Genomic DNA, 72,089 nt, shown 5'->3' with positions numbered 1-72,089 from the left:
AATCTTGCATTGCATATCAGTGTGCATTAGGGTTAATTGCATTAGAATAAGCATTTGGTTATTTTTTATTGATTTTGAATGTGTGAGTGCTTATTAAAAGAAAAAAATATTTTTTTTCTTAAGTAGGTTTTCGTAAAACCTCATATAATTCACTTTCGTTGAAGAAATAGAGAGTTGCATTTGCCTGTAGCCTAGGTTTTTCATATTGGCTTCTTTTGCGTCAAAACATTACAAATTGCACTTTCATAACTTATTCCCTAATTAACAGACATTAAAATGAATGCTTAACTAAAATGAACTAGGTTTTTCTTTTGTCATACAAACACCAACTAATTTAGGGCATATTTAGGGCATTGGGATAGGTGTGTGGAGAGTAAACTCTCCAAGGCCACTCAAACAAAAAGTATAAAAGTTGATTAAAGAGTGGAAATCGAGTCACATATAGGTTGTTGGGGAAATATTCTGTCACACAGGAGTCAAGACTCTCGGCCATGCAATGATAAGGAAAGAGATATACCCCCTCTCCTACTTGTCTTACCAAGTCCTCATGATTGTTCCCCCTCGGCTTCTGATTATGAGTTGGTAACCTTAGCTTCCTTTCCTAAGGACCACCTAGTTGAATGTTGGGGGGGGATGCTCATGATACCTGAGACAGATGTTGTGTCACTTTCATGGTACTTCTGGAGGGTTCCCTACGAAGCGAGGGTACTTGCACTGGTAAAGGATATTGTTTGGAGGTCATCGTAATTGTTGATGTTACCTTTGTTGTTAGGACTTGGGCCCTTAACATGCCAAGCTTATCTTTGGAAGTCCCTTTTAATCCACTTTTTCATATTTTGGTGTACGGTCCTAATCACCAGAGGCATAAATACTTGAAGGTTGTTTGCTTGTATGTATTTTTAGGACTTTTTTGAGATAGTTCTTTGAGCTCCTAGCTTGCCTTAGGTGATTTGAGTCTTTGATTTTATTTTTATTATAAAAGGTGATTAATCGACTAGTTTTTCTATCCAGGAGGATTTGTGGCCTTTCACCTGCGAGTGTCGAGCCTTCACCTAGAAGGAGTAAGGAGAAATTATGTTGTATTGTTCAGATCCTGTAACGTTCCTTGTTTTATTTAACCATTTGAATTTACCGTTTCATCTTTGATATCTATAAATTTATGTCAGTTAATCTTCCCCCTCATCCTGGTCCTGATGATGAACCTTGATTTAGGTTTGAAACGCGTCAACCCCTTGTTCTCAATGTGATTTTTTCCAGAAGTTATGAACAATATATCATGAATCACAGAAGCATAAAGTCTGAGAAATTATGTTGGTTCTTTTGAACCAATCCAAGCTAACGCAACAGAGACAAAGGCCTTCATCGAGGGTTTCTATTTCAGGGGAAGTCCAGTCTTACTCATAGTTCAGACGGAAACATCCCTATTCTCGCTATGGTACTATTCACGGTGTTGGAAATCCAACAACAAAGGGGGTCTCCCTGATATGAAGTCCTAACTAGAACTTACATTGTTAGGAGTAGGAGCCCCATACAAATGTTAGGCCCAACCACAATTATTCTTAGGGATTTTCCTTGGCTGCAATTATCAACATAAGAGATTATGCAAAAAATATTTGAAAAAAGCAAGTAAGTTGACATTATGAGGCATACAATTGCAATGTATATAAGGTACTTTCACAGAAGGGAAAGAGAGATTGAGCCTCTAGAAGAAAAGTAATAGTACTATCCTAAAATAGACATGCAAGAGCATGGAAAGAATCATTAATTAACCTGCAAAGTAGTTCACAAGATAACAATGATCATAAAATAAAGTAACAATTCACATTCAACAAGATGCATACCAAAGCCAACGAAATAGTTAATTTTCATTAATATGTGTAAACATAAACATACATAGCAAACAATGAAAGAATAGTCTTATAATTATTCATGACATATGCATGAAAATTTGTCGGCTCCAAGAGCTTCATATATTAAGTGAAAGTCCCAAGATACATGATTACAATAACGCAACACTAGCCCCAATAGTGGAACATTAAGTCACCTCTTGCTCCTCCAGATAATGATCTTCCCTCCTATTTCAAGCTAGAGAAGCCAAGATTAAAATTCGTGTGCTTGAGCTATGAGGGTGTATATATAACAAATGAGGTGACTCTCCACCTCCCTTATGACTCTTGACCTTCCCTCATGACTCTTTAGGTCCCATGTGACTTTTTGAATTCCTATGTGACTTTTGAGCTTCTACGTGACTTTAAAATTTTCTAGCGACTTTTCATGTTCCATGTGTTACCCTTGGGCTTCCACACATTTTACATTTGATCATTTTTTGGAAATTACATAATTACATTCCATAAATAATGTGTAAACAAAAATACATTTATCACATATGACTTTTGTGATGACACTTTGAGAAGCCATGACTTGGTGACAATAACCTAAGACTTCATAGATCATAGAGGCCAATCTCTTCTCTTTGTTGTTGTCTTTAACTCTTCCTAATTGATCTGAAAGGTGCTTCATTTTCATACTACAAAGGATTTGACTATATTACTAGAGCCTTTCATGTCATCTCGGTCTCCATTTGCCTGTCATGGTCCAAGGTTCCTTTATTCTTGCATGATAGTATATTTACAACTTGTCTCCACATGTGTCCTTCTTTTTTCCTATCTTTCTAAAATCCTTGATCATCATGAAGCCATGATAGGGTGATGTCACTTGCAAATGAATTCACTAATGAAAAGACAACATCAATCCCATAATTACCTATTCTACCTTTTCTCTTGTGAGGCTTCCTGTGATGAGATAGCGCAAAAGAACTGAAAGAGAAACTTTGGAATTATGTAGTGCACAGGGCTAGGAGGCTGAGGCTGAGGGTATGGGCACTATAACTATGAGGTTATAGGACTACAAGGGTCAAGAAGAAGATCCATTATCCACTGTAATTGTGCAATGCACAGGGCAAGGTAGGGTTGATCAGTTTTGCGCATTGGGCTAGTGCAATAGGCATATATGATTGACTGAGCACTAGGATTGTGTAGTGTGCAGTTGAGGGAGACTATTCTATATAACTGCGCAGTGTTTAGTTCCAGGACGTAGAGTGTGGAAATATTGGAAATAGAGTGAGGGACATGACTGCACAATTGAACAAGTTAGGGAGGCAAAGATGACAAGCCTTCTCACTGTGAATGTGCTATGCATCATGCTTGAGGAAGCGAAATCAGGATTGCACAATTAAAAACTATAGGGAATAAGGGATGACCTCATTGTCCACTACAAATGGAATTTTGTAATGAAGGGGATTGTGCAGTTTAGCATTGCAGGCAGTCAGAGGTTGAGACATTGTGCTCTAGGATTGCACAATGCACAGTTGAAGGATATTTTCCTCTACGATTGTGCAATGTGTAGTTCCAGGAGAAATAGGCATCTTTACTATGGATTAGGACTATGAAATGCGTAGTTGCTAAGGGCTGAAGTTTGGTCATCGATTAAGAAAGTTGTGAGGACAGTGAAAACTTCAAAAATGTCTAAGCTTGAGATCATTGATACAAGAAGGTGAGAGTAAAAGCATATAACAATTCTTGAACATGATCACACACTCATAAATGATAAACCACATGAAAAATAAACACAAAGTACCCAAAATCAACAAGTATTCATCGAAATTAAAACAAAGAAACACTTACCTCCAAGTGCAACCCTTAAGATCTACCTTTACGACACAAGTATCGCAATGTAACCAAAAGGTGTGTTATGCCATAAGAATGTGCCCAACACATGTTCTAATGATAAATAGTATCAACTAGTGTAAGAGAATGTGTTGGAGTTGCCTCTACGAGTTGTGCCATGGTGCTCTTAGGATGTGTGAATACAAGTAAAAGTGACACATGCCAACACAAAGAAAACATAAGTGACGCATGTAAGAATGAAAGCAGGCAAAAGAAACACTTATGAGAGTAATAATAAGTGAAAAGGACACTTGAAAAAGCTAAAAAAGTGAAAGTGGCACATGCAAAAGAAAAGAAAAGAAATGTGACACTTGTGAAAGTGAAAGCAAGCAAAAAAGACAGTCACGAAAGTGAAAGAAACACTTACAAAAACAAAAGCATGCAAAAGAAACAGTTGAGAAAACTCACCTGAATGATAGTATAGTTGCAACTGAGAGTGAGAGAATGCTCCTTATGCTCCAAACTTCACAAATCTAGAAAGTGAAATATGATTGTTAAAAGAGCTCTAAGTTAGAATCTTAATACAAGGAAAGAAGACATGAGTAAGGTGGTTGCCATTAAGAGGTGTGACAACACAAACTTGGAGAATTTCATTCTCACTACCAACTAGAAATTTGCACTAACTATTAGCAAAGGTTGCGCAAGCACTTTCTTTATGAACTACGCATTCACTATCACTAAGGTTGCACAGTCACTATCATCAAGAGTTGCGCAGTTCCTGCCACTAAGCACTGTGAAGTCACTATATCTAGGGATTGCACATGCACTATCTCCTAAGACTATGCAAGAACTATCTTCAAGGGTTGCATAATGCTTGCCTTCAAAGGTAGACATTAACGGCTAGGCTTGCTAGGAAGGGGTGAGCTTAGGAATATATCAAAAGCTAAGCATGTGCAAGCAAGTGGTTTCAAATCTTAGATTCTTTAGAAGAAGACTTGAACTCTTAGAAAAACATTAGTCGACCATGAAGTAACTATGAACAACTTGTGACAATAGATCACAATATCACAAGGAGGCTCCAAAATCAAGTGTAGGAAAAATTTTGGAGGGTGTTTTTCACAGTGACAGCATGTACTTTTTTAGTTAGAAGACCAAGTAGAAGTTGAAGACGTTCCAGACACTTTTGGGACTCCTTTAGATCCTCTTCCTTCAAATATTCCTTACGTAATATCATATGTGGGTACACCTATTCACAAACTAAGTACTCCCCTCCACTATCCTTCTTTCTTCATGGCCAATGTTAGTAGCACTAGTATGGCTATTGATTCAGCTGGTGTGCATACTCGTTCTTCAACAACAAGAGGAGGTACTTTGTCTATCCCTATTATTACACCATGCATAGTAGTTGTTGCCCCTACTTTTCCTCCTGGACCGAGTAGAGGCACCTATCCTTATACTCCTTACACTCGTGCATTTTCATACAGGATTCCATTTGTTGGGATTCCTTCAATTCCTTCATCCTTACCTTCTACCACTCCGAAAACTATACCTTCTATGGTTAGTAGTTCTACATTGTTACAAGGCTTTGCTTTTGGAAGTGGACATGTTCCTCCTTCCAATCCTTCCGTAGGTATTGGATCTATGCCATTCCCTAGTCTGTCCCAAAATATTAAAATGTTTCAAGTTCAAGGAGGGCAAGGTATAGAATATCCTCCAATGAGTGGTTTAGGGTCAGGTGTCCCTTCTTAATTATTTGGTTAGTAGGGGAGTATACCCTTCCCTACTGGAAGTACATCGACCACTTTTCCTCCTTTAGCATGTGTGTGGAACCCTTAACAAGGGGTTTCTCCTATTTATAACATTCCATAAGGAGGTAATATTCATGTTTCTCAAAGTTCTTCATCAAGTGGAGGATGCCCTCCGTACAATCATAGACAACAAGGACCACCTTATAATCCAATACTGGTAGCAATCCTTGGCAGCCTGGTGCCGTTCAAAATCCAGGATCTACCTTTCCAAACTTTGGGAACCCTAATCCCACAACTTGGAATCCCATAGCTTCGTCATGCTTACAATTCCTTGAAACTCTTAATTTGCCATATCTTTTGAAATTAAGTAATGATCTAGTTCGTCCCAGGGAGGTAACTCAATTGGTTAATTTGAAGTTTGTGAAATTGTGGAAACAATGCAACCCATGTTCAAATCCCCCCTGAAGTGACCCTATTTACAGCAAGGAGGATAGGTCATAAACCCCCAGAGGTTTACTAGTATTTACATTTCATGAGGGTTGTTGGTTTCCTTTAGGATAATAAAAAGAAAAACTAATGATCTAGTTCGATATAATCCAACTTGGCCACCAGTCCCTACCAAACTTCCAGTAAACATACCTAAGTTTGAAGGGAAGTTTGAAGAAGACCCAGTTGACCATGTAACCACTTTTCATTTGTGTTGCTCATGGATATCTTTAATTCATTATTCAATTAGGTTGAGACTTTTCCAATGCACTCTAACTGGGAATGTGGAAAAATGGTATATTTAGTTGGGAGGAGGGGGCATCATTTTCCATATTTAGTGAGTTAGAAATGATATTTCTTACCACTTTCAATTTCTTGTTCGTTATGGCATTAGGATCGAGCTTCTGGCCAATTGTAAATATGGTAAGGCCACCCATATTTCTGACCACATTCAAGAGTGGCAGAGAAGGAAAAGATTCATCATGGCATATATCCCTAATGATTTTTTACTGGAGTGGTTTTTGAAATCTCTACATACATATATCTCTAAGGATGTGTCACTTTCAAGAGTGTTCACGAAGGAAGATGTTATCTTTAGAGAACAACAATTAGAACTGATTTATTCATAGTTTGGAGTTCTTTATAAGATTTTTCATGATGCATCAAGATCTCAGATAGATCCAACCAAATCGACATCGGGTCCCCATCTTGATGGGGTTGTAGGATCACTTGATTCCAATATGGCTAGTTTGTTAATTAATCAATTACAACAGATGTCATTACAATCTGCTCCAGTGACACAAGCTATGCCATATGTGTCTCCTCCTTCACAACCTTCTACGGTTAATGTAGTTTAGTCTTCTAATCCTAAAGGAAACCAACAATATAATGGGAAAAATAAATTACGAGGTAAGAAGAAGGGTGAGGAAGAGGATGGGAATACAAATAAATCGAATTCTAACAATGGGGAGGGCAAGAAAGAACCTAAAAAGAAAGTTAAATTCCCTTGCAAGTTATGCAGCGGGGATAATCATACACATATTTTCCCCAAGGTTCAATATGATTAGCACTTGTTAGATCAGTAGCGTTCTTCTAGTTCCCAAGTTGTGCTTAACAACCCATTTTCCCAAGGGAAAAAATTACTTACTAGTGTGAATGTTAATGTTGGAACCACTTTGGGGGTCACTCAGTTAGATGAAGAATCTCCATCGAATACATGTATGCCTAAGGCTCATGTTGGCATATCCACTAGAGCTCATGATTATGGAGACCTAGAGTCCTCTAAGTCTAAAAATGATTTTGATTCTCAAGAACCTCTTCATATAGAGAGGCTTTTCATTGAGTTTATACCTCGGATGTTGAAAGCCTCCTCAAATGCTCAACTTTTAATCCAAATTCTAGGGCTACTCAGAATTATTCTATTGTCAAGGACTTAGCTTAGAATCCCTATGTTATGTCAGTGTTAGAGGTACTTTAGTCTTACCCAACACAAAGGAGTGCATTATTCACTGCGATCGGAGCAGTTGACCTGACGAATTCTCAAATAATTACACTTAATAATGCAATGGTCAAACCTAAACGCCCTCGTCATATGGCCTTTCAAATTAAATCTATGTATCGAAAGAAGACTATCTTTCATACCGTAGTTGATGAAGGAGCTTCCACATGTAATGTATATGTCATGTTCGAAAACAATTTGTTCTCCTGAAGTGGTTCCCTCTCCAACTCTTTTAACTGCATTCGATGGAAACTCTCATAGACCTCATGCATTTTTTCCTTCCTTCCTGGTTGGAGTTGGGGGTAAGATAGTCAATGTGGAAGTAGAAATAGTAGATGTTAATCTTGATTATAATCTTTTGTTGGGCCGAAATTGGGTCTACGTGACGCAAGTTGTTCTTTCAACCTTATTTCGCATATTATGTTTTCCTCGTGATGGGAAAATAGTTATTATTGATTTCTTGGCTTGTTCTTCCAATGACCCTAATGCATCCTCTGACTATAGTATCCCATTGGTTAATATTTCTCAACAGCCTATTGATAATTTGGATTTGGGATGTATTCTTGATTGATGGGTACTTTTGATCTTCCACCTCCAGTATTACACATACATGCCATTTCTTCAACATCTAGGACAATTCCTCGACAAAATTCTTTCAAAACTAATTATTTTGAATATCCTTGGACTTTTCCTTCTTCTATTGCCACATTGGAAGAGAGGAAAATTTTTGGAATGGATTTTCCCATGTTTGTAGTTGGAGTTGCATAGTAAGTTATTGCTAATAATGCTACAAACACAAACCCAATCTTTGTTTCACCAGAATATTTGAATAATGATATGGTTCCTATTTGGGAAACTAACTCGAATATGGCTATGTATTGTCTTGATATATTTTTACCATATCAAGAGGCGATTCTAGAAGCAATCATTGGTGTAGAAAGACCATGGGATGATTTGCATCATGGTCTTATTTTCTCCCTGACTTGCTTAAAGTTAAGTTTGTCTTGTTTCACCCCCCATGGAAACATTCATAGGATTTTAAACCCTTTAGTCCTATCACATATTTTTGCTAAAGTAAATATGGCCATATTTCACAAACCATTCTTGTGAACATTTCCAAGAATCCCAATGTTATATAAAATGTCTTCATAGGATTTGATAGTTCCCCTAAAGAGGTAAATATTTCTTCCGACCTGTTGAAGAGTTTTGTGATGTATTCACTTGGTCTAATGAGGAAATTCTTAGAATTTATCCTAACATCGTTTAATATGAAATCAAGACTTATGAAAACGTGAAACCGGTCCACCAGAAACTTCGTCCAGTAAACCCTAGGAAACTCGCAACTATCAAGGCAGAAGTAGAGAAACTACTTAAAGCATGCTTAATATACCTTGTTCATCTTACAAAATGGGTTTCAAATCCCATTCTGATTGAAAAGAAACAAGGGATCATTTGTGTATGCATCAATTTTAGGGACCTCAAAAAGGCTTGTCCAAAAGACAATTTCCCACTCCATTTATAGACCAAATTATTGATGAGTGTACCGGAAATTGTATTTTCTCCCTCATGGATAGATTTTATGGATATAATCAAATTACAAATCATCCTTAAGGTCAATATAAGACAAAATTTATTTGTCCCTAAGGTACGTCTGCATATAGGAATATGCCTTTTGGTCTTAAAAATATTGGAGCCACCTTTCAGCAGACTATGTCTTCAGATTTCCACAACATCAAACATATTATAGAAGCTTACCTGGATGATCTAGCTGCTTGCTCTGGAAAAAGAGTGGAACATCAAAAGAACCTTTGCCTTATTTTCGAAAGATGCCATTTTTATAAAATCTAGTTCAATCCTCATAAGTGCATATTCGCTGTAACATCAGGTCGATTATTGGGATTCATCATTTTGAATGAAGGGATCAAGGTTGACCCCTTCAAGGTGGAGGAAATTTTTCAATTACCCCCTCCCCCTGCTCCAATATATGTCAACTTCAAAGTCTCCAAAGGAAAGCCAATTTTTTACAGAGATTTATCGTAAATTACATTGAGATAACCAAAGGATTTATGTGTTTATTCAAGAAGAGAGTTCCATTCATTTGGGACAAAATTCACTGAAAGTTCCTTTTATGCTTTTAAAAAAACATTGACCTCTACTCCTTTGCTTAGTCCAACTGATTATAGCATATATTTCCTTTTGTATCTTGCAGCGACAAAATTTGCCATTGGTATGGTTTTGGTTCAGGAAGATGATGCCTTTAAAGAACATGTTATCTATTACCTAAGTCATGGCTTCGCAAGCTGTGAACTTTGATATTCTCATGTTGAGAAATTGGCTTTGGCATCAGTTCATGTTTTCCAGCAACTCTGTCATTATATTTTGTTAAAAAATACCATCATAGTTGTTGACATAAATCCTTTTAAATTTGTCCTCGGAAGTCGAGTTATTGGGGAAAAATACAACAAATGGATTGTGATTTTGCAAGAATTTGATCTTGAGTTCATATCGGCAAAATCAAAGAAATCCTTGGGTTTTGCAGAATTAATTTCGGAATTGCCTTATGATCGAGATTCTAATTATGATGATTCATTTCCTGAGGAACACCTTGATCCAAGTGGCTCTAGAGACACACACAGGACAAAGAGGGCTTATGGAAGCTCGAAAATCAAATGGTTTCGATTATGCTCGAACTAGAACCAGAGCGTAGATCTCCTCGCCCGGATCGCAGTGGTGTGAAAAGTTCGTCAATTCGAGCTCGTATGAGGGAGAACGAGCCAGTCAAAGTTTTGGTCAAAGTTGGGTTGTGGGCCAGGTTTAAGTGTCCTACAATTTGACTGGCCCCGGGGCATGAAACTTAGCTCCTGAAATTGGTCGAAATTGTGACCTCGTTAATTTGCCCAATATCCCTTATTTTCTAAATATTGGAAAATCTCCCATAATCTTAATTAATATATATATATATATATATCAAAATTTTGATTGCCCGATGGGCCATGACCCCCATCGGCCTCCCTCAACCCCACGACACTTAACAAAATTTAATTAAAAGTGGCTCGGCGGCCATCACCCCGCTGAGCCCTCCAACCATCACTGCACCACCATATTAAATGGGGTGGGCACAGGCCACCTCCGATGGACCCGGCCCACACCCCCAAACTTGCCACAATGCCATATGATGTGTCATATATAGTGCGAGGCCGACGGGGATTGAACCCGCCCGGCCCACGTGGGTCGGCCCCCACCGGGCAGCCCCATGAACCACCACACCAATACCATGATACGTACCAAGTACCTCGTGCACCATTAATAAAATGCGCCCACAGGTTTTGTGTTACGGGAGTTATGGGGTAGGTCGTCCAATGCGGACCCAACCCTCAAATACATGTACATTTTTTTTTAACAAATAATATGTTAAAATGGGAAGGGCAGGGTTTGACCACCTGACCCCTCCACAATACATTGTCTCATTTACCACTATGCCAAATGATTTTATTGATTAATCCGCCCGAGAATGTATATAAACCCTCATTTGCACAGTGCGTCGGGGGAGGCAGATGGAGGAACCAGGAGTGGGCACAGAAAACGAGGCAGAATTAATTTTTTAATTAATTTTTATGCAGGTGGAACCATGATTGAGCAAAATTTCCAGGAGGGTGAAATTTCCGCAGTGTCCAAATTGGAAAAACTTTATGTCTATCTTACACCTCTTGGCGACACGAACCTAATGGCACAGTTAGTTTCTTGATCTGAGCAGCCAATTTGCAGAGGACCCGGAGGAGGGAATCTTTGAGGAATCTAGGGGGAATATAAAGGATTCCTTAAGCCCCAGATTTCCACTTTCTCAGAATTTAGAAATTTGATAGTCGATTCTGCACTACTCGACGCCACAAATCTAATGGTGCGTTCAGATTTTTCATTTGATCATTTCATTTTTCGGCCGCTTTTCTAAGTGGAATGCAGGTGTCAGCATTCATGTGTGAACAGTCATTCCCATGCGATTCGATGCCATGAGATTCGACGTGTGACCAGCTTCAGCAACTTGACATCCTTTTCTTCAGACAGCCTCAGGATGTGAGGTATATGCAGTGTGTTCATGTACTTCTTTTGCTATGCATTGTGATACACAGATCCCTGTTTGATGTTTGATGTGGTATCTTGTTTCTTACTTGTTTCGTGATTCCTGCTTGATGTGACGCGGAATCATCTATTTGATGTACTTGTTGTCATGATTCGTCATGTTTTATTTGAGATCCCTTTGTCGTTATGTTGATGGGATACTCATGTTGTCCTCATGTATGATTGCATTGAAATCCCTTTTATGCCATGTTGGCGGGATGTTCATTGTCATGCATGAGTTTGTGTCATGCTGATACGAGTCCTTTTTTACTGAGAGTTCCTGTACCGGAACATCTCTTGGAGACAATCCTGTGTGAGGGCATTTTCCTTGTATGATAGCGACATCACCTCTTATGTACATCATCACTATTGACAGCACTTAATGCAGCGACCTACACCATCTTGACACCGGGGCCCAGAGATGTAGTCCCTCCTAGACGAACTTCGTTATCAACGGCTTGTGTTTTTATGTTGTTGATGATTTTCATGTTCCTTCTTCTTTACAACATGCACATGTATTCAGTTGTGTTCTTTTAAAAATGCAATTTAACACATCACGAAAGTAAAAGGTCTTGGAAGGGTCCTTCGTCACACCTGGACCTGGATCACACCTCTTTTTAATATCCTCACAAGATACTTGGTATAAAGACATCATAGTGTATCTTCACAGTTTGAAGTTTCCTCGGTTTTTTTCTAAGGATGATTATAAAAAATAGGTCATCTCACTAAAAATTATTTGCTTATCGATGATACATTATATCGTCGAGGGGTTTATTTGATCTTAAGGCGTTGTTTAACCTTGGAAGATGCTAAGGATGTTAAGTCCCTATAATATTAGTGATTACCCCATTACTATTGTAGTTGAATCCCTTATTAATATTGTTGTGCCCCTATTGTCCCTATATTTTTATTATTGTGCCCCATAGAATCCCTCTATTGTTATTTTTGTGGCTTTATATTATTATTGTTAGGTTGGCTGGGTTATATTGTGACTCCTTTGACTCCTATATATAGAAAGGAGGTTTTGTCATTTGAATCATCCAAGAATTGTTCATTTGTGTAATGTAAAGGAGGTTGCCCCCTCGAAGAGGCTGAATTCTAAGGCGTTCATCTCTCTTTTCTATCTTTTTGTGAGCTGGTTTCATAACAAAGGAGGTATTAAATGATTTCCACAATGGATCTTGTGGTGGTCATTTATCTGGGTTGGCCACAGTGCTTGCAAGGTATTTTTCGCCTTCAATTTTCAAAGCATGTATTGAAGCGATAAAAGAAATCCACCCTTGTCAAGTATACTCTCAGAAAATGTGCTCTTATATAGCTATGCTTTTTCCCGTTCCTTTTGTCGGTTCATTGACCAAATGAGTAATAGATTTTACAACATGTCACCCAACCTCAGAAAGGAAGCATAAATATATTATTGTGGTGTTCGATTACTTTACTAAGTGGATCAAAGCCATGCCTACTTTTAAAAATTATGGTGAGATGGCGAAACTTTTCCTTTTCAATCAAGTCATTTCACATTTCGATATCCCTAAAGATATTTTCATTAAACATTGCAGTCACTTTTAGAATAAGATGATGTATGAATTGGCCTCTAAATTGGGATTTAGGAAGGATCATTGAGCATTCTTCAAAATATTATCCTTAATTTAATGGGAAAGTTGAAGTCATTAATAAATCCATCAAAACAATCCTACAAAGGATTATTATTTGAGCTAAGTCCAATTGGCACATCATGTTATATCATGCTTTATGGGTATATCGAACATTTGTTAAGACTGCTACAAGACTTACTCCTTTTCAATTAGTATATTGTATGAATTCAGTCCTTCCATAGAATGTCAGATTCCATCCCTCATGTTAGAATTCCAACTTCTTCCAAACATGTAAAACTCATAAGAATGCCTTATTCACTTAGAACATCTTGATGAGTAGCGTCGAGATGTTGCTACAATCAATGAGGCTTGTAAAAAAAGAATGAAAGCTCAGTATGATAAGTTCATATGACCTAGAGTTCTCTCTAACCAAAACCTTGTCTTGTTCTATGACCAAGATAAGGATGCCTTGGGGGCATGCATGTTTAAACCTATGTGGCACAGTCCTTATACCATTATCATGTCTTGAAGATAAGGATGTCTTGGGGGCAAGCATGTTTAAACCTATGCGGCACGGTCCTTATATCGTTTATCATGTCTTAAAGAAGGGATATTATGAGTTGATTGATTTTGAGGGAACTGTGTTATCCAAACCCAGAAATGGACTTTATCTCAAGAAGTATTATGCTTAAGCTATTTCTTGAGCATTTGCTTTGTTTTGTAAATATCATACATTGTGTTTTAGTATCTAATCTATAGGTTTCTTAGTGATGTGTTTAACGGTGTCTTCAACTTGCCTTGGCAGATGTTGATGGGTGATTTGATTTACTTATGATTTGGAGACGACACTAGTCAACACACCACGAACTTAACTTCCACGAATTAGATCATTATTATCCATCTAGTCAGTTGTTAACCATCGGTGGCACATGCATAGGTATCGCTTTTAATAATATGGTTGAATACAGTGTTGTAATTGAATCGCTTTTAGAAGTGATATCTCATGATATCCAGTCACCAGTAGTTTGTTTATAGTCACAATTGGTGGTGTCTCAACTAAATAACATTTATCATGTGAGAGATCCTTTATTACACAGACAATTTCTGACAATAAGATTACTTGAGTGATCATTTAATTTTATAACATACATTCATATTCCATGATCATATAATTCATTTGTTGATTCTATAGCAAACTATGTATTAGATAATCATTCATCATGCTAAAAAGACAGAATATCACTTTTCAAATTATATATATGATAAAATCATCTTGAAATCGCTATATATATAGATATAAAATGTTCAAAATTTTACAAAATGTGGACAAACGTTCTACAAAATTAGGGCCCTGCCCATTGGTATTATTCTTTGATCAGTCTAACCATAAAATCTCTAAGTCTAAGGGCATTTCCCTATATGTGTGTCATAGTAATGGATGACGGCATTCACCACTCATTGGAAGATTCATACCCAATATCGTGGTTCTCCTACCACGCGTCTCTATATATCCTCTTTCTAATGTTATGTATGTACCAGGGCTGAAAAAGAATCTTGTGTTTATTGCTATGCTTGAGGATAAAGGCTATGATGTAGTCTTTAGTTTGGGAAAGGTTTTCCTAAGGCATATCGGCACTAGACAGACCAAATAGTTTGGGATTCGAATTAAGAATCTCTACAAGTTATAGGTAGAATATTATCCTGCTCTTAGTTCCAAGGCAGAAGAGGTGCATGGCCAAGACATTGGCGAGTTATGGCATAGAGGACTAGGCCACTTGCATCATGGGGCCTTGAAGATCATGCAGCAAATTTCTACCGGATTACCCAAGTGCAAACTAGAGCAGACAAGCACATGCAAAGGTTGTACTCTGGGCAAGTATGCGAAGGCTTCCTTTCATGATTGGGATGGTAGAGCAGGAGCAGTTCTAGATCGATTTCATTCAGATGTATGTGGGCCCTTCTCTACAGCCTCCACCACGAAGCAAAGGCACTTTGTTATGTTTATAGATGATTTTTCTCGTAGATGTTGGATCTACTTCATGCAAAAGAAGGATCAACCTTCTTGAAGTTTTGTGAGTTCAAAGCTTTGGTAGAGAAAGAATCAGGGAGGAAGATAAAGGCCTTATGGAGTGATAACGGTGGAAAGTATGTTTCCCAACAGTTTAAAGACTTATGTGCTTCAGAAGGAATTAAACGGGAACTCACGGCACCTCATAACCCAAAACAGAATGGGGTGGCCGAAAGGAAGAACAGATCTATTGTGGGAGCAGCTCGAGCAATGCTGCATGACCAAAGCCTACCATTTCATCTGTGGGCTAAGGCATGCAATACAGCAGTGTATCTTTAGAACAGAAGTCCTCATCATATTTTGGGGATGAAGACACCTATAGAGGCTTTTTCAGGGAAGCGGCCAGATGTGAGTCACTTCCGTATCTTTGGATCACCAGTTTACTATCATGTGACCAAAGATGTTCAGAAGAAACTAGACCCAACAGCTGAGTTGGGAATACTTGTGGGGTATACGGATACACCTCACCACTATTGGGTGTTTCTGCCTCCCAGTCAGAGGACAGTAGTGCGCAGGGATCTGAAGTTCGATGAGTAGCGAGCCATGCGAGAGTCACTTGAGAGGGAGCTCAAGTTGCATGGTGATGATGAGGAACTACTAGTTCCTAAGGAGGAGGAGCCTCCTAATGATGCAGAGCAGCCGCATGCAGAGATTCCAGTCGTGGAGATCACCACTACTAGAGAGTATTCCAGAGAGGGGTGGAAACGCTCTCGGGAAGCTGACAGATTGATGCAGGATGCAAGAGAGAATGTGGGGCAGCCATCCTCTCATCGTAGACAGAGGAGAACTCCCAATAGATACACTGGCTACATGGCCCTGGTTGGGGAGTGTGTAGCGACCGGGCCTTCCTCTTTTGAGGAGACAGTGTAGCAGCCAGTTTGGATGGATGCAATGATAGAGGAGTATGATTCTATCATGAGGAACAGTGTATGGGATGTTGTTCCTAGACCGGGGACAAGTCAGTGGTTACTTCCCAATGGCTTTACAAGGTAAAGTAGGCAACTGATGGTAGTATTGAGAAACATAAGCCAAGATTTGTTGCCCGTGGTTTCTCATAGGTTGAGGGGATTGACTATGATGAGACCTTTGCTCCTGTTGCAAGGTACTCATCGATCAGATCGATTCTAGCACTATCAGCACAGATGGGTTGGAAGATCCATCAGATGGATGTGAAGACAGCTTTCCTCAATGGGGAGATTGAGGAAGAGGTATACATTAAGCAGCCCGAAGGATTTAAGACCTTCGATCGTGAGTCACATGTGTGTCGGCTCAAGCGAGCATTGTATGGGCTGAAGCAAGCACCCCGTGCTTGGTATACCAGGATCGACAGTTATTTCACCAGGTTGGGCTTCACCAAGAGTGAAGCGGATGCAAACCTCTACCACATCATTGTAGATGGTAAGCTATTGATTATTGTACTTTATGTCGATGATCTGATTTTGACAGGTGATGATGAGTTGATCAAGTCTTGCAAGAAGGATCTTGCAAGAGAGTTTGAGATGAAGGACATGGGCCTCATGCACTACTTTCTAGGCATGGAGGTGTGGCAGAGAGATGGGGAAGTATTTTTTTCTCAAGGCAAGTATGCCAATGAGATACTAAGGCGCTTCCACATGGATATGTGCAAGCCCATGGAGACTCCTCTAGCAGGTAACTGGAGGAAGGAGGATGCTACTTCATGTGAGGTAGTAGTTGCTACAGTTTATCAGTAGCTTGTGGGTTCACTATTGTATCTAGTGAACACACGACCAGAATTATGCTTTGCAGTGAACCAGCTGAGTCAAGCTATGGTTCAACCAACCAAGTTATTTTGGAAGGCGGCAAAGCATGTGCTGAGATATCTCAGAGGCACTACACAGTATGGATTATGGTACAAGCGGACAGAGGGAGTGAAGCTCCAAGGCTTCACAAATGCAGATTGGGCAGGTAGTCCATCAGGCAGGAAGAGCACTTCTGGAGGGATCTTCAACCTTGGTTCAACTGCAGTTTCTTAGTATAGCTGGAAACAGAGATCAGTTGCACTTAGCTCAGTGGAGGCAGAGTACATGGTAGCAAGTTAGGCTGCATGTGAGGCCATCTGGATGCGGAAGATCCTAGTGGGATTGTTTGGTCAGATGATGGATCTGACGGTGATATATTGTGATAATCAGATTTGCATTAAACTCTCTGAGAATCCAGTGTTTCATGACAGGTCCAAGCATATAGATATCTGCTATCATCATCTACGAGATTGTGTTGTCAAGAGGATCATGATGTTGCAGTATATTTCGACCGAGGAACAAGATGCATATATTTTGACAAAGGCATTGTCAAAGGGCAAGTTTGAGTTCCATAGAGACAGGATCAGGGTTGTTGATAATCCCTTTCTTGTTGAGAGGGAGTGTTGAAAAGTGTGCAACAAGAAATGCTAAATTTAGAATGTGCTAAAAATAGACCTGCTAAAAATAGCATGTCTAAAAATAGCAGTTTGGCCAGTGAGGTCACTGGCCACATTAGGTGAGAGGTGAAACTGCTAAAAATAGAAAATTCTAAAAATAGCATTTATGGGTCCCTTCCTATTTATAGCAGTCCCTAGTCTATCTATAGGAAGAAAAATTAATTTTGGTCTTAACAGCAAATTAAAATATTAATGAATTAATCTCCATGAGTTAATTAATTATGAAAAATTAAACTTGAAGTCTTTGTGAGATCATGCAATTATTTTCTCCCTTGATTTAGGAATTTATCCCTTGATTAAAGGAGATAAGGTTCAGTTCTATAATGAGAGAATCAGTTGACTTAGTTCTAACTAGTCAAGTCCAGTTAGATTATTTTAACAAGTTGTTAAAATAATAAAATATAGTTTGTTAATGCTTGCATGCATGCGACAACTATTATTTTAGATAACTTAGGATTCACTCATGGATAATTGTTGCATGTCAGTTCTGTCAGAGACCTTGTTGAGATCAGATGTGGGATAGTGTACTATCAGATGCTTAACTATTTCTAGTAAGTAGTTTTTGCATGGTTGAGGAACTAATGTTCTCAAGGAATACGTAGTTGGACCATTGGTTGTTTTTGGTATGTTGGAATTAATAGCATATGCTTATGCTATTATTTCCTAAGCAAACTATGTAAGGACCATAGGGAAAGCCTATATAAACAGGGCTTGGGTGGTTCATGAGACATATCTTCATATCTTCATAGTTCATTGAGAACGGAATAGCTTGAGAGCTAATTCTTCTTGTATTGTGAAGAAGATTTCCACTTGATTGATAATACATGGTTGAGGTTTCATGCTGGTGCTTTCCCCTCGATATATCTTGTGTTATGTGTGATTAATTCTCTTGATTAGTTATGCATGTTTCTACTTGATGTTGCTCATGATTTCGATTATGCTTCCGCAAAATGTTTTGTAGAAGTAGAACAAGTATTATTCTTTAGGACATTGCATATATCGGTTTGTTCTACAGGTGAAATTTCTACAACTTGGCCTCGTCCAAGTCTTCTCATCAAATCTGCCCACTTCGCTATCTGGGGCTTTCTCAGATCACTGACATGAGGTGTTACACATGGGCATAATAATGGGATTCACTCAAAGAAAAATGAAAAAAAAAAATATAGTTCCATAACCAAATTTCTTGGTTCTACCCTGTCTGCATGATGTCAATTGGTTCTTCATATTACCTAAGATCATAGTACACCAATCGTAAACAATGAGTTTCAAACACTCTGTTCCTAAGAACATAGTTGGTTGTGATGCCTGATGTACTAAACTTGATACATATACTCTACAAATCATGAAAAGAAATATTTTTATAACTACATATGTGATGCTTCTAATCAGGATTTGAGACCCTACTTTTTGTGTTCCTGGTGCACAATAAATGGCAATATAATCATTGATGTTTAGGGCTCTACTTGCTTGTATTTTCAAGTTCATCACTTCTCCTTGTTCAGAAAGGCTCGTGATAAAGTAAATGTCCTCTACCTCAATTTACAAAGGCATAGAATTGATTATAAAGTGTCCCTACTCTAGGTACCAATAGTTGATAAGCATGTTTAGCATTTTATTCTGAGCCTTCATATTTGACATCATAAAGAACTTCAGAAAACCACAATATCACAAAGCATCCATGGCTTCTTGTTCTCCTAAAATTAAGTTATCAATGTCTTCATGTTCTCTTTCACGCCAAACGGCCATCATTCTGTAAAAATTTGACAATTTGATTCATTAAAATTCAAGATTTAAAAATTAATTTTGTGCATATGTGTTTGTTGTTCTAGTCAGTCTTGTATATACGCAACATTCTTTCATTAAACTAGCATATATGGCTTTCTATACGCGACCAAATATAACAAAAATTGTGTATAGTAGCCCTATCCATAATGTTGAATTTTTAATCATTGTAACCAATTAAAATTACTCAAAAATTAATCAAATTGAACAGAATATGATAAATAATTATCTAGAGCTTGCAGAATTTGATTTCAATGAGTAAATCTCCCAAAATCAGTGATTGAAGTTAGAGCACAAAAAACCACTTTTGAACACAGGAATAGGTAAATGAGAAAATCGTAATTTCAATTGTTATTTATGAATTATTTATAAAAATAACTTTACCCACTTTTCTATAGTTTAACTATTTTATAATGTATAAACCTATCCCAAAGTGTTTTGGAGTACTTTACAGGGTAATGAAGACGTTACATGTAACTTAATGATATTTTTCCTATCGTTATGATTCCACGATCGTTAGCCTATCATGGCAGGTATCGTTCCCTAACTGGCATATAGGTTAGAACAATTTGTCATTGCATATTGCATTTTGACTTCATTTTGAAGTACTTAGCCATAACGTCGACCCTACTATGTTGTGACACTTAACCATTTTTCACTCTTCATAGTTTAAGTCATAACATAGTGGTAGACCCTCTCTTACATGGGCTTCGTAGTTAGCACCTCACTAGCATATGTTTCCCTTGTTGAAAATATTGTAAAGGCTTGGGAGTCCTCTTTACTTCCATCATGACTTTGTGTTGAAGCCTCATTCTTATTCCTTGCTCTTATTTTGACTTTATACCCTAGAGGCTCCCATGTGTTGAGTTGTACTACTACATTGCATATTGACCACTTGCGCCCTTTTTTGCCTTAAGTCGGCTCCAGTTTTACTCTCATAGAAGCCATTTTTTTCCCATGACCTTTTTGCAAGATCAAATCATGCATTCTTTAGCCTTTGCAACTTGACACCTTTAACCCTAGAGGGAACAATCCTCGAGTGTCATTGTCCTGCATCCGTAACCTTGCAATGAGCGTAGGGATGCTCCAAACCAAGGAAATAGTCGCTTTCGTTTGACACTTGTTCCCTTCGCTATATATTATAGGTATTTTTTTATTATTTTTCAGAGTTTATAATGTGAAAAAAGACAAAAAATCAAATATTACAAAACAAAAGAGAGGGAATGGGAAGAATTATTTCATCAATTTGGCAACAGAGTTAGTCGTGTCAACCTTGAACAAAGCACTTAAAAATGTGCCCTTTCCTCCATTGGGTTGGGATTTAGTTTGACTATTAGGAATCCAAAAACCTTGTCTTACATTCAATACTCCTTAGGTTGGTTAGCCTTCCAATCATATGGAGAGTTTGTTGATGTCTCGTGCATCACAAACTTATGCAAAGTTCATTTTGTGCTTCCTTAAAGTCACAAAATATCGTGCTTTTATTCAAGTGAAGTTAGCCTTTCGTCAGCCATTTTTCAGTGTCTCTTGACTCATTTCTATCATCCATACCCAGTCTATCAAGTTAATCTCAGTATCATATCAACTCTTTGGTTATATACTTATGTCAGTAAATAAGGTCCTCATTAACTTCCTGCTAGCGGGGCTGCTCTTATCGAATTCAACAAACCCTAGACCTATTTACATCATTGATAGGTGACCTTTTGCCCAACATCGTGTGTGTTTGACTAGGTGGTTTCCCTTGTGTTCGACGTCAACTTACATTATCACACATTGGGATTCGTTTAGTACCTTGGTTTCCATTTGACCCTATTGGTGGATTCCTTGCCTATGTGTCAGCATTCATTATTGGTTGATTCATAAACTTTATTTTATTTATTACTTTCATCTTGTGCACACCGGAAATGTACTTGGTGGTGCTTACTTCATCCTTATTCATCTAAGTGCTTCCAAATTATTGGCATGCAGGTTACACTCATGCTAGTTGATGTGGGAGGCCTTAATTCCCTCCTTCCAGTGGATCTTTTCGCATCAACTTCAACTCACTACCCTGGGAACAAGATCTAAAATTGTTTTATCAATACCTTAGGGTTTGCAGTCATCAGTGGCAGACTCCTTCACTATTAACAATGGGAATACATCATTGTCCCCTAATTGATAGATTATTTCAAGTGTTCAACTTCAACTCCTTTATGCACACTTGTTAGATTGTATTGGGGTACCTTGACACTCATTATCATTATTGGTGAGTTGTATCGAGTTTGTTAACGGTATACATCAATGACTAGTAATCAAATTATTTCTCAAATGGTCAAATTCAAATCATTTATTCCCATAATGTAGAAATGTACCATTTATGGTCAATTAAGACCTCTAGTTGTGTCAGCATCTCAGATCACTTGATAGTTCCTTCAACTTTCTGTCACTGGCATCCACACTTATATGTTGCACACTCTTTCAGCAACAACTTATATGTTGGCACCCAGGTTTTATACAATACCACTGAGCCATTCATATGAATTTGGTACAACATATTTTATATAGACATCCTCCTATATGATACTGAGACATAGATTCATTGTGTTCTTTCGCGGAAATGATATGTTGTTCCATTATGTATTCTTATAATTATTATCACACATGTATACATCTTGTCTTCTAATTATTATCACACATGTATACATCTTGTATTTTCATTGTATTTCATCAAAAAACATGCTCTACTATCTCTGAGCATGGGTATGCCTGCCTAAGATATGAGTTTTCTTTTTGAATCCTTCTATAGGTATTTGATGGACTAGAATTTGGTGATCTCCTCTTAAGTCTTTCGAATGACTCCTCCTTGTTATTCTTAATGTATTTCAGCCATCAATCCTCCTTCTAGCCTCATACATTAGGGGGCATTTGTTATAGCATATGTTATCACTCTTCTAGACTAGATCCTGTTATATCGCATGGGAAGATCCCTTTCCCCTTGCAGATCTGTCCTTATTTCAAAAAAGAATTTTTAAAATCTATACGTGCCTCTTCCCATTATAAAAGTGCATACATACACCATTCCTATGAACTATACCCACATACACATTGTTAAAACTTGAAAAAATATATAGAAGGTTATTTTTTGGGTGGTGTTTACAAGTTATATGGAAATCCCACCTAAAGGAGCTTGTGGCCTAACCGAATTAACTAGTTTTTTGTGGTATATGTACACCCCATGGCTAGGCCTAATTCATTCCTAATGAGAGGTATCTATACTATACCCAACTTTTCCCATATCAGATTTGCATTTTTCTCATGCTTCTTGCACTCCCAGTCCACAATAAACCTGTGTTTCCTTGCACAGATGCTCAACCTATTTATCTAGAATCTTCTTGCACATATTGGAGAGAATGTCTTTGATGGCTCAGACTGGATGGATCCAAAGGAAGGTTTCGTTGGTGCATATATCTAAGATCATGTTGTAGCTTCACCTATTCTTGTTGCTTTCAGTTAATAAAGAAATTCATGTCCTCTTTCCAAATTGTGTTGTTATCTTATGAATGTTATAATGCGATGATGATTATGATGATCTATCATATATGTACTTGTACTTTGAATTCGATGATTTGATTATGTCTCTATGATATATTTGCAGGTCTTCACATGTTGGAAGAAGGTGAAGGGTTTGGACCCTGCTGGATCTACTTCAAACATAGGACCTATGGGTATGTCTCAAGTCCATGCTTTCATGAATTCGAGTTCTTAGATTGCATGAGTTTTCTTTGTTATGCTTTTATTTTGCTCTATTAGGGCTCTAAACCCTAGCCCTTGGGATTTTTCCCTTCAAACAACCTACCACAGAGAATTTAGCAATGGAGGTTTAGGAAAAGTTAGAGGAGGATATGATTTTGTAGTAGAATTCCAAAACAATAAGATGAGGGTAGCATAAACTATGGTGGGTTGGGTTAAAAGGAAAACTTCAAAGCAAGGGAAAATGGCACTCAAGGTAGAAGCTAGAGGAATTTTTCTCACCTCCTTTAGTAAAATATTTTGGGGAATATAATCCTCCAAAAATAAGGAGCTATGGTCCAACGTGGATCACTATATAATTTTTCATCTATTGTGGTACTTTGTGGGTGGAAAAATTGGAGTTTTGCAATTACAAAGCCAATTTATGGGAAATTATTGATTTTTTATTTGGACTCCAAAAACCCCATAACCTATTTGAGGCATAATATGACCTTTTTGGGGTCAAAACTTTACAACAAAGTTCACAATATTTTAATATTGTTCTACACATAAATATATTTCTAATACTGTGAACACCATCTCAATAAAAATTCAAATGGATAAGTCATGTCTCCAACAATTTGACCTATCAATTGGCCACCATGGTATCGAGTGGATGCCACATCAGTATCCATTACTCACATATGTCGAGCTAGTCATGTTTGGAATTTCAAGAAGATTCAAAGGTTCCAAAGCCCTAACCTTGCTTAGGATTTTAGGCATGCATAAAAAATAACCTCGACCCTAAATGATTATAAGGACATTGTTAAATACTAAGCCACTAGGAAAGGAAGGGTTCCATTATTGTTACATTGATCATTGTTCCATAGTGGAGTGGAGCAAGGGAGTGGGATATTGGTGCATAGTAGAGGAAGGAAAAGACCATGTAATAGTCATACATGTTATAGTGTCTATGAAGAAAAGAGAAAAGTATTGTCCTTGCCTCTTGGTTGACTTTTCCCATGGTATATATTGTGTTCATTGTTTGGATGGTGTATTGTTTCAATGGGATTCTTTCATCTCAGTTTAGTGTGCAAAGATAGTAATATTAAATTTTAACCTTAAATAAAACATTGCATAAAATAAGTTTGCAAAAAGTTGTAAACTTTTTTATGATAAATTGTTAAAGTTGAATATCCATGAAATTTTATAGATCATGCCACCCCAAAGATCCTTCCTTCATTCTTCTCAAACATCTATGCAATTGCTCTTTCTACTTCTTTCAAATCCTAGTGTAAACTTTCTTTTTTTGTTACCCAAGCAACCATTGCCTCTTTAGCCTTCTTCAAAGATGTTGTAAATTGATCCCTATCTCTTTAGATACTTCATCATATATTTTCCATTATTTTATAAACATATATCACAATTCCTCCTCTTCAAGTCAAATTGTATTGAATTTTAAAGAATTGAAAAGGTTGCAGTCTCACTTCTCCATATAAAGAAGTAGAGAGAAATGATCAAAGCCTCCCCCACAAATACCTATTGATGCAGAAGTTTTGATACTTCTCATAATAATATCTTGAACCTTGTTAGGCTAAGTGAGATAAGGGTGAATGTTACCCTCGCTTTATAGCCTTTAAATTTACACCCAAATTCCAAGATGCAAAGTTCTTGAAACATGTTATTTATTTTCAATATATATATATATATATTAGCATTTTTCTTATATCCGCCAAAAGAATAAAATAATGATAAATTATCTTGTAAATTTAAAGTTTCTAAATTTATAGGAATAAATATAAAAATGGACATCAATACCAATTCTTAAGAGTAAAATTTCCATTAAGCCAATCTGAGAAAGAATCAGCAATAAAATATTATTACAGAATAATATGCGTATAATGTTTATTTTTTTCATATTCTTGTGAGAATCAGGAACAAAGATGTCCTTAGAAGCCTAATATCTTACAATAAATCATATACAGACAACTAGGTCCCACAAGAAAAGAGAAATATGATTTGGACCACTTCAAGGTATGTGAAAAACATCCACAAATCTCTGCAAAATTTACACTAATTATCATTGAATAGCATCAGAACTTCTAAATAGTGCAAACAAAACATGAAGAAAATGAACAAACCTTGAAGAACATCACAATTTAGTGTTACTCAATCTTTCCTTGTTACTTTTCATGATATCCCTTCACTCAAAATGTTCTCCTCTCCTTCTCCATGATTTCTACCTTATTTAATACATATAAAATAATTATTTGGTTCAACTACTTTTTTAACAACTTGCTTAAACTTTGATTTTAGGAAACATCATGGGAGAGTAATGTGAAAACCCCTTTTTCTATCCCTCTTGTAAATATTGCTACGAATTGTAATTCATTTAAATAATGTGGAAATGTAAACAATGACTGGCTGAGAGAAGTGGACACAGATTTAGAGGTCTAAGGAGAAGGAGTTTCTTGTCCACCAAATCCACTGCATTTATTTCACCACCTATATCCCTGATGGGTTTATGGAATCGCTATTACAAGCATTGAATTCTGGTATCGTCTTCCTAGATAACGGACGAACCCATGCAGTCCTGGTTCTCATGGAAAGTGTGGGAGTGGTCAACACACAGGTAAGGGACGTGAAGCAAAGGCCCGATGGGAGACAAGCATGTGGCACGGTAAGAAATGTGTGGATACAGTGTGGTATCAGAGGAAGAGATAGCTCGTAGAAGAAAGAATAGCGAATGTTGAAGTGCAAGAGAATGCATAGAGCAGGATTTGTGGTGGACGTGGATTTTCCAAGGGGAAATAACCTTCTCTAGCCTGTGTTCTATGTTTGGGATAATATTCCCTGTGTTTTGCTAGGGCAAGTATGTGTGCCTGAAAATTTGTTGGCTAGTGAGAGATGGAGTTCGATCATTTTAGTGATTGTCTTGGGGTTGATAAACCATTGGGATTCTTGATAGTTGATCGATAAACCACTTGACATGTTGAGACACCTAGGTGATAGCTAAAAGGACTGATAAACCACTAATTTCTAGCCTTGGGGTTGATAAAACATTTATGTGCTTGATCAGTAAGATGATAAACCACATAAATAGTGGGCTCTTGAGTATTGCAATTCTATATTATAGAAGCCAACTGATAAACCACCCAGATAATGTATTCATTATCCTATAACTGAGTTGTAACTCACTAAGCACTAGATGAATTCCTATGGTTGATTTCTATTGGGACAGAGAATCACTCTGGTGCTTACTACTGGAGGCAGTTAATAAACCACCTAGAAAGTGGAGTCCTCCTCTTACCATCAGTTTGACTAGTTATTCGTGAGAATTCTCCTAAACAATTAACTCTTTAGACTCTGAATCCCACTCAAGAGTGGTGAGCTACAAGAAATATTGTAGTGTAGTTGGCCTGCTATTGGGTGGAGAATAGAATTCCCTCCCTTAGTTTCCATCCACTCAAGGTAATAATATAAGTATATTTACTTGTACACATGTCGCACGGTGAATGATGAATGATGTGTTGTGATATGTGACAATGAATGTATCAACTTTGTGAATGGAGGAATATGATATTTCTTGTTATTTATAATGAAATATTGATGTTTTGTCATGGTTGAAGGGATTACAAAATTTGTGTTAGTTGATATGTTCTAGAGTTGTAGAGTCATTTATATGTTTATGTCTAATTGTTTAACATGATCAAATGACTATCATTGTGTGATATTTATCATGGTTTGTTATGTTATGTGTACCATGGAATTCTATGCTTACAAAGTATTGATTGTCTCTCTTGGCAAGGGATTGTAAATGATATAATGTATAATATATCAGTGGATCTGATAGTGTTGCTTCGGACCCAATATGTGGGTTAATATGATGTTGTGTTTGAAATTACAACGTAGTTTTAACCATGGCTAGGCTCACTCTTGTGCTTGTTATAAGGCATGTTGATAACCTTACTTCTTGTAACAGACCTGTGAAAATTCAATGTTCAAAAAAATAAATAAATAAAATAAAAATAAAAACAAAAAAATAAAAAATAAAAAATTGGTGAGACACTTATTCCAAGTTGAACGTTGTGTAAGACGTCCTAGGGGGTGTTCATTTGGTTGTTTATGGCTAAGGAAATTGGTAAAGGAAATGGCTAACGCTTTGGAAAGGAAAAATGACATTTTGACACATTTATTTATGAAAATAATGGAAATAAGGAGAAAAAGGGGGTGAAAGGTCACAGGTTGCATGTGAGGAGGAAATTGAAGGAAAATAATGGAAAATGAAGAAAAATAGAGGCCTCATTAATAAAACGACTTATGAGGGTCAGTTAGGAACCTTTTGTCACTTCAGTTTTGGAGCTCTCTCATTATTCTCTCTCTCACTCACTCTTGGACAATTAGAGTTTTCTTGGAGCACTTTGGCACTGGAGCAAGAAAGGGAAAGAAAGCAAGAGGAAGCAAAGATCAAGCAAAGAAAGGCAGGATCGAGCAACTACAACAGGATTCATTATAGGTATCAATTTTCATGTGTATTTTCCTTGCTAATTTTGGTGTACATGGTGTTGCATGTGGTTGTTTTATGTCATGGCATGGGTTTTTCCAAGTGTGACAGTGTTCTTCAGCCTAGCCTTGCCATTTCCTGATAGACTTGATGATATGGGTTCTCATACCTCGGCTGAGTTGGATTGTGGGATGGATTCGACGCTGAGTGGGGTGGATCTCCGAAATGAAAAACACATGGCCTAATAGCCCCTCAACTGAATTGTAGATAATGGTAAAGCCACTAGCCTAGTAACCCCTGAGTGAGACTACGGGTTGCGGTAAATCCAGTATTATGTGTCTTGATGGGCCTAGGAATCCTTACCGGTGAATGGCAGGATATACGGTATATCCAAGAGGTGGATTGCTCTCCGCTGGGCCTAGTAGTCCCGAGATGAGATGTACGGTAAAGCCTGGAGAGTGGGTCTTGGTGTAGGGCCTAGTGATCCCTAGATTGAACTGTGGATTACGATAAAGCCTGAGAGACTAGGAGGCATCCATGCTTGTTTGGTTCTTTTCGGTTGGTTATGAGTCCCACATTCAAGCTTGGAATATGGCACGAGGTTGATTGGCTTAAGAGAGATTTGGCTCAGCCAATCTATGTTCGGGTGGAACGTGGTAGTCCCATCTCCAGTTGGTTTTTGCATTCATTAATGAGAAATTCATTCCCTTGGTTTCATGTGTAAATGTATTGGTTTATATGTGGATTTTATGGCTAATATCTTTATGGTATTTATGTTGTTACTATGTTGGCTATATGTATGTTTTATGACAACAGCTATATATGGCTCTAAGTATGTTTTTACTTGTAAATGAATGGACGATGTATCTAGGACCTAATAGATGGTAATGCAGCAAAAGACATGAGGGGAAAATGGTTCTTGTCAATTCTCAGATAAGTATGAGATCCTTATCTTTAATTATCTTGTTTACAGCTATAGACTACATGTTTGCGATATGTTTGACGAAATGCCTCTCATGGCTAGTAGGGGTTTGGTTAAGGGCTTATTTAACTATTACTTATACTACATTGTTTCCCTGTTATTTCACTACTCTTAAGATATCATTCCATTCTCGGTAATGACCTGGGCTATGGGCCATAAAAAGTGGCTCAAATCCCGGGGACGCCGGCACAAAACTAGAAAAAAAGGTCCCTGCACACTTGCATGCAGGCCTGTGATAGCGTCCATAGGTCCCTGGATGTTGGCATTCCCATAGCATGAGAGAGTCCAGAGGGCAAGTGATCAGAAGTTTCAGTGGGACCTAGGGGAAAGTTGCCTAGAGTGTTGGCATGGTTCTCAGTGATCATGTAGCTGATGTGGAAGATCTATTTGTTGTGTTTCCATTGATTCCATTTCCTTAAGATCACCTAGGAGGTCGAATTCAAGTATAGTAGCCTCTCGTTGCATGTTTACCTTGGTTAGTCAGTTACTTGGGTAGATGTGGGAGGACGGTATTACACTTATCATGTTATGACTATGTAAAATAATGGCCTATTTGTGGTGGAATGAAGAGTTCATTTATGACGAAGCCAATGTTCTGAGCAACACTTTACTTCATGGATGACCTGGGATACCAAGTAATCCCTTATCATTTCTAAGTTGAATGTTATAAAATCCAGGCTTGCATCTGGGTTTGAATAAGTCCTTTAGAAGGTTTATATCTAAATGCATGCACTTTATGTCCAATGGATGATCCAGGAATCCAAACATCCAAGGCATTTGTGTTTATGTATTTCATGGATGCATTGGATGTGAAATGATTTAGATATGTCACACAAAAAGGGTGATATCTATGGTGGGGACCGTGGAAGTTTTCAAGGCTTGGATCTGGATGCACGTTATGTCCAGGGGATGTATCTGAGAATCCAAACATCCGGGACTTTTGTGCTTATGAATTTTGTGGAAGCATTGAATGTGAAACAATCTAGATACGTCATATGAAAAGGGTAATATCTGGGGTGGGGTCGTCGAGGTGTTCAAGTCTTGGAGCCATATGTGGGCTAGACTCGGATAAGTATTGCGGAATTGTGGTGAGCTAGATGTATCTATGGATCTAGGGGTCTGGGAGATCTGTCAATCACAAACTGCTTGCACACTCAGATATCTCCTATGGCCAGATATAAAGGAAATTCATGATTTGTACAAGAAGTCGGGCAAGTGGGACCCGTGAGTAAATCTAATGTGGCAAGTGCCACATAATATGCACCAATAAGCTGCATAAGCACCATGTGGGTGTCATGGTTGACGTGGCAACATCACATGGTTCTCATGTGGGTGCCACATGGTAGCCCCTATTGACGTGGAAAAGGTTAGATGGCCAATATTTAAAAGGGCATAACTTTAAATACAAGAGTCAGATTGAGGTAAAATTTATACTGTTGAAAAATATCTTGATGAGTTGAATGTGATGGTGTTGTCCAAACTTAATTCTGCTAACTTTGGGAAAGAATAAATTTTGTAACACCACTTCCCTGATGAGGCGTTCGAGGTTGCATTAATTAAAAGTAACGCCTCCTAACAACCTGGGAATTCTAAGGGGGTGGGAGGGAGCATTACAGAGTGATATCAAAACAAAGGTTCTACAATGAACCTTTGGAAAATAAAAAATAAATAATAATAATAATAATAAATAAATAAATAATAATAATAATAATAATAAAAATAAAAATGGAACTCTGTTATAGAGTGTGGTGGTTTCTAGTGATTGTTTGTTGTGTGCGACTAGGTGTTGGTTGTTGACTATGTGTTGCATGCTATCAATATTAATATATGAATTGTGTAAAAAAAAAAATGGAACTCTGTTATAGAGTGTGGTGGTCTCTAGTGATTGTTTGTTGTGTGCGACTAGGTGTTGGTTGTTGACTATGTGTTGCATGCTATCAATATTAATATAAGAATTGTAAAATGATATAAATACTCTGTTATAGAGTGTGGTGTTTTCTAGTGATTGTTTGTTGTGTGCAACTGGGTGTTGGTTTTTGACTATGTGTTGCATGCTATCAATATTAATATAAAAATTGTAAAATGATATAAATAATAGATTCTAATATGTTATTTTAACTATGTTGACAATGTTGGACCCACAAACTTTCAAGGGATCTCCCCGATGTGAAGTCCCAACTAGACCTCAAACTGTTCGGAGTACAAGTCCCAGCTGTTAGTGTCAGTGAGTTTTTCCTGCCACCAGTGATCAAATTTTCTCTTTCAGAATGTCCATTAAGGTTGAAGGTCAATTTTTTATCATTTTACTAGGTCTTCCATTCAAAAACTTTGGTCATTGGTTACTGTGTCTAGGTTGTCAATTACTCCTTTACAAATTGCCATGTCTTGGTCACTGTCATCATACATTTGGATGTGCCATCTCTGAAAATATTTATGGTCATCTTAGTTTCATTATCATGGTATTCATCAAGCACTTTATCATCCATTAGGTCACTAGGGTTTCAGTAATTGAATTTCTCATTCCATTCATAAATTTGGCATGTAAAGGAGTAGTGATACAAATTGGTTCAAAAAGGTTTTATTTCAAATTAATATTTTGTAATAAGTTTCAAATAATCTCAAGATGTATTCAAAGGTTCCTAAGTTGCATGGTTTCCAATGCAAAAGTGAGAAAGGCATAGTGTGGGCCACCCCATTACTATGAAAGGAATCAACTTTACAAGCTATACAAGACCATCATTGTTTAATTTCTCTCATATATTTCATTGCTAAAGAAGTTCTCTCTCATCATCAATCACTTCCTCACCATTTATAGGGCAAAGACATTCCAAAAAGTGTGTTTCAGCTCTTTCATTGTGTTTTTAAGCCATTTCGTTGCGCTTTCCATTGGGCACGCTGCACTTTTCCCTACACAATGCGTTTTTTGCAGTGAACACTGCACTTTTCCCTATGAACGCTACGCTTTTCTTCAAGGGTCATTAAGTGAATTTCCAAGGGTTTTCAAGGGAAAATCAAATCTCTAAAAGGGTTAATCAAGTAAGTTGACGGCTCAAATTCTTTCCAATCTCTTTATTTCATATTTTCTATGGTGTATACCTCCTCTTTCGCCCCTACGTTACGATTTTCTGTAGCACTCTTCATTGCTGGATTTTAAACCCTCAAACCCCTGCTTTCCTCTCATTTTCATCTCCTTGCCCTCTTACACACTCATATCTATTCTGTAAAGGCCCCAATACCCCACACTCATACTCCCTAAATCACTAAAACCAAACCCTACCCCTATGCTGCATTTTTGGTAGCCTAATACCTTGGGCCTATGAATAAATTCTACAGCCCATATCCCCCACTCATTTCACTCCCTATCACTTCCTAACACTCCCTCACACCCTTCCCTATCTCCCTAAATTTTTCCACACTTAATTCCCTTCTCTAACCCCATCATCTTATTTCCTCTTTCCCTTCCCCTGTTTTTCCCCTTAAGATTTGTATTCACATTTTGCTATGGAGGAGGAGATTATGGAGGAGGAGAAGAAAAATTATAACAAGGATGGAAAGGTGTCAATGTATGAACCTCTGAATACTCAGGAGTTGATGTCTTCACAACTTGCAAAGAAGTGTTTTCAACATGTAGGGTGTCTTGAGTTTTTTGAGTTAGTGCAAAAATTTCAATATCATGTTGAATTGACCAGCTTGTTTGTCACAAACCTCAGAAAGCATAAAGTCACAATTGCAAGGGTAACTTTTGTCATCTCAGCTAACATCATAGCAACAGACACAAGAATGCCAAACATTGGTGAAAAGTGGTTTAAGACTCAATAATTGGATGCTCAACTGTATCAACCCTACCTCAAAGCTCCATACAAAGACATCATCAAGAAAATCTTTCCTTTTCACCATCTCCTTGGCATATTTTCACCTTTGATGAAGATCATAATGAAATATTTCACTTGTGAGGGGAGATTCTCTAGGCTCTACAACTATCACATCAGACTGCTTATGCATTTTACTAGGGTGAAACTACTCAACATACCCTACTACCTGTATAGAATCCTAGACAAGATGGCATACAAATTGCAGCATAGAAACAGTAAGCTATAGCAAAACAACCTCTTTCATCACTTCCTCATCGAGATTATTGTCCTTCATCATCTTAAGCAACTAAACCTTACTTGGGAGACATTCATTGAAGCAGAGGTCTTTTTGCCTTCTTCCAACCAGCCTATTAGACCTATTTCATCATCAGCACCCCTACTCAAATAGAAATTGGCTGATCTAGTAGGTCTACAGTGAAGAAGAAGAAATGTGGGGTGAAAATGGCCAAAAAACCACCTAAAAAACACCTTTGTGCCCTGTTTTTTGAGGCAAGGCTACACTTTTTGACCAATCTTGGGAGAATTGATTTTTGAGGGGTTATACTTGATCATTTTTAGTGATTGAGGAGTCCATTGTGTAGCATATAGAAAGATATTTCCAATGAGCTGTCATGAGCCCAATTCGGAGTTCAGTTCATATTAGTTGCGCTTTTTCGAGGAGGGTGATTTTCTTCATCAATTTGACCTAGTTTCACTTTTTACTTATGTAGATGATGTAACTGAGTAATTAAATGATGTAATAGTTGGTAATTAGTCTTCTTAAGTTGTTTTGATGTAAATTTGGACTCATTTATGAGAGTGGTTAGAGTCAAAGTTAAATGGAGGAGTTGTTTTAAACCTCCCTAGACATTAGGGTTTGGTTAGAACCCCTAATGGAATAGTTCCTAGAGTCATGGATTCGACCCTTGAGAGTGGGGAGATGTTATTTTGGTATTTATGAATCATTTGATCAATGATAGAATAGGTTGGACATGAGAGGAGAGAATTATTGTAGCTTGTACTTGGATATTTTCTGGAAAACAAAAGATACAGTGTACAACTATTATCTAGGAATTCATGTGTAGTAAGTTTGTGATGTTGTTTCCTCTCTGTTATAAATTTATATGAAATATATTCATCTTCATCAATTCTTCAATGGTTTTCCTTATGGTTTATAAACAGAATTCTGTGCATAAAGCTTTGTTTTGATGGAAAAATCATTATGTGTTACTTTCTTTCTTGCTTAATGAATTCATGTTTCATGCTCATTAAGACCTTTAGCTTCTTCTAAACACTACACTACACCGACAAACCCTCAGATCCATCATAAAAGTATTGCTACCTTTCTCCTTTATATCTTTTTTTGTTGTAACCCTTTGATCCTGTTGACCTAGCTACCTGGTTTTTCTCCCTTATCCAACAACAAAACCCTAAATTTTCCAAAACCTACGTGAGCCTAGCTATCTAGCATAAAATCCTTTACATTCCAGTCATCTCTTGGCTGTGATTTCATAGAGAGATCCCTATCTGGTTTGGTAGGGCTAGCTACCAAACTTAAAGCTTGGTTTGTGGTTACCTCCGTCGATCTGCTTATCAACCTGGGACATTGTGGAGGATAACATTTTGGCGACGTTTCTGGGGAAAGGACTATTATATTATTCTTGGGATTAGTTCTATAAGTGCTTTCAAGAATGGTTATGTGGGTGACAGATTCCAGTATCCAAAGAAGGTTGATTTAAGAAATCACATCAAGTTCAAGGTGTAAAAACTCTGCCTCCTAAAACACACACGAGGTCAAATCCTGACCCAAATCCACCTCCTATTGTTGATGATCCAGAGAAGCTACTTAGGAAACTCAAATCCCCTATTCCTGAAAGTTAACCTCGAAAATTAGTAAAAACTACATCTCTACCTGATCAATTATTGAATTTTGAAGATATTTCTTTCGATAAATCAGTTTGAGCTATCTTTGTTTCAATCAAAATCTGAGTCTTCCCTTTTGGAAGTGGTTTTTGACCCTATTAGGTTTTATTCCTACCTCCCATCTTCTAAATCCCTCTTTTCCAAAATTGATCATGGGTTGTGGTTGAACTTTGATCAACTTCAAAGCCTAGCTGACCAACTTCAAATCACTACCGAGAAAGCTTATACTCAATATCATCTTGAAAACCTAGATATTGCTTCATACTCCACCTCATCTCCAAACACATTCGTTACATCATCTTCCATTGTTAGTTTACCACCACCTCCATTAGTGTCATCATCTCCATCAACATAGCCCATTGTAGTACCTCTACTACCTCCTCCAGTAGTCATGGCACAGTTTGCCCCTCTACTATTACCTGGTCAACTTGTTGCCCTACCTCAAAACTGTGGTCAAAGACTCCCTCTTTCTGATGGAAATTTAGAGATCACAGCGCAACAACATATTGACAAACTGATAGATTTCATCGACCTTGAAGAGGTTGATTATGAGGATGAAAAGATGAGAATCATAGCCCAGAGTTTTTCCGAAGATGTAAAGAAATGGTTTCACAGTTTGGAAGATAATTCCATCAATAGTTCTCAGTGTTTGATAGATATGTTCTTAGCCTGGTGGCAGGAGAAGAAAAATCTATTACAGATTTTGGCTGAGTATAATTCCATGAAAATAAACCCAAATGAGATAGTGCAGGAGTTTACAACAAGGTTCAATCTGGTGTACAATTCCATTCCTAATGATATGAAACCTCCCCCTGGTTTAGCCCTCCTCCACTATCCTGATGCCTTCGATCTAGACATGGCATATCAGCTTAGGGAGAGAGATCTTGCAACTTTAGAAGAAATGTAGTACAATGATGTAAGTGTGGAAGCTAATTTAATGATCGAGGAGTCTGAAATAAAACTAGAGAAACCTGAGAAGAATGTTACTGTTAAGGAGGAGTCTTCTTCTTCTTCTGAGGTAAAGCTTGACACTCTGATTAAATCAATGGAAAGAATGATGAACAGACTGACTATTGTTGACATACACACAGAGCCTTCGATAAGGAATCCAAACAACAGGGGACAATGGCAATCAAAGTTCAGAAATAAGCAGAAAGAACAGAAAAATCAGGACCCTCAAGGACAAATCAAAACACCATTTCAGCAAAACTACACACAAGGTCCGAAAGAGGACGAAGAAGAAATTGTTGAGGCTAATCATTTGTCTGAGGAAGATGAATTACCTACCTTTCAAACTGAGGAATATCAGTTTTATCAGGAATCAGTAACACCGAGTGATCAACAGCTTTTTCCTTGCTAATGATGATTCATGGGCAGTGCAGACCGAAGAGTATCAAAGGGGATATCAGAATGCCCTCAATCACTTTCAGAAACAATACAACTTGAGGAGAAGAAATGTGTCTGTCACATTGCATCAGAAAAGGCAGAATTCTCAGAAAGATACACAGGATAAAGAAGCAGATCAAAACAGAGAAAAAGAGATTGTCATTCTGAGTCGGGATAAAAACAATGAAGCTTCTACCAGTAATGTGAGGAAAGACAAGGAAGTTCAAACCAAAAGTCAGAAAAAAGGAGTCTCAAGCCAAAGGACAGCCTGAAAGGAAGGACACCGCAACAAAAGAGGTATACAAGCAATCCAATCTGTTTAGTTTAGAGAATGAAATTTTCAAATTCAAGGTTTCAATTCCTCTAACTCAACTAGTCAAAAATGAAAAGTACCAATCTCAAATTGCTAAGATATTGAAAGTAGATCAAATGTCAGATATTGTCAATGTTGCCAATGATGAACTTGCAATTTTATTTGGTCCAGCTGTAGAGGGAAGTCTTGAGGATAGTGAAGTTCCCCCTTTCTATCTTAGTTTGAAACTCCATGAGTTTATACTCCACAATGGCATGTTAGATTTCGGTGCCTCACATAACCTGATGCCAAAATCTATTACGGACAAACTATGATTAGACATCACCCAACCCTACCATGACTTGTATCCATTTGATTCGAGAAGAGTCAAATGCCTTGGCCTTATCAAAGATCTAGTAGTGTCCCTCGATCAAATTCCAGCCAAGAATGTTTTGATGGATGTAGTGGTCGTTGATATACCTCCACGGTTTGGCATGTTGCTTTCACAGTCTTGGGGAGCAAAGCTGAAAGGAACCTTGCAACTTGATTTTTCAAATGCTACTATACTGGTATTTGGGCATCTTAGAAAAGTATTGCAGTAGAAGAAGATGAAATTCATGATTAATAGCAAAGAAAGACCAAATAATCACCCCATCCACGTTGTACATACCGACCTAGAGTCTTTCATTTTGTATAGTGATATGAATCCAATAGATGATGATAGTCAGCTTGTAGAAATTTCATAAGTTTCGGATGTTATAAGTAGTGTACAGGAAGATTTGATTGCTGAAGAAAAAGAACTAAATGTAGAGTGTTTGCAGTCGGAAAGTTCAACTAAAAATATTGTTGAGTCAGTGCACAAAATAGAGATTGTTGAGACAACAAGTCATCCTCCAAAAAGTTAGACAGATCAGCCCTCCAAATTTCAGTTTCCGGATGAAGAAGATGGTCTCTGGACCATGGAGTTTGATGGTGCATTGGGTAAAGAAGGAGCTGGGATTGGCATGTGGATTCATGGTCCTTTGCATCAGTCAGGTAAAGTCCCTCGAAATGTAATATTAAGTTCTTATAAGTTGGATTTTGATTGCTCGAATAACGAGGCTAAGTACGAAGCATTGACTGTTGGCCTTAAAATAGAAACTAGGAGCAAACAAAAATTCAGTTTATGGCGACACTGATCTTGTGATTAAACAGGTAAAAGGGGAGTATCAGGCCAAGCATCCAAGGATGAGAGCTTACCGAAATGTTGTCCTTGACATTCTTAGAACTTTTTCAGAGTACACTTTGTCTTTGATTCCTAGAACTCATAATTTTATGGTTGATTCCCTTGCTACTACAGCAAGTATGTTTAAGATCCCCATCCACTCCAATAAGAAGTATTCAATTCATGTTAAACACTTCCCAACTGTCCTTGAAAATCTGAGATATTGGCAAGTGTTTTGGGGCGACAAGTAGATTAATAACTTTTTGCAGATGGAGGACGAATTTCTAAATTCCCATATTGATGATGCACGTGATGAAAATGAGCAGGAAATTGAAGGCACCGAGGTTGAAGTGTTGCAGTTGAAAGACAATAACATTCCACGAGGTCTTGTACCTTTGGAAGAGTAATTTGAACGTGATGATGTCGCTAAAAATCCCACCATGGTCCCTACAGAAAAAGGTGTTGAAGATGTAAACATTGGAACAACAGACAAGCCCAAGATGGTAATATTGTCAAAGTCTTTATCTCCTCGGATGAAACGTATGTACATTGCTTTGATGACAAAATTTTCTTATGTATTTTCTTGGGACTATTCAGATTTAAAGGCGTATGATAAGAACATCATTCAACACAGTATATCGGTTAAGCCTGATCAAAATCCATTCCGTCCGAAGATGAGGGGGGATTAACCCTAAATTATTGCAATCTATTGAGAAAGAGGTAAATAGACTATACAAATCTGGTATTATAGTTCCTATTCATTTTTTTGAATGGATGTTAAATCTTGTGCCACTGAGAAAGAAGAACGGGGAAATTCATCTTTGTATCGATTTCAGAAATTTAAACAAAGTATCCTTGAAGGACAATTATCCCCTACCGAAGATGGACTATATCCTACAGAGGGTAGTTGGGTCTTCTAAGATGCCATTACTTGATCAATACTCGAGCTACAATCAAATTTTAGTGCACAAGGATGATCATTTGTAGGTTTTAACCCCGTACAGAAATTACCTGCATACGAATTCTAAGAACACAAAAAAATAAACAATGCAAGAGCATAACACATATACATAGAGATTTTCCCTAGATCCCAAAACGGGACTACCAGCTTGATTTTTCATTATGTTCCTTTCAATGTTACAATACATATTTATACATGTCAAAGCATCCAATACCATGGACCAAAAACCATCGCGTCTAAAACCATGTACCGAAAACCATCGCCTCCAAAACCATGTGCGAAAATCATGCACAAAACCATAGGTAGGCCTGCCCAACCTAATATAGGGTCCAAAAAACAAAATTTTCCAGGGTGCTGCCCCAGACCCTAAGGGGGGGGGTATGTGCACCCCTAAAAATCCCTGTGACCCCTCCCCCACTACACAATCAGCGCAACGAGGGGGGGCTCTGCCCCCCTCTAACCCCCCGGTTAACTACGTGGGCTGGTCATGGAAAGAATATAACACAACCCAACATTCTCCCACTTGTTGTTTTCTTTCCACAGGGGGCCACAAGAGAGCTTAGTCATTTATCTAGCCCTGCAATGCCCATTGCTTCTCTACACCAAGAGAACTTCTCAAAGCTCACAGATTTTTTCAATGCAAATGCAGTATTCTTCAAAGTGTCCACCTTTACCAGCAACACCTTTTTGTCTTATATCATATCCCTCACAAAGTGATACTGAACATCAATGTGATTTGTCTTTGAATGGTAAGTAGGGTTCTTTGCCAAGAAAATTTCACTTTGGCTATAATAGTCTATCCTTATAGCTCCCTGTACCAACCCCATACTTGAACACAATCTCTGCAACCAAACTGCTTCCTTGCTTGCATGAGTGGCTACCATGTATTCTGCCTCTGTAGTTGATAGTGCCATTACAGATTGTTTCTTACTCATCCAACTGAATGCACCTCCAAATAGGTTAAACATATACCCAGTTGTAGATCTTCTCTGATCTAGATCTCCAACCCAGTCTGCATCACCAAAGCCACGAATATCCAACACTTTGTCCAATCCTGGTTGTCCTTGGTAGCACAAACCATAATCACTAGTGCCACGCAAATACCTGAAAACCCGCTTCATTGTTGTCTAGTTCTTCTTCCCTGGTTTTGACATAAAGTTGCTCAATACTCCTACTACATGTGCAATGTCTGGTCTAGTACAGACCATTGCATACATCAGCCTACCAACTGCACTTGCATATGGAACACGAGACATGTCCTCTTCCTCTTCTTGTGTCTTGGGACACTGTTTAGCAGATAACCTCACACCTACAGGAATAGGAACCTTCGCCAGTTTACTATCCTGCATATTAAACCTCTATAGTATTGTCTCGACATACTTCCTCTAGTTTAACCATAGCTTCCTCTTTTCCTTGTCTCTTTTAATTTCCATGCCCAAAATATAGTTTACAGCACCAAGATCTTTCATGTCGAATTTGGAGGACAATTGGGTCTTCAAATCCTGTATAATTTCTTTGTCATTTCCAACCAGCAACATATCATCCACATACAAGAACAGATAAATAACACGGTCACCAATTGATTTAAAATACACACAGTGATCTACTTTGCTTCTGGTGAAGCCAAGTCCCCGTATAAATGTATCAAATTTCTGATACCACATCCTTGGTGATTGTTTTAACCCATACAGAGACTTCTTTAACTTGCATACCATTTCTTTCTTACCCTTCACCGCAAAACCTTCAGGTTGCTTCATGTAGATCTCCTCTTCCAAATCCCCGTGAAGAAATGTTGTCTTCAAATCCATCTGTTCTACCTCGAAATCAAAAGCAGCAGAAATAGATAAAAGTAATCTAATAGAAGCTACCTTGGCAAAAGGAGAAAAAATATCACCAAAATCAATTCCTTGCACCTGGGAATAACCTTTTTCTACCAACCGAGCTTTGTATTTCTCCACCTTTCCTTCTACATTTGTCTTCTTCTTGAACACCCATTTGCTGCCAATGGGTTTCCCTCCAGCCGACAACTCCACCAGATCCCAAGCCTCATTTTTGTGCAAAGATGCCATTTCATCAACCATGGCCTCTTTCCAGAGTTTTCCATCCTCTGAATCTACTGCGTCCTTCATAGTTCTGGGATCATCGTTAGCAATAGATAAAGCAAAAATTGAACAGAAAGTAGATGGACTATACCTTTCCAGCTACCTTCTTTCTCGAACTGATATTCTCACACCCGGAGTTTGTGGCTCTTCATCTTTTGATTCGTCCACTGCTGCAGAGTCTGATTCTTCCTCCTTAAGCTCAAACTCTATCTTCTCAGGTTCCTTTGGTTGGACTTCATGTTTAATAACATCTTTCACCTCTCTGAACACCACATCTTGCCTGTACACAACCTTCCTTGCTACTGGGTTCCAAAGCTTATAACCCTTTAAACCATCCTTATACCCAATAAAGATGCACTTTTCAGATTTACTATCCAACTTGGTTATTTACTCCTTTGGAACATGTACATATGCATCACATCCAAATGCCCTCAGATGTGAAAGAGAGGGTTTCTTACCAGTCCATACCTCTTGTGGAGTCTTATCCTCCAACGCTGATGAAGGTGATCTGTTGACCAGGTAACATTTTGTCTCCACCGCCTATGCCCAGAATTCTTTTCCTAACCCGACACCAATGAGCATGCTTCTTTCCCTTTCCATCAACGTCTTGTTCATTCTTTATGCAACTCCATTTTGCTCAAGTGTGTATGGAGTAGTCTTTTGTCGTGCTATACCACACTTCTTATAGAATTCTTCAAATTCCTTATTGCAAAACTCTCCACCGTTATCTATCCTCAACACCTTTATCTTCTTCTCTGTCTGGTTTTCCACCATAGCCTTAAATTCTTTAAACATGTCAAAGACTTTAGATTTCTTCTTAAGGAAATATATCCATGTATTACTTGAGAAGTTATCTATAAATGATACATACTACACAGACTTACCCAGTGATGGAACCTTCACATGTCCAACACATCACGTGCACAAGTTATAATATTTGTTTCGCCCTCTTACCACCAGAGGGGAAACTCACGCGATTCTGCTTCCCATATACACAATTTTCACAGAAATCAAAATCCAGAGAGCTATTACTCATACCATCTACCATACCTTTACCATGAAGTATTCGAAGGCCCTTCTCTCCAATATGTCCAAGCCTTTGATGCCATAGCATGGTCTTCTCTCCAGAGACCACTAGATTTTCTGCTCCTCTTTCAGGAACCACAAAACTATTGCACCCATCAACAACAGTGCTACCTTGCAGCTTGTACAGAGTTCCAATCCGAACTACCCGCATCAATACCAGTGCTCCCCGAAAAATCTTGCAGGTATCCTTCTCGAACATTGTTTTTACACCTGCATCATCCAGCTTTCTTATAGAAATCAGATTTCTGGCCAATGCCGGAATATGCAGAACATCCGGAAGTGTTCTAACCCTTCCACCTTGCAACTTCAACTTTACTTTTCCACAACCAACGATTCTAGCCTTCATGTCATCCCTCAAGAAGACATCACCACCATCATATTTCTCATACTCACAGAACCACTCTCTATGGGGAGTGAAGTGAAAGGATGCACTTGAGTCAATCAACCATGCCTCATGATCTACATGTGTACTTGAAGAAGCCAAGTACACATCCCCACCTTCATCTGAGGTGGTTTTCGCCTCTGCAGAAGGAGCATCATCAGATCCCTTTCCTTTGCCAGGAGCTTTAGATTTAAAATCCATTTTGTGGTGCCCTTCCTTTTCGCATTTCCAGAAGACCACCTTTACAGGTTTTCCTTGAGATTTAGATCTCCCTCCATATTTATATCTCCCACTCGATGACTTATTTTTGTTTTTGTTCTGGGACCGTCCTCGTACAGACAAGGCATCACCATTCTGGCTCTCCATATTTTTCCATCCCATCTCCTCCGTCAGCAAGGATGAGACTATTTCAACAAACTGTAAGGCAGTTGCATTGCTACCTATTGCAATAACCAGACTATCCCACGAATCTGGTAGAAAACACAACAAACTGATGCACTTATCTTCATCTGAAATTTTAATATCAACAGATAATAACTGACTTACCATGGTATTAAATGTGTTCATATGTTCTGTCACCGAGTCTCCATCTTTCATCCTCAAGTTATACATCTTTTTCCGTAGGAACAATTTATTCACCGGAGACTTAGATTGGTACAAAGTCCCTAACTTGTCCCACAAAGCCTTCGTCGTAGCTTCCCCTGATACATTCAGTAATACTGAATTTGAGACACACAATCGTATTGTGCTCTTAGCTTTCTGATCCAACTTCTTCCATTCTTCATCAGACACTCCCATTGGTTTAGTACCTGGATCTACCGTGACCCACTGATCTTTATCCACCAATAGATCCTCCATCTTGAGTTTCCATAACTCAGAACTCTGACCATTAAATTTATCAATCTCTATCTTTCCACTGCTCACCATCTTCTTTCACCACGAGAATTGATCCCGCAGATCTCCCAATGAACAGGGTCTACCACAGGCCTGAGCGAAACCCCTCAGCAACAAAGGCGTCCCATTGAAGCCAAAACATCTCTGATACCAAATGTAGCTTTTAACCCCGTACAGAAATTACCTGCATACGAATTCTAAGAACACAGAAAAATAAACAATGCGAGAGCATAACACATAAAACACATATCCACAGAGATTTTCCCTCTGTACCAAAATCGGGACTACCAGCTTGATTTTTCATTATGTTCCTTTCAATGTTACAATACATATTTATACATGTCGAAGCATCCAATACCATGGACCAAAAACCATCGCGTCCAAAACCATGGACCGAAAACCATCATGTCCAAAACCATGTGTGAAAATCATGCACAAAACCATAGGTAGGTCCGCCCAACCTAATATAGGGTCCAAAGACAAAATTTTCCTCAAACCCCCTATGACCCCCCCCCCCCAACCACTATGCAATCAGCGCAATGAAGGGGGGGCTCTGCCCCCCCTCTAACCCCCCAGTTAACTACGTGGGCTAGTCGTGGAAAGAATATAACACAACCCAACATCATTTGAAAACAGTTGTCACAACACCATGGGGTACATTTATGTACGCCAAAATGTCGTTTGGATTGAAGAATATAGGGGCGACATTTCAATGGGCTATGAACATTGATTTCGCCAACGAAAATGATGTTTTTTTGGTTATTTATTTAGATGATCTCACAATTTTTTCTAAATTTGACGAGGAACACTTACATCATCTAAGAATTGTCTTTCAGAGATGCAGACAATTCAGCATTTCGCTGAATCCTAAAAAGAGCCTGTTTTCCATGGAGGAAGGCAAGCTATCGGGGCACGTCATCTCCAAAGATAGCATATGTATTGACCCTGCAAAAGTTTAAGCCATTCAACAGTTAGATTTATCGAGGAACAAAAAATAAATTTAGTCATTTAATGGGAAAATTAACTTTTTGAGGAGGTTCATCCCCAATCTCGCTGAACATTTGAGAGAGATGACATACATGCTGAAAAAGGACAGTGAGGTAAGATTGTCTGAAGATGCCAAGAAGTATTTCAATGTGGTCAAATTTTCATTATCTACTGCTCCTACTTTGATTAGTCCTGATTATACTTCATATTTTATTATGTTTTCATTCACTTCTAAGCATACTTTAGCAGTTGTCCTAATGCAAAAGAAGGATCAGAAAAATGAATAGCCCATAACTTTTTTTAGTCGAACAATAAGGGATGCAACCCTGAAATACAAAATTATTGAGAAGTAGGCTTTGGCTTTCGTGAAAGCGCTTAAAGACTTCCGGTATACATTATGCATTCCCACATTATAGCCTATGTTCCAACAACAACAGTAAAGGAAGTCCTTATGCAGATTGATCGAGAGGGTAGGAGGGGAAAATGGATAGTAGCAATGTTAGAATACGATCTGGATATAAAGCCAACAAATCTCATTAAGAGATAGGGTTTGGCCAAGCACATGGCCGAATCTAATTTGCATGCATTAGATATCAAAATGATTGTTTCCCTCTCCGAAGAACAAGCAGAAGATTCATAGGTACAGGTGTCATACATGTTCACTTCGTCTCCATGGTACTCCAACATAGTTTATGTATTGCAGCATCTAAATCCTCCACCAGAAGTGCCCAAAGGTAAAAGTAGATCATTAAAACTGAAAGCTTCAAAATATTGTATTCTTGATGGTGTTTTGTTTTGGAAAGATCCGGGTGGTGTATTGTTGAACTGTCTTGTTGAAAATGAAGCAAAAGGTGTGATGACTGATTTCCACAAAGAACACCGTGGTGGCCACCTCTTTTGGAAAACTATAGCCAACAAAATTTTGAGGGCTGGGTTTTATTGGCCTACTCTTTTTGTTCATGTGTACAAAATAGTGATGAGCTACCATGAGTGTCAAATTTTTCAAGGGAAAAGAAAACTTTTTCCATTGCCTTTGCAGCCAGTTTTAGTCTCAGCACCATTCCAGTAGTGGGGTTTTGATTTTTTTGGGGAAATCCATCCTTCATTGCCCGCATAGCACAAGTGGATCCTGACAGCCACAGAGTACTTTATGAAATGGATTGAAGCAATTCCAACCAGGCAAGCTACTGATTCTATTGTCATTCAGTTTATTGAAACTAATATCTTGTCTAGATTTGGCTACCCACAGAAAATAATCACCGACAATGCTGCTGCTTTTAAGTCCAAGAAAATGGTGGAGTTTTGTGAGAAGTACCATATCACATTGGGGCATTCTACCACTTATTATCCGCAAGGGAATGGGCTGGCTGAATCCTCTAATAAATCTCTAATCAACATCATCAAGAAAGTTTTGGAGGTCAATAAAAAGAACTAGCAAAAAAAGCTCATTAATTCTTTATGGGCGGACAGAGTCAGTACTAAGAAATCCTTATGCATGTCTCCTTTTCAGTTAGTGTACGAGGTTGATACTATTTTTCCTTCTTCCCTTGTTGTCCCAGACATGAAAATTCTATAGGAAGTGGGCAGTGAACCGAATGTTGTGCAGCGGAGGATAAGTCATATGATCCATTTACATAAAACTAGAGAAGAAGTATTTCAAAATACTTCTAAGCTTCAAGAAAGGATTAAAAATATTTACAACCGCAAGACTAAAGAATATAACTTCAACATAGGTGATGTTTTTCTTTGTTGGGATGCATGGTATGAAGAAAAGGGCAAACATGGCAAGTTTGAAAACCTATGGAAGGGACCGTACAGAATCTCAGCCTTCAAGGGGGAGAATGCTTATCTGTTGGAAGAAATGAATGGAAAAATTTATTCAGGAGGAGAGATCAATGGTAGGCTTCTCAAGCACTACCACACCTGAAGAAATTTCTAGAAATTTTCATTATCATTATATATACCAGTTTACTTTTCATGTCAGAGTGTAAAGTGGTTATCATAGGAGTTTGAAGCCCAAGGAGAAGGCCATAAGGCTTCTTTGATCAGCTGTTGGTTTGATGATTCAGTTTGTTTTGTTTATTGTTTTTCAAAGTCAGTCATTCAATTTTCAGTTTGAGGTTAGTCTTTACATTTTGACTTCATTCCCAATGAATAAGGCTACTACGTCTACGATGTTCTTGACACCTCCTATGGAGCTGCCATCCCCAGCTGGAGCCAATGTTAGTGTTAGACAATTTTGCCTGCCACCAGTGATCAAATGTTCTCTTTCACAATGTCCATTAGGGTTTAAGGTCAAGTTTTTATCATTTCACTAGGTCTTCCATTCAAAAACTTTGGTCACTGGTTACTTTGTCTAGGTTGTACATTACTCTTTTACAAATTGCCATGTTTTGGTCACTGTTATCATACATTTGGATGTACCATATCTTAAAAGCTTTATGGTCATCTTAGTTTCATTATCATGGTCTTCATCCAGCTCACTATCATCCATTAGGTCAAAAGGGTTTCAGTCATTGAATTTCTCATTCCATTCATAAATTTGGCATGTAAAGGAGTAGTGATACAAATCGGTTCAAAAAGGTTTTATTTCAAACGAATATTTTGTAATAAGTTTCAAATCATCTCAAGTTTTATTCAGAGGTTCCTAAGCTACATGGTTTCCAATGCAAAAGCAAAAAAGGCACAATGTGGGCCACCCCATTACTATGAAAGGAATCAACTTTACAAGTTATACAAGACCATCTTTGTTCCATTTCTCTCATTTATTTCATTGCTAAAGAAGCTCTCTCTCATCATCAATCACTTCCTCACCATTTGTAGGGCCAAAGACATTATAAAAATTGAGTTCCGGCTCTTTCACTGCATTTTAAAGCCATTTCGCTGTGCTTTCCATTGGGCACGCTGCACTTTTCCCTGCATGTTGCGCTTTTTGCAATGAACGTTGCACTTATCCCTGTGAAAGATGAGCTTTTCTTCAAGGGTCATTAAGTGAATTTCCAAGGGTTTTCAAGGGAAAATCAAGCCTCCAAAAGGGTTAATCAAGTAAGTTGATGATTCACATCCTTTCCAATCAGTTTATTTCATATTTTCTATGGTGTACACCACCTCTTTTTTCCCTATGCTACCCTTTTCTGTAGCACTCTTCATTCCTAGTTTTTAAACCCTCAAGCCCCTGCTTTCCTCTCATTTTCATCTCCCTACCCTCTTACACACTCATATATATTTTGTAAAGGCCCTAATACCCCACACTCATACTCCCTAAATCCCTAAAACCAAACCCTACCCCTATGTTGCATTTCTGGTAGCCTAATACCTTGGGCCTGTGAATAAATTCTACAACCCATCTCCCCCACTCATTTCACTCCCTATCACTTCCTAACACTCCCTCACACCCTTCCCTATCTCCCTAAATTTTTCCACACTTAATTCCCTTCCCTAACCCCATCATCCTATTTCCTCTTTCCCTTCCCCTGTTTTTCCCCTTAAGATTTGTATTTACAGTTTTCTATGGAGGAGGAGATTATGGAGGAGGAGAAGAAAAATTATAACAAGGGTGGAAAGGTGTCAAGATATGAACCTCTGAATACTCAAGAGTTGATGTCTTCACCACTTGCAAAGCAGTGTTTTCAACATGTAGGGTGTCTTGAGTTTTGTGAGTTAGTGCAAAAAGTTCAATATCATGCTCAATTGAGCAGCTTGTTTGTCACAAACCTTAGAAAGGATAGTCACAATTGCAGGGGTAACTTTTGTCATCTCAGCTGACATCATAGCAACAGCCACAAGAATGCCAAACATTGGTGAAAAGTGGTTTAAGACTCAAGAATTGGATGCTCAACTGTATCAACCCTACCTCAAAGCTCCATACAAAGACATCATCAAGAAAATATTTCCTTTGGGCCAACTCCTTGACATATTTGCACCTTTGATGAAGATCATAATGAAATATTTCACTTGTGAGGGGAGATTCTTTAGGCTCTACAACTATCACATTAGACTGCTTATGCATTTTACTAGGGTGAAACGGGTCAACATACCCTACTACCTGTATAGAATCCTAGACAAGATGGCATACAAAGTGCAACATAGAAACAATGAGCTACAACAAAACAACTTCTTTCATCACTCCCTCATCAAGATTATTGTCCTTCATCATCTTAAGCAACTAAATGTTGCCTGGGATTTTTCGAGGCTAGGGTTTTGCTGCGACCTGCGAAGTCCGCACTTTGCGGGAGCCAAACCTGCGTGCGCGCCTGCACCTCATGCCCTCTGAGCCTTCCTGGGAGCCGCTGAAGATCCTCTCGGGAGCCTGCGTGGGAGTCCGCTGAGATCCGAATTTGTGCCTGCGGGGGTCTGCCGAGGGCCTGGCTCCAGGCTGGGGCCGCACTGGCTGGATCTATTGGCCCGCCATGGAGGATCCATCTCTCACTCCCCCTTCATCTTCTGCAGCAGAGGCCTTTAAAACCCTCCTAGCCTCCCTGCCTAAGAAGAAATGCATGGAATCAGCGAAGTTTGTGAAAAGGCTGGAAGATATTCCGGAGATCGCTCTTCCGCCGGAAGGACTGATTCAAGTAGCTCTCTCTCTGGCAGATCGGGCTCTTGTAGGACAGTTTACAGGACTCTGGCCTTCACCGAATACGATCGAGAACTGGGTTGCCAGGAACTGGGCACCTCTGATCCAAAACAAGGTAACCTCTTACTTCCTCGGGAGAGGTTTTTTTTGTTCGAATTCTCTACAAAAGAAGACAAATATTTAATTTTCAGGAATAGCCCCTACTTCATGGGCCCCCAAGGGTTGTACTTAAACAAATGGACCCCAGACTTCGATCCGGTGGTGGACGTGCCCACAGCGGTCCCGGTGTGGGTGAGGCTCCCCAATCTCCCTGTCCATTGCTGGAACTGGGACTCTTTGAAGCATATCGGCAATACCCTGGGAAAATTCATAGACAAGGCTAACAGTAAGGACCAGTATGACTGTGCCAGAATCTCTGTGGAGGTAGATCTGGAGGTCGAATTGCCGGAAGCCGTCAAAATAGTGGTAGGTCCCTGGACCCACATACAGAAACTGGATTATGAGCAGCTGCCATTCAAATGCCGGAAGTGCCATGTCTACGGGCACTTTGCCAGGGGCTGCCTGACTAAAGAGGTGGAAGAAAAAGGAAAGTATGAGGGATGGAACCAGGCAAAGCAATCCAAAACCTCTCACAGGAAGAATACAAATGGCAGTGCAAAAACCCCTCAAGAGGGCATTGCACAAAAATCAGCCAGGGAAAGCCAAGGGAATAAATTCGAAATCCTCGGATCTGAGATCATGAACACACAAGAGACAGAAGTTCCAAAGGAGACCTCTCCCCCAAAAGCCTCCCCCTCCATCAAAAGTATCCCAGAGCTTTCCAAAGAGAAGGCTACAGAAGAAGAGGATGAAACCCAAGAGTCTGAAGAATCAGAGGAAGAAGGGGAAATCGGGGAATCCCAGTCCTCTCCCAGAAGATCTACACGAGGGCGCAAATCTGCAAAAGAAAAAAGAGAACTAGAAACCTACAAGGACAAGCTCCAGGGCAGTCAGCCAACGCTAGAGAAGCTCCTAGCCAAAACCCTGAAGGTGAAAAGGATTCAAACACAGGGCTTTAAGGGAGCCCCCCAAGGCAGAAATAAATGATGAAAATAATCTCCTGGAATTGTAGGGGGATGGGTACCTCAGCTAAGGAAGAAGCAATGCACAGCTTAACAAGATTGGAATCCCCAGATATCCTCCTCATCTAGGAGACTAAATCGGAGGACTCAGCTTTCCTCTAAGCAAGCAAAAAAATTTGGGAAAAAAATGGAGCGCATGCAGTGTCTGCCCGTGGAGCATCGGGAGGGTTGAGGGCGCTTTGGAACTCAAATAAGTTTTCACTAATCTCTGAGTCCCTCAATACTCATTGGATTTTTTTAAAAATGCAAAATTTAGATTCAAAGGAGATTATTTGTCTGTTCAATGTGTATGTTCCTAACAATGCAGGTGAGAAAAAGAACTGTTGGGACTCCATCAAAGGTCTAGCAGATCTAGAAAACTTGGAAAATGTCATTATAGCCGGAGATCTAAACCTCACACTCCAAGCATCAGAAAAAAGAGGAGGTAGCATAGTCAGGGACCCGGCAAGAGAATGGGCAGAAGACCTCATGCAAGACTGGGATCTGCTAGATATAAAACAAGTCTCAGGCACATTCACTTGGTCAAACAAGAGAGTGGGGCCGAGACACATAGCAGCAAGACTTGACCGCTTTCTCATCCAAAGCTCCTTCCTTCTCTTGGGGTTGTAGGCTAGAATGCGCATTCTCCAAACCAGTGCCTCTGATCATAAGCCTATCAGTCTAGAGCTGACTCCTACTAAGGATCTAGGACCTATACCTTTCAGGTTTAGCTCCCTATGGATCAAAGAGACCGATTTCCTGCATAAGATTAGAGAGAGCTGGAAAGAGCCGGTCAAGGGGTCCCCCTTCTTTGTATGGGAGGAAAAACTTCGCAGGATCAAAAAAATGCTGAAAGGTTGGGTAAAGACATTGCCAAATCCTGCAGTGGACAGAAAAATAAATAAATAAATAAATAATAAATAATAAATAAAAAAATAAAAATAAAAATAATAAAAATAAAAATAAAAATAAAAACAAAAATAAAAATAAAAAATATAATAAAATAATAAAAAATAAAAATAAAAATAAAAATAAAAAATAAATAAAATAATAATAATAATAAAATAAAAATAAATAAATAAAAAAACAAAATAAATAAAAAAACAAAATAAATGAAAAAACAAAAAATAAAAAAACAAAAAATAAAAATAAAAAATGAATTGGAACTCCATCACCTCCACCTGGAAGTTGCCGAAATCACCAAAGAGGAGTTAGATAAGGAAAATCAACTGCAACATAAATTCCATAGGGCGTGCCTGGCAAAAGAAGAGTTTTGGAGGCTCAAGTCAAGGAGTCTATGGCTCAAAGCTGGAGATCGCAATTCCTCCTTTTTCCATAAACAGGCCCAAGCTAGAAAATGCCGAAACAATATATCAGAAATTAAAAATGAGAACAGCACCATAAAAGATTTCGTCAGCATCAAGAAGGCTGCATCAAACCATTTTGAAAAAATGTATTCTGAAGATATGGGGACCAGCCAGACTGCCAAACTGATAGACGATGTCCCCAAGCTCATAACTGCAAAAATGAACCAGGTTCTGGAAAGTAAAATCTCAGCTAACGAAGTCAAAGATGCTCTGTTTGCAATGGAACCCGACAAAGCCCCGGGTCCAGATGTTTTCACGCCCAGGTTTCTTCAAACTTGCTAGCAAATAGTCGAGAAGGATCTTATGAAAATGATACAAAAATCCAAGGAGTGTCAGAAAATTGGGGGCAGCACAAACTCAGCATTCTTGGCCCTCATTCCTAAACAAAAAGGTGCTAACTCCTTCAACAGATTCCGCCCAATATCCCTATGCAACATCGGATACAAAGTGATCACCAAAGTTATAGCAAACAGATTGAAGAAAATCCTCCCTAAAGTCATCCCGGAGAATCAAGGTGGCTTTATTCAAGGCAGGCAGTTGGTAGACAATTTCATCTTGGTCCAAGAGGCGATCCACTCAAGCCTCCGACGGAAAGAAAAAGGTATGGTTATTAAACTCGATCTAGCAAATGCTTTTGATCGCGTAAGGCATAGATTTTTGTTTGATGTAATGCACAAACTTGGGTTTGGACAAAATTTCATAAAATGGATCAGAGCTTGTATCTCTGAACCATGGATCGCTCCTCTAGTGAATGGCAGGGCTGCCGATTTCTTTAAAGCATCTAGAGGGCTGAGGCAGGGGTGCCCCCTGTCGCCTCTCCTCTTTGTTTTGCAGGCCTCTGTCCTCAGTTTTCACTTAAACAAGAAACAGCAAGACCAAGAGATAGTTGGATTGGGCATAGCAAGAGGGATCAAATGCATCAATCATGCACTCTTTGCAGATGATACTCTGCTTCTTGGGGCTGCTTCTCATCTGTCGGCAAGGAAATTCAAAGAGGTGTTGGAAGACTACTGCCAAGCATCGGGCAGCGAACTAAATAGGGGTAAGTGCCATGTCTATTGCTGGAATGTTTCAGTGGCTGCTGCTAGTTCCATTGCCAGATGCCTGGGATTTGCAGCATCAGCATCTTGGACTTCCTTCAAGTACCTCGGGCTGCCTATCTTCCACAAGAGGGCTACAAGTAAGGATTGGCTTCCACAGATAGAAAAATTCAAAACCAAAATGCAGGGCTGGGGGTCATATTGGCTCAACTTGGCAGGGAAATCAGTGCTAATTAAATCAGTAATAAGCAGCCTGCCTCTCTTTAAATTTTCTGTTATGTTGGCACCAATGGGAATCATTAAAAACATGGAGGAGTTAATCAGAAAATTCCTTTGGAAAGGAGGCAAGAACAATGAAAATAGACTCTCATTAGTAAACTGGGATATAGTTTCCAGGCCACTACAGGAGGGAGGATTAAACTTTAAAAATCTAAACACTCAGAATCTAGCATTGGGAGCTAAACTGATCTGGAAGATCATAGCACCAAAGCCTGGATGGGTTCAGTTGGTGTTGTGGCGGAAATATTTCAGAGGGCAGCAACTACGTTGTCTGGAGCAGCCCAAAGACCATCTCAGATCCCCTCTCAGCAAGCTGATTTTTAAAGTTGGGCCTCTTATCAGAGATAACGCATATTGGATTCCTGGGAATGGCAAGCATATTAGAATTTGGGAGGATAGCATTATGAATAGACCTCTGATTGCAAACTCGAGTCTAAGGAGAGAACTGAAGGCGTGGATGGAAGAAGCGAACCTAAATACGCTATGGGACATATCGTCTTGGCATGGAGATAGTTGGGCAGGTTGGAAAACGCCCAACGTTCCAGCTGTGTGGTTGCAGATTATGCAACGCTACTTCAGATGCTTCATGGAGCTGCCCCTATTCACGCAAGAAGGAAAGATTTGAGAGTTGGGGAGCGAATCAGACAGGATATTCAGTGTCTCACGGCTATGCCAAAATCACGGAGAGACCCCACGTCCCCCCCGATCTGGCGCCTTGGAAAGGTATCTGGAATTTTCCCACTATTCCAAAGATTGATTTTTTCTGTTGGCTGTTATGCCATCAAAAAATCCTAACAGAGGATAGGCTACAGAAAAGGGGATTTCTTGGTCCTTCAAGATGTGTTCTATGCAAAGAAAATTCTGAATTTGTTGTTCATATTTCTCTGGAATGCAAATTTACAGTCCAAATCTGGCAGGAGCTCCTTGGAACGCTGAAATCGATGCACAACCTTCCCCACGCAGTTCAAGATTTGTTTGTTGGGTGGTTGGCTAGATATCCAAGACCAGGTCCAAAAACAAGATTGTCAAATTTGCTTGGACTGCCTGCCCAAATTTATCAGCTGGCAAACCTAGTTGGAGAGGAATAGAAGGATTTTCAGGGACAAGGAACAGAACTATAAGGTAGTTGCACACACAGTTAAAGGACAGCTAAATGAGTGGCTGAGTGATAAAGATGACGACTCAAACCTAAGCCAGCATGACATGGAGTTCGGAGCAGCTCTCAATCTAAAATTCCAAAAGTCTATAATATCACCTATATGCCTTAAAGACTGGAAAATAAGGAAAAACGGAGAAGAATTTCAAGCTTGGCTGAACAATCAAACTCTTCCCTCCCTGTTCTTTGATGGAGCAGCCAAGGGAAATCCAGGAAGGGCTGGAGCAGGAGGCATAATCATAAATCCAAAAGAGTCTTCCATCCACAGGTTTGCTTGGGGTCTAGGCCTCACCACAAGCATTCAAGCGGAAGTCATGGCGTTGTTCCAAGGGATCAAAACACTGAGGGATATGGGACTCACAGAAGCAACTGTTTTGGGAGATTCCCAAATCATTATCAATGCAATGGTGACCAATGCAAATCTGGCAGATCTGCGACTGGCAAGGACAATTTCAAGAATCAAAAGCATGATCAAACACCTGAATCTGACATTTTTCCATATTCTGAGAACCAATAACAAGGAAGCAGATGTAGAAGCAAATAAGGCAGCCCAACTAGATGCTGGATCTATCCTCAGAGATAATGAACTCTCCTGGGACCCAATCCCCTAAAAAATCTCTATGTTCTTCCGACTTTTGCTAAAGCAGTTTGTTTGTATCCATAAACTAGGGAAGTCAGCAGAAAAAGGTCATGTGAAAAATTGTAAAAAAATGCGATTCAAAAGTGATTGTGGCATGCTCAGCTGGTTGGAGAGATCCCAAGAAACCAGTCTCAGCTCTTGTAACCGAACTCATGGTATTTTGCCAGACAGTTAATGAAAGTCCCATAACCGTTTCTGTAAAAAAAAAAAAAACTAAATGTTGCCTGGGAGACATTCATTGAAGCAAAGGTATTTTTTCCTTCTTCCAACCAGCCTACTAGACCTATTTCATCATCGACACCCCCATACTAAAACATAAATTGGCTCATCCAGTAGGTCTATAGTGAAGAAGAAGAAAGGTGGGGTGAAAATGGCCAAAAAACCACCTTAAAAACACCTTTGTGCCCTGTTTTTTGAGGCCAGGCTACGCTTTTTGACCAGTATTGGGAGAATTGATTTTTTATGGGTTGTACTTGATCATTTTCAGTGCTTGAGAAGTCCATTTTGTAGCATACATAAATATTTTTCCAATGAGCTATCATTAGTCCAATTTGGAGTTCAGTCCAGATTCGCTGCGCTTTTTCCAGGAGGGCGATTTTCTTCATCAGTTTGAGCTCGATTGAATTTTTACTTATGTAAATGATGTAATTGAGTATTTAAATGATTTAATAGTTGGTAATTAGTCTTGTTAAGTTGTTTTAATGTAAATTTAGCCTCATTTATGAGAGTGGTTAGAGTCAAAGTTAAATGGAGGAGCTGTTTTAAACCTCCCTAGACATTAGTTTTTGGTTAGAACACCTCATGGAACAGTTCCTAGAGTCATGGATTCAACCCCTGAGAATTGAGAGATGTTGTTTTGGTATTTATGTATCATTTTCTCAGTGATAGAATAGGTTTGACATCATAGGAGAGAACTATTGTAGCTTGTACTTGGATATTTTCTGGAAATCAAAGGATACAATTTGTAGCTATTATCTAGGTATTCATGTGCACAAAGTTTGTGGTGTTGATTTTTCTTTGTTATAACTTAATATGAAAGATATTAATCTTCTCTTTCCATTTATCAATTCTTCAATGGTTTTCCTTACAGTTTATAAACATAATTATTTGCATATAGCTCTATTTTGATGGAAAAATCATTATGTGTTACTTTCTTTCTTGCTTAATGAATTCAAGTTTCATGCTTATTAAGACCTTTAGCTTCTTCTGAACACTACACTACACCGAGAAACCCTAAGATCCATCACAAAAGCATTGCTACCTTGCTCCTTTATATCTTTTCTGGTGTAACCCTTTGATCCTCTTGACCTAACTACTTGGTTTTTCTCCCTTATCCAGCAACAAAACCCTAAATTCTCCAAAACCTACCTAAGCCTAGCTATCTAGCATAAAATCCTTTACATTCCAGTCATCTCTTGGCTATCATTTCATAGAGAGAGCCCTTTCTGGTTTGGTAGGGCTAGCTACCAAACTTAAAGCTTGGACTATGGTTACCTCCGTCGATCTCCTTATCAACCTAGGACATTGTGGAGGATACTACCAGTAGTGGGTGGTAGTGTAATGCCTTGACAGCAGCAGCGCACAGAGGTAAATATGATAGCTTTGGGTGAGAGCAAGTGTGTGACCCTACGGAGAGTCAAGTGCAATGCATGAAGGTTTTAACACACGGAGTGGAAAATGAATCGCACCCCTTAGAAGCTTGTAATAGTACGCAACTTGAAAGGAACACACAAGCAGAATGACATCATAAGATATAATGCAGAATAGTCCACAAATTAAAGTGATGAGTTAATCCAACAACACACATTCAACAATATTTTTACAATTGCATACAAATTAGTTCATAAGCAAAAGCGTAAGTTAAATAGCATACATTGCTAAAGAAACCAGAATAGTCCAACTACAGTAACAACATATGCATGAAAAGCGTGTTGGATCTGATATTATTATTCTAAGTGAAAGTTCCATCCATACATACACAATTGACAACCACTAGCCCCAATAGCGGAACATTACAGTCAAGAACACCTTCCCCTCCAAAGAAGTATACTTGCTCTACACTATGGATAAGCCAAGGCTCTTCACAATACTCCCAAGCCTTCTCTAAGCCTAACCCTAGCCAAAATCTTGGCTCCCGAAAGCCTCTTCTATGAGTCATTAGGTTCTATTTATAACAAAGGGTGGGGTGACCCTTGACATTCCTCTTTGTGACTCTTTGACTACCCTCATGACTCTTCAACTTATTTACAAGTAACTCATTACATAACATGATTACCTTTCACATTCCACTTATTACACTTTGAATTTCACTTACAACATATTTACAAATAATATTACATTTTCCAAATGTACCCATGTGAGACAAAATAAGCTAGAGAAAACCTTACAAGACAAAACACTATGATTCCGAAATTTGGGGAAAGACCAACTCGGCAACCTCCACTTGGTGCTTCTCGGTCACATATTGATGCCAATCTTGGTACTGTATGATGGTGTCCCCAAACTATTTGATGGTGTCTTTCTTAAAGTAGACTCTTGCCTCCATGGCATATGGGCATATGGTCTTGGAACCTGTATCCAACTCGATATGAAGCATGTACAACATGATATCGACCTCAACAAGACCACCGATGTACTTATGATTGTTGTGTGCACTCAACTCTAAGTCTTCCTTGGTGGCCTTTCATCTTAGCTGCTCCATGTACTCATTGATCTCTAGCCAGACTTGGAATCAATTAAACTGAAGGAAAATGAAGCATGTGAAGAGAGTTGTCGCAACGGCGACTGTTAGTGCAAAAACGGGAAAACACATGTGACACTTGGGAAAGAAAATCTAAAAATTGAAATAACACTTCTACAATATTAAAAAAAAATTGGTAGTAGTCATTCAAATAAACAAGTGAAACAACACTCTCACAAGCTAAACAACAAAAAGCAATAGAAAAAAGTGGTGAAAGACTAGAAAAGGAAAACTCTCCCGTAAAAGCGATGATGATCACACCAAAGGTTCTTTGATCTCCTTGGGAATGATAGAGCTCCAAGATCGAGTGTGAAAATGAGCTCTAGCAGCATCGATTAAATAGATTTTGTCAAGTTAGGGTTTATGACATGCATGCCTAAAATCAACGAAAAAGTGACACTTGGTTGTAGTTTCTAAAATAACGCAAGTGCCTCCTTCAGATTGCTAAAAATAGATCCCTATTTTTTAGCGATGCTTTTTTCTTCTTATTTTTTAGTTTTTGCTTTTTCGGGAAAAGCTGCCATGCATTGCCTGGAAATATTGTGTAGTTATGGGAAGGACCGGGTAACTCTCTGGCTCATGCACTGAGCAGTTTCTGAGCACAGCGGCTTTTGCGTAATTTTTGGGATCAGTGGCTCTGTGCTGCCTCTCATGTCTGTGCAATTTCCCAGCTCAAGGTTGGCTGTCATCCAGTACTGCGCAGTTCCTGAGCTCAAGGCTCATTAGCAGTCAGGACTGCGCCATTCCCAAGAGCAAGGGCAGTTTCCCTCAAGAATTGCAAAATTCTCTAAGGTAAGCCCAGATTGTCAAGGACCAAGTCAAGAGATCAACTTGTGGGTTAGAAAGAGAACTAAGTAAACACAAGCCAAGATCAAAAGAATAAAGCTCAATCAAAGCACAATTACCTGGATCAGTGCAAGATGAGCTTATGTGGTTTAGAAGGAAGGCTTCAAAATCAAAGCATAAGCAAAATTTTGGAGGGTGGTTGTAGCCTCTACAACATTGGTGAAACATTGGTAGAAATCTAACTCTCTCTATGGGCCTTGTCTTGTGCAAAGCGGGTCTAACTCTTCCAGAAGTATTGTTCAGTTCTTCAATTATCATAGCCTCTTCACTAGCTTGAGTTAAAGATGTAGTCCCTACCATTCTCGTTATCAACAGCACACATACCAATCCAAGTCAAAATGATTTGTTTCTATTGGGGATGAGGGGTATATAGATGCACAAGTAAAATAGATTGTCATAGTTTTAGTTTCATCTCTGGTGTTTTTCCACTGTCAGCGGGCATGGACAGTACCCCGATGAAGTCACTTCAGGAACACAAGTAGTGATATGCTACCAGCAAGCTTGGACAGTACCCCAACAGAGTTACTTGCTTCACCTCTTTGCGTTCAGGAACACAAGTAGTGATCTGCTACCAGCAAGCTTGGACAGTACCCCAACAGAGTTACTTGCTTCACCTCTTTGCGTAGGAATCCTTTCTCTTCTTTCGCCCTTTATTTTATTTTTTCATTTTTTTCATTTTTCAAAGAACTGTGCATACGAACATATTTATTTCATGAGGTAGAAGAGGGATCCCAACTTATTGAGAGAAGAAGAGGTTGTCCCTTCAAATAAGGATATTTATATATACCTCTAACATACTAGTTAAGGTTTCCCCCTCTCCTCACTCTACTTGACTGAGTTGACAAGGTTTAACCGAAAATATAAACCGATTAGAGTAGGTGTTAATAGTTAAGAGTGAAAGCCTCGTGATTTCACCATGACTCTCTCCGAAAGGAACGTATTTTCCATCAGGGTATCATCGACTAGAAGAAATGAAATATTCACATAAAGAGAGGGAATAAATAGATAACCAAGTGTTGATAGTTGTACAAGTTCATCTTGGACTTCACCTTGCTTCTCTAAGAAGCCAAACAGAATTTCATGCAAAAAGTAACCTAGAGGTCAAAAAGAAAACAAAGGAAAGAAGCAAGACAACGCAAACCAAAGTAAGCAATTAGGAAACAAACAAGAAAAGCAACACTCCTACTCCTAACCTAAGCAAAACATCGGCCAACTCACATAAAGTGATACTTCCAGTGCATCTATAGGCGCATTGGTTGGCCCATGTAGGCGAGAGCATGATCGACAAGAAAGATATGCAAGCAAACCAATAGATAAGAAAGACAAAACAATGTAAACCAATACATTTGAAGCTCAAATGCTTCTAAAGAAAAGAAAAAAATTGAAAGCACATAAAAGGAACTATGTGAATGTATCATGGTGTCCTATCACATTGCGCGTGGAAGACAAGAATGTACACACCTTTGAACTTGAAAAATGAGCAAACATAAAGAAAGAAGAAAACTTATGTTTTGTTATAGTACTTTTTATGTATGAATCCTCTAATGCTTGAGAAATAGGATCGTGTGATTCTGGTGGAGGACGCGAAAATGGTAAGATAGTTGATTTTCAGTGTACACAACAGAGTGATGAGGAGCCTGGAAATATTCAACAGATTTCTGATTAGGAGTGGAACTAACCTCAAGGCTACGAGAACTTGGCATAACCATCAACTCGGGCTGAAGTGCCTCGACATCTTCATGAGTTTCTAATTCATCAGAAGATGGATCATCAAAGACTAGTGGCTTAGAAATATCAACTGTAGGTAAATCAGAATCGCGATCAAATGAATGAATGAAAAGATCACGGCAGCCACGATGAGAAATTTCAAGATGATGGACAGCGACATCCTCATGATCTGACAAATCATAAAGAGGGGATGATGAAAAACAAGAAATTTCAACCTCTATGTTTTCGGAAAGGTAAGATTAGAGATTAGGTGCACCACGGAAGATAGATTTGTCCTCTCTGCAACCCAATGAAAAACTGGCATTCCACGTGTTATGCAAATGATCAGAAATAGAAACATCTGGAAATGAATTTTCACAAGATAGAATAGAAATGGCAGAATCGTGGAAGATGTCAAGATAAAGCGGACGAGGTGCAGACAGAAGGAGGTCATCCTTCACCGCAAATTCTTGTTCAGATTCCCACACATACTCATCAAAAATGATATCGCAAGTTGGTTGTTCAACACCAACTCCGTCCAGAACTTGATCCTCATGAACATCACATGTGAGATCCGAGATGGATGAACACAACACACCAAAATCTAGAGGATCAAATGGACCAAAGGATGGAGGATGAAAATATAAGACCACATGACAACCATCAAAGTTATAGTCCAAATCTGCGCAGAAATCCTGAGCATGTGGGGTAGGAGGAGATTGTGACAGATCAACACATGGATTCTCAAATTCTCGCACATCAACCTGCAGAGCTAGAGCTATTTGATGAGAATGGAATGGAGGGTCACTTAGGACAGCAACCTTATTTGTCTCAGATTTGGAAGCTCTAACACCAAGGAATGTTGGGAGAGGTTCAAAAGATTCTAACTCATTCGGATTCTAAAAAACGCGAACAATATATTGAAATCTTTCATCCAAAAATTCCTAGTCAACTTGATCTTCAGGAAATTCATAACAGTAATGAAGAAAACGATCGTGAAAATCTTGAAGAGATTTGTCAGGTGATTTTTGTAAATTTAATTTTTTTATTAAGGGCTTTACAGTCATAAAGAATGAAAGAACGACATAATTCTCTAAACAAGTGATCAAAAGAGTGTATAGAGGTTGCAGGAAATGTGTGACACCATTGCTTTGTGCCCTTTGAACGTGAAAGTGAACAACCCACAAACAATATCATCCGACATGACATCATGCCTATCATAGAAGCCAACAAAACCAACTACGTGCCTAAACAAGATTGTTCCATCCTTGCCATTGAACTTATATCTGGGCAAGTCATCTACAATTCTCATTGGCACTTCAAAATCAATAGCGTGAGAAAAACATGACGGGATTATGATTTTGACAGAAGTCATGAAATATGTAAAAAAATTAAAAACTGTGTTCAAGGGCTCAGCTTGTCATCTAGCCCTTCTTCTAGCACCGAAATGATGACGGTGCTAGACCCGCCAATATTCAAGAGATCTCCCTAATGTGAAGTCACAACTAGACTTCAAACTGTTTGGAGTAGGAGTCCCAACAGTGGGTGGTAGTGTAATGTCTTGACTACAGTAGTGTGCAAAGGTAAGTATGATAACTTTGGAGGAGAGCAAGTGTGTGACCCTACAGACAGTCAAGTGTGATGCATGAAGGTTCTAACACACGAAGGGTAAAAGGTAGTGCACCCCTTAGAAGCCTATAATAGTACACAACTTGAAAGGAACACATGAGCAAAATGACATCACAAGCTAAAATGCATAATAGTCCACCAATTAAAGTGATGAGTTAATCCAATAATACGCATTCAACAAGATTCATACAATTGCATACAAAGTAGTTCATAAGCAAATGCGTAAGTTAAATAACATACATTGCTAAAGCAACCAGAATAGTCCAACTACATTAACAACATATGCATGAAAAGTGTCTTGGCTCTGATATTATTATTATAAGTGAAAGTTCCATCCATACATACACCATTGACAACCACTAGCCCCAATAGTGGAACATTACAGTCAAGAACACCTACACCTCCAAAGAGGTATACTCGCTCTACGCTATGGATAAGCCAAGGGTCTTCACAATACTCCCAAGCCTTCTCGAAGCCTAAGCCTAGCCAAAAGCTTGGCTTCCAAAAGCCTCTTCTATGAGTTATGAGGTTGTATTATAACAAAGGATGGGGTGAACCTTGACATTCCCCTTTGTGACTCTTTGACTACCCTCATGACTCTTCAAATTCTTTACGAGTAACTCATTACATAACATGATGACCTTTCACATTCCAATAATGACTCTTGGAATTTCACTTACAACATATTTACAAATAATATTACATTTTCCACATGTACCCATGTTAGAAAAAATAGGCTAGAGACAGTATAGCAAGAAAAACACTATGATTCTAAAATTTGGGGAAAGACCAACTCAAAAACCTCCACTTGGTGCTTCTCGGTCACATATTAATGCCAAACTTGGTACTGTATGATGGTGTCCCCAAACTGTTTGATGGTGTCTTTCTGAAAGTAGACTCTTGCCTCCATGACATCCGATTATATGGTCTTGGAACTTGTATCTAAATCATTCCAAAGCATGTGTAGCATGGTATTGACCTTGACAGGACCACCGATGTACTTCTGCATGTTGTGTGCATTCAACTCCAAGTCTTCCCTAGTGGTCTCTCGTCTTAGTTTCTCCATCTACTCATCAATCTCTATTTTTACTTGGTTCTTGGATTTAGCATCGGTGAGGGAACCGATAGATGGGATCCCATGCTTCCTCACCATGACATCCAAACTATTGTACAACCGCACATATGAGGCCTGTATGTTGCTGATGAATTGGGTGAGTTGCTCATAGTTATGGATCAACATTCAGACCTTTTCCTTCTCCATCTCTTCCTGTGGCTTCATCTTTTTTACTAACTCAAGAGGGGCCCCTTTGTACCGCATTGTCCACTATTGTACATGGGAGATGGCATCATGTATGTTCTTGAGAGTTTGAACAAACTCTTTCCTCCGTTGTTGTAGGCCATGCACACGGACAACTGCTTTATGCAAGGTGCAAATGCGTCATAGAGCTTTCACATGGTACCCTCAAGTGTCGATAATTCAGTGAATATCATTGTCCTCATTCCCCCAACGTGGAAACTACATTATGTGTTTGATGCTCGAAGGTGTTTTGCCTCTTGCTTGGAAGCTTGTAATTTCTTTTCCAGTTGTTCATTCTCGACCGTCAGGTACTTAACATTTTAGCTTATTTCTCCTTCATAGGTCAAGATGGCATTAACAAGGGTAGTTAGATGCTTCTTGGTGTCTGACACTATCACCCTTTCCTTGATGAATGCAGGTGATGTGTGGTCATCTGAAAGTTCTTCCTCCACACCTGTACAATATTCTTTTGCAACTTGTCAAATGATATATTATACACATCCATGACTGGATCATCATCAAGGAGAATAGTATCTCCTTGCTTTCTCGGCAAAGGTTATGACACTGGAGGTGGTGGAGACTGAGAGATGACCTCTGGTGCTCTCGACATAAGGTCAGTGTCTTCATTTTGTGGCTCATGTTCCAACTCCATGTCTATCACTTCAATTAGTTGCTTAATCTACTGAGCAAACCCCCGATACTGTATCTGTTCACCCTCTTCCTCAGTTGTTGGATGTTCTGGCTCATCAACTTGTATCAGTGTTGTTTGCTCTTTCATCACACCTTGCCTTTGTTCCTATTCTTGCTTCTACTTCTCTTCTCTTTCTCTCCTCCTCAAATCCTGTTCTTCCTTCAACTTCTTCTTTCTCTCTTGCAACTTCAATTTTTCTTCCTGCAACCTCTGCTTCTATCTCTTCCTTCACTCTGCTCTCTTCATCTGATGCTCCCTCTTTTCTTCCGCTGCCAAAGCTTCCTTTTCCAAGATAAGATATGCCTTCATCTTGCATTTTTTCTCTCCCTCTGGGTCCTCAACAACCTTCCTCTTTCCCTTATCCTTCATTTGGATTGTTGCCTATTGCTGCTGCTGTTGTTGCTTTCAGAGTTGTTGCTATCTGTACAATAGCCTTCCAAGTCATTGCTATACTAATCGGATCATGGACATTTGGAGGAATTGTAGTAGTACCTCCAAGGGTCCTCCTCTTGCCAATGACATGGCCCGTGGATGCATGGAAAGTACACTCTCACACAATGGTCCTTGCAAATATCATGGGTATCATACGGATTAAAGTCTCAGGTACCAAACTTGAATTTCACTATCTCCTTAGCCTCGACATATGCATCTTTCAAACTCTTAATCTCATATAATATGATCCGCAAAGGAAGAGTGGGCCATGGAGCTTTCTTCTTCCTATGCAATCTTGTTGACAACCTTGTAGAGAGGTGATATGAAACTTCTTGCATGATCATCTTGTTAGTGGCATACCTTGGTTGAACATGTGGAGGCTTCTCTCCACCAAACACTCTGATGAAGGTGCCACATACAATGTTTATTATTGCCCCCATTTCTTCTCGGGACATGCAAGGTGGATCCTGCTTAAAGATAAGCTTGTACAATGGGATGATAAATTGACCAGTTAGCCTTGCCATCACTCCTCAATAGTTGTAGTTGGAAAGCAACTTGCAATAGATGTTGACGATGATCTCTTTTGGTATCCAAGTCCAACTCATGCCAGGGAACTGTTGATGCAAACATATTGCGTCTAGTATGTATGCAGACTTGTAAAACCTTGCTTACTCATTCTTGGGAGGATTCCAAGAGTTAGTCACATGGATATTCAACTGAAGAGCCAATAAATCTGACCAGTTGAATGCCCTCCCATCACTCACCAACTGGTCCAGTATGACTACCCACCCTTCAAGAAAGGTTTTTGTGTTCTCCTGACCATATATTCTGTAGGAAAATATGATCAAGAAATGGTAAGCCTTCCTGAGGGACTTCGTCTTGTAAACATGAGTGGGTGTTTGTCTAAAATTTGACGACTCTTTCACACATCACTTAACAATATCTCTAGTGTTCACAAATCTATGAGTGGCACAGAAAAGTGAGTCCATGCGCTTCACTAGCTCAGATAAATGATACATCTTCTGAAAGTTCTCTGCCCTGAAGGTGGCAACCTCTCTCCCCTGGCACTGCTGAGTGTCATAGTCTCTTCATCTGTGTGTGAGAAAATCCAGTTGATGATGTCTACACATGGGAAGGCAGGGTACCTACATGTAAACTTGTATAAGCCTGACCTCTGGATACTAAGATAAACATGTCGATCCTCTTAAGTCTTCCTTGAAGGTCTCCGCAAAAATATCTTTGAGTTATTGCCATGTCAGTGTTGTACTCTCCACAATGAACAACTAAGTATCTTCATAAACTGGGAGATCAATTGATATCTGCTCAACTGCTTCCCCAATACTACTCTTGGCAGTTTCCTTTGATGAAAATCTCTTGGATTCCATGTTAACTGTAAATGATAGAGATATGCTCAACAATTGTTGTACCTGTGGGATAGAGAGGACACTCATGGAAAGTAAATGTCAGCTTAAAAACCAAAGAAACTTCAAGGCAAGATCAAACAACATGTCAGGCTCATGATGGGAAGGATTGCACAATTCTGGCTAACAGATGTCACTGGCTGACTGTGGGAACTGCGCATTGCACAATCCCAACAGTTAGTAGGGAAGCCCGATAATTGGAATTGTGCAATGTGTAGTTTAGTTTGGGCCAAGGCTCATAGAGACTGTGCATTACGCAGTCGTCTTAGTGGCCAAGCTAGGAGGCTGGCTCCTAGAAATGAGCAGTGCGTAGTTGGAGTTAGACCATGACAGGTTCTGCACAATTCTAGAAGCCAAGGTAGAGGCCTTGAGCTCCCACATTGCGCAATGCATGCAATGAAGTGTAAGATTCGAGCAAGGGGACCCAGATCTGCCCAAGGGGAGTGTGAAAACAAGCAGATCTAAAGGATGATGTGATGATGAGTGCAGATATTACTAAGTGTTGATGCATGCATGTGAAACAAGTGTAGGAATCAATTAAATGGAAGGAAAATGAAGCATGTGAAGAGAGTCGCCACAACGGCGACCATTGGTGCAAAAATGGGAAAACACATGTGACACTTGGGAAAGGCATTATAAAACTTGAAATGACACTTCTACAAGCTAAAACAAGTTAAAATGCCAATAGTCATTTAAAGAAACAAGTGAAATAACACTCTCACAAGCTAAACAACAAAAAGTGGCAGAAAAAACGACAAAAGACTAGAAAATCAACACTCACCCGGAAAAGCGACAACGATGACACCGAAGGTTCCTTGATACCCTTAGGAATGCTAGAGCTCCAAGTTCAAGTGTGAAAATGAGCTCTAATAGTGTCGACTAAATATATTTGGTCAAGTTAGGGTTTATGACACGCATGCCTAAAATCAAGGAAAAAGCGACACTTGGCGGTAATTTCTAAAATAACTCGAGTGCCTCCTTCAGGTTGCTAAAAATAGATCCCTATTTTTTAGGGATGCTTTTTTCTTTTTCCTTTTTCCTTTTTTGGGAAAAACTGCCATGCCTTGCCTGGAAAGCTTGTGTAGTTTTATGAAGGACCGAGCAACTCTCTGTCTCATGCACTGAGCTATTTCTAAGCACATTGGGTTCTGCACAATTTTTGGGCTCAGTGACACTGTGCTACCTCTCATGTCTATGCAATTTCCCAGCTCAAGGGTGACTGTCATCTAGTACTATGCATTTCTTGAGCTCAAGGCTCACTAGCAGTCAAGACTGCACAATTCCCAAGAGAAAGGCCAGTTTCCCTCAAGAATTGTGCATTTCTCTAAGGCAAACCCATAACTGTTAAGGACTAAGTCAAGAGATCGTCTTGTGGGTTAGGAAAAAGCTAACTAAGAAAACACGAGCTAAGATGAAAATAATAAAGCTCATTCAAAGCACAAGTACCTGGATCAGTGCAAGATGAGTTGTTGCGGTTTAGAAGGAAGGCTCCAAAATCGAATCATATCCAAAATTTTAGGGGTTGGTTATAGTCGCTACAACAAATTCCCAATCGCTACACTAACTTGAGATTTGATGCTTAAAATAGCCTCACATTAGCATGCTTATTGCACTTATGCCAACACGATGGGTAAATATATTCATTTATGTTTGGGTTTGGCTACTAGTTATGTGTGTGTAATAGTACATAAGAAGACACCAAATAACAACAAGAGAGTAAAGGGATGAGAAACATAATGGTGTAGTACAACACTGATAGATCCCAGGCTGGTCATGAAGAAGAGTCAATGGAAAAGAGGAGATAAGAAGACTCCCATGATTGGATGGACACTCTTGGAAGTTTAAGAGTTGAACTAAGGAGTTGTAAGGATGACAATGAGAAGATTGTCAGAGCTCAAGAGAAGCAGAGAAGTAAATGTAGTTAAACTGCATAACCTATCAAATTATAAAAACAATACCAACATGAGTTTGGTTCCAAATACCTAGGAAAAGTATAAATAGAGGCAACGTTCATTAGGACTATGGAAGCATGAATTAAGGATGGATGGTGCAGAGGGAAACATCCCTAAGAAAAGACATGGGAAAGAAAGTGAAGATATAGTGAGAGGTGGAGCTCTACCAAGTAATCCGGAAAGGAGGACAGGTAATCATGAGAAAATTTCTAGTGTTGCAACTAAGAGACACTACCAGCAGAAATGGGGAGAAAAAGGATTGTTTCTAGAAGAATTTAAAAAGGAAAAAACATCCTACATTTGATGGAGAGGTGAAGAAGGAAGAGGAAGTAGAAGCATGGTTTCTAGGAATGAAGAAGTATTTTAGGGTACAAGACTACTTTGAGAATAGGAAGGAAAGAGTGGTCATTTTCAACTTGAAGGGAAAAGCGAATGTCTGGTGGGGAGACTTAAACAATTTCAAGAATATTAAAGAGTAGGAGTTGTCCTTGAGGAGATCTAAGATATATTTCTAAGGAAAGGACCTATCTAAAAGGTACTATAACAACAAGGCCAAGGAATTTTATGAGCATAAACTAGGGTATCTAACGCTTGACGAATATACAACTAGATTCTTGGAGCTATTGAGGTATCTCCCTTACCTCAAGGATGAGAAGCTAAAGATCCAGAGGTATCTTAGTGGGTTTCCACAAGAATTTAGAGATAGAGTAGAGTTTGATGAGCCATAATTCTAGAGAACACCATCCGAAAGATGAAATATAGTTATGAATAGTGCAAGCATAGGATTGAGGCCCGAAATGATTGGAAGGAAAAGGGAAAGAAATTGTAGGACATCAACTAGGTAGGAATGTGAGGTTCTCTGCTCTTGCAAGGGGTGAGATTCAACAAAAATCCATTATTTTTAATCAAGACCAACTTTTTAAGCCTACAAGAGAGGAAATGGAGGGGTCTAGGAGAGGATCCATACTGTGTTGGAAATGTCGGGAAAACCAATTACAAATGGATTACCCTCAACGAAAATGGAATAGTCCAAGGTTGATGAATGATGTGGCTCAAAGTGTGCCATGAATATATGCCATGTTGGCCAACAAACATACCGATCACCAAGCATTAGTGACTGAGATGGAAGGTATGGTTGATAATGAACATATTTCAATTTTGATAGACCTAGGTTTTAATTTTAGTTATGTTAGCCCAAGGGTTGCAGAGAAGTGTGCATTGCAAAAGATATCCCATGAAAATTCTTGGTTATTCCAACTAGAAATGGGGACTATGAAGCGAGTTGAAGATGTGGTGAGGTCATGTGCAATGGTGATAAATGACATGCCCATGTGCATAGACTTGGACCTATTTCCATTAGTTTCATGATGTGTTGATCAACATGGAATGGCTAGCAGGTCACGAATCGAAAATTGACTGTTACAACAAGTCGATTGAATGCCTCAATGAAGAAGGCGAAAGAGTGACTCTACAAGGGAAGAGAAAATTTGTGATGGTTCGACATATATTAGTGTTGCAATTGAAAAGGTGCAACTAGAAGCGACACAAATTGTATGTTGTTCAAGTGACCAGTGAATCAGAGACCGATAAAGACAAAATCGAAGTGTACCCCATGTTGGGTCCTTCATCTTGGGGGACAGAGTTTTGACACATTTTGACCAAGTCTAACTGAAGGGCAGTATCACAGGAAACCATCGAGGAAAAGAAATAAAATCCGCCAAGTTCTGTCAAACACTGAAGTTGGCAAGCAAAAAGTGTGGGAAAATGCAAGTGTGTAAGTGTTCACAAAGGCTGTCGAGGAGACAAGGAGAAGATGCATCTAAGTCACAAAAGCCACCAAAGAGGAAAGTGCATGCTATCCGAGGGAAAGACTAGCAGTTCAGGCAAGTGAGGTAGTGGAAGAATTTTATAAAAGACAAAGGAGAAGACAACATAAAGGAGGAGAGAGACGAAGATCATATGTTGAAATTTTGTCACTAGGTTATTGAAATTGGTTATGTTCTTGGCTCATCTCTTTCTGAGCCAAATTGTATGATGATTTGTTTGATTTTTTTACCAGGATGTAATGATACTTTATGTTTAATGAAAAAAAACTGCAGGACTATTCTATGCCTCTAAATGTGTTGGCTTATGTGGGCCTTTTAAAATTTTCTTCTCCATGACTGTGAATGTTACCTATCAATTTAATTACGTTTATGTTCAAGTCTTAGTACACCTTAGGTGAGATTCCTTACTTCATATAGGTAAGATGAAAATATCAGTGTCGCACTAGACTACAACGGATCCTTTGTTGACCCCTGAGTTTGGACCCAAGGTCTCTATCTCTTACAAAATTTTGCCAAAAAATGGTTCTATTGTTGGGACTTGCAATTTCTCAAAGGGACCTGGAACATGGTGTCGAGGATTTTTAAGAAGGGTATTTAGGATTGGTGTCATGATCAGGTAAAGCGATTTATTTCTTAACAAGCACAACTTCATCAAAAGAGTGTGAAGCAATTGAAGGAAGAAGTTTTATACACAAAGCCTACGAGTCATCAGTAAGAAATATTTTTGTGTAAATTCCTAGATGATATTTACAATTGGTTGTGAAGGTTGCAAAAAAATGAGGGACCGGCAATCAGTGTATATCTTCCTATGCCTAGACTTATGCTAACCTAGTTGAGTTACTTCTACTTGATACAGACCTTACTTGAGTCATCGATTTCTAGGTACAAGCTACTTAAGAAGGATACATCATCGAGTTTTCTACAGAAGGCCATCTATCTTTTTCCAAGGCTGAGGTTGTGTTTATCTTAGGGTTGTGGGGAAGGTTGTTGAAAGAGATTCCATTGTGGGTTAAAGTCTTAATGGTGGAAGAAAACCTAATCTTGGTTCAGGGCCAGTCCATGGTTGCTTAAAGCCCTAGTACTAGGGGTGGGGTATAGGGGGAGAAATGTTACCTTATTGTGAATGATGAAAATGTTGGAGATATGGATGCAGATGAATCACAAAAGGTTAGAGACATCAGGGCACAAAAGAGGGATTGGATAGCTGAGGAATGGAAGGAGAAGGCTTTCTAGGAAATCCATAGGTGCTAGAGGGAGTTGCACCAAGTAGGAGTGGTGTTGAGTAGTCCAGAAGTGCGAGAAGGAAGACTAAGTCGGTTGGGGTTGCAGAATGAAGGGGATAGTCATAGGGTGAGTCCTGGACCATTGGAAGAGGTCAGGACCACTGTTGTGATGTAGATAAAAAGAAGCAATAGAGATTTCCACCTGCCAGGAGAGATGGAGATGTCAAATGGATCGGGCCCTGCGGACCAAGGGATGGGCTCGGACGAAGACTTGCATTTTGTGATGAGGAGGTTGTTTTTTGAAGATGATGTGTCTCCCGATAGTAGTAATTCATTTTCCAATAGTTCAAGTAGCACTTCCCCTAGCATCCCCTTATTACTTTATAGAAACCCTGTTCAGTTTCTCTCAAAGCTAGTTAAATTCATAAAGGTTCACAAAGTATACAATACCTAAAAGGTTGGTATCTCAGGTGGTACAAATAGTATTTGTTACTTAGGTCCCAAAAGGTCTTTGCAACCCGACTGTTAGGGGTTCATATTTGTCTCGCCAGTTCAACCACAGATAGCTAACAACATGGCGGGATCTTTCACTCGGTATCCAGAGTTCTCTGGAAGGGGGAACGAGGATGTCGAGCAACATTTTTACTTGTGTGAGGCTATATGAAGAGCTCATTAGACTCCATATGCCACCAAACTCATTTAATTTCAGACCACTCTCTGAGAGAGAGCACTTAGGTGGTTCATCAAGTGGTCCATTTTGCAGCAAAATCCTGCAATAGATGAAGTTTGGTGGGAATTCGTCTAAGAATTCAAACTTCCACAAACAAACCAGCAAGGGTTATCTGAATTGTGGGACATCAAGCAGCGAGAGGAGGAAATTGCATGGGAGATGATGCAAAGGTTTAAGGATGCCATTGGAAATTTGAGTTACCCCATCAACCCCAATTACCAGTGGGATTGTTTCATCAAAGCATTATTGCCACTCACCTGGACATTGCCTACTCAATGAAAGATTAACATTTTACAAGATGCACTTGAACAAGCAACCAGGAATGGGTCTATGGCAGGGTATCCACACGAACAAGGGGGATCAGTTTCCAATGATTCTCCTCGAATTGGGTTGCAACATCAGATCGTTGATATGACTGAGAAGTTGAGAGACATGCACCCAATTCGACCAGTGTGACCTAAAATGTGGTTTACTAATTGCCAAATCAAAGGGAATCATGCCGCAGAGTCCCTAAGATTGAGGGGGCTAAGCACTCCCTCTGTGTTGATGGGTCCTTCTACATCCTTACCCATAGCCGAAGTTGTGTACAATGATACGCAGGGCTTATATCCAGACCGCATATAGTTTCACGCTTTTCCCAATCAGCATGGTGCATCTACGAACAAATATTGTGAAATATGTCAAACATATGGGAATCTTCCCCGCCTCTACCCAATATTACAGAAATATTCAAATGTCACAAAAAATGTTTTCTCTAAATTATGTGGCTCACTAACTCACCACATTGATCAGTGTAGGGCCTTAGATGCTCTAACTCACCAGCTAAATCATTCTACGTTTAGAATTAATGAAGATCCTTGAGGGTAAGGAGGTGGAGGAACAATAGGGGGCAAGATGAGATGCAGAGGTGTGATCTGTTTTTATAATTGTGACCAAGAGGGGCATGTTGCCTGAGGTTGCCCACTACCCAGAATATCCTGGTGCTCCCAGTGCAGAGTCAACATGCACGTAATAAAGGTTTGCCCCAAATTAGTTGTTAGGTGGGAGGAGCATAATCGACAGAGGGGAGAAAATCTGATTATTATAGAATTGTGGGAACCTAAACCGACTTTGATGTCAAACATTAACATAGTTACCTCGGGAGGAAAGAAGACTGAGTTGACTCTGGTGCCACTGAACAACCAAGGGTCATAAATCCTTCCTCACCAAAACTCTCTTATGATTATAACCAGCAGAAGTGGTACTACAAATATGCCACAAAGTTATTAAAACCATTGATTCTAACATATGGAAACCAAGGGGAGAAACCAGAATTATCGAATCCCAAATGACCAAGGTCGCCACAGAACACTACCCAACCCATACTAGAATGGTTCAAACTGTTCTTGCAGATCATGAACGATGAGCAGATGGCAAGGCAGTTATGCAAGAAGCTTAACAAGAAAAGGACAGGGAGGGAATTTTGTGTTGATGCCCAGATCGCAGAGTTCTATATCAAATATACTATGTTAGATTTAGGTTCGGACGTAAACATCTTACCAAGGAAGACTTGGGAAGCCCTATGAAGACCCAAGCAAGCATTCTCCCCGATTCAATTGTGCATGGATAATCAATATTGCATACTCCCAGTTGGAAGCTTGGAGGATTTGGAAGTACATATAGCAGGAGTAAATACGTATTCAGACTTTGAAGTCACAGACGTCATGGGAGATACAAACCCTTATCCTGCATTGTTGGGAATATATTGGGCCTTCGAAAACTATGTAGTGGTTGACCTAAAAAT

This window comes from Pinus tabuliformis, chromosome X, assembly GCF_031772625.1.
Source record: "Pinus tabuliformis cultivar Carrire ecotype Pingquan chromosome X, CPIR1, whole genome shotgun sequence".
NCBI lineage: Eukaryota > Viridiplantae > Streptophyta > Pinopsida > Pinales > Pinaceae > Pinus > Pinus tabuliformis.
This window is presented reverse-complemented; position numbering follows the sequence as displayed.